Below are 72089 nucleotides of genomic sequence, written 5' to 3'. Positions count from 1 at the left end.
GTAGTAGCCCCTCCCAACTCACAACACTTATGTGTTTGAAGATTCTCTTAAACACTCAACCTATGCCTAGTCGACTCGAAATGCACATATACTCTTTCGTCATTGATAAACGACTATTTTCAACCTATTGTTATACACACATTGCACGATGATAAAAAAAAAGGACTTTTATTCAAGCTTATAATGTTGGATGGATATAAACAAGGGGTAAGGAAAAATTTGGACATGTGAGGTGAAGTTTAACTTGGGAAGCAAAATATTACCAATGAAACCAATGTCAATTATCCCCATAAAACTACGTACTCAACAATTTCCAAATTTCGACCATAAGGGAAGAAGTACCAAAAATATGAAATAATAATCCACTTCTACCCTTTCCTTGGTTTTCTAACTACGGAAATAAATAACATATTTATTTGATTTTTTTTTTCTTTCTTTTTTCTTTTTGTGATTTTTTTTCCCTTTTCTTTTGAACTAAATAATGACGAAAATGAAAAACTAAATATGTACAAGCTAGAATACCCATAACTACAAGTTTTAGGTGCCAACTAGTAATTACATCTCTTCTGAATTCACTTCCCATAAAACACAGGTGCACAACCTTGAGTGACATAGGCCTAGAAGGTCAACCATCCCAACGAAGAGAACCAATACTAACATATGATTTCTCCCCCAAGCTAGACTTAAGACAAGTAACCAACGGGGCTAATAAGGGTTATTTTGTGGAGTCAAAACTAAAGAATGGTCAAGGCTAAGCATGGGAAAGAAAAAGCATGAACAAATATCTTTGATCGTCTGGAGGCTTCCTAAAGAATGGCCTTTCATCATGAGAAAAATACAAGTGTGTTAAGCATACTAACAGTCGAAAATCAAAGACTCAGATCAATGTAACACCATGAATTAAGCACTCAGAAAAATTAAGGCTCAAAACCTCACAGCTAACCACAATCCAGCAATATGCATATGATAAGTTGGACGAAGTTGACCTTCATCAAGGGTCAATGCGACCATAATTCATATAAAAAATAATCAATCCATTATGCTTATCTGTCTTATTACCTTGATTCATCAAAAAATTTGGAACAAGAAGGGCACAGGGAATTAACTGTCTCAATCTCATCAACAAGCACATATTTTTGGATTTTTTGTTTTTGTTTTTGGAAAGTGATAAACTAATCTAGAAAGCAAAAAACACACCAAAAGTTAAGCTAAAAACACACCAAAAATAATAAGAATGAAATCTAAGAGAGGTGAAGATCATACCATATGTACAACGTAAAACATCCCCCCAAGCTAAATCAGACAATGTCCTTATTGGCAAAAGGGGAAAATTAGTAAGGAAACGAGGCGTCAAACCATGTTGAGATGACCGCGAAAGTTTTTTAAAAAATATAAAGAAAAAAAATCTTTTTTTTTCTTCTCATCCGCCCGACGGGCCGCCTGTCGCCGGATCGGGTGAACAGTTCGCAAGCCGCCCGATCGGGCAGCCATCCGAATTAATACATAAATCTCCCTTGTGCACACGATCGATCGGGTGCCCTTCGCCCGATGAATAGAATGGACTCTACCTATAACACATGTTTGGATTGAGTGTAATATTGAAAATTCTTGTTGAGAAAACAAAAGAAAAGTGAGAAATATCCCACATTGATATAATATCAAACAATTGCTTTATTTATATATTGGGGTATGGCTATGCTTCTTGTTTAAGAAAGCAGTAGGGAGGTTTGGTGGACACACACACATGTAGGCTGGACGGGTTGGGCTCGGGCCTTGGGATATGCAGGTAGGTTGGGGGTCTACCTAATGCTTTTGGTACCCAACCGTTTTGGCTAAGTCACTGTTACGGGAATAGTATGTTTGTTACATCATTTATTCCGTAACCGTTAGGAATTGATTAGCCTTAATGATGTGCTTTATCCTGTCATTATATTCTAGCCGTTTTTTTTTACTATTGATATTCCTAACCTTGATTACTTAATCTAGTTTACATACACACAAATATATATACACACACAAGACGTTCATACAAAGTATCTTCTCTGATAAAATATTCTCTTTTGGTTTTTTGGGCAAGAATTTTGACTCCATTTAGGTTTGTGAAGGTGCACACAAATTGGAGCTATGTTAATTAATTCTTGAGGGTAACCACTTTTGTTCTAATACGCCGGGAGATAGTGCAAAATCGTCTTTTAGGACATGCAGTAGTATCCCTCGACGCAACGATTTTCTATTATATGTTCATTCGATTGTTCGCACCATCAAGATAAGGCTATTCTAACTGTATTCTTATAGAAACATTATTATTTTATTGTTTAAATATCCAATAGGTAATGTATTACTCCCTCTGTCCCTTAATACTCGCATTGTTTAAATAATAATTATTTTATTTAAATAAAAATACATTTAAATCATAATTAAATGCAATTTAAAATCTATAATTCCTATAAATATTTTATAAATACAATAAATATATTTATAAATTCTGAAAAAAACAGGGACATAGTGTAATACCCCGTATTTTTCAGAATTTATAAATATAATTATTGTATTTATAAAGTACTTTTAGGAATTTTAGAATTTAAATTGCATTTAATTATGATTTACATGTACTTTTATTTAAATAAAATAATTATTTTTTTAATAAATCCCGAACGAATTTATTATTTGAATCAAGAAATTTATTGGGTCATATTTTTAAACGGTTTGAATTAATTAGCCCAACTTATTCCGCAAGTTGAGCCCAACTGAGTTTATAAGCTCAAATCCCAATTCAAACCCAATTACCTAAATTGCAAAGCCCAGTATTTAATTCCTAAGCCTAGCCCGTTAGGGATTGGGGAAGCCTATAAATATAACCCACTTCATTAATTGATCCCCACTTCTTATCATTATTTTCTCTCTCCTCCTCCCTTGCACCCGGCTCCCTCTCCTCTCTCGTCCCCTATTTGCTCTCCCGTCTCCTTGCCCGCGCACGCACAGCCCCTCGCTGCTCGTGCCTCATGACTTCGTGCAAGCAACCCTCACCCATCTCGTGTGCTCGCTGCTGCTCATGCCTCTCGTATAACACAACCCTCGCCTCTCGCTCTCACTCTCACCTCTTGCTCCCTCTTGTCGCACAACACCGCACTCTTGCGTGCTGTTGTTTTTTGTTGATGTTTTTGCTTGCTTGTTGTTCCCTCGATGAAGCCACACACTCGCACACTCTCCCTCACTCGTGCTTGCTGCTGAGCACCGCTGCTGCCCCTTGCTGCCTTCGCTACCCGCATGCACCACACACACACAAACCGTGTGTTTTTTGTATTATACTCCGTATATTTTTTATCCTTTTGTGCCAAATCAGATTCAAATCGTGATTGTACCGTGCTATAGGCCGGTTTGGTATAATTATCTTCTTCCTTACCTATTCTATTTCAATTCTGTATTTTAATTTATATTATTATTATTTTTGATTTTGATTAATTAAACTGCTGCGAACAAATACGAACACCGAATTTTGATGATTTATGTGTCTAGATCGATGAGGAATATTTTAAATTAAAGTACAATAATTTTCAGATTAGTTTATTTAATAAAGTGTCGATTTTTAATATTTTAAAACGATTTTTATGATTAATTAGGGTTAGGGTTTTAATCCCAATTTAATGATTGATTGATTTACATAATTCAATGTTAATTTCAATTATGGAAATCAAATGTAATTTTCAGATTTATTTCAAAACTTAAAAGTGTCGATTTTGATGATTTTAAAGGCGAAAAATTAATGTTTTCATACTAGGACATTAGTTTTTCAATTGAGACTATTATTTTAATTATGAGCAAATAATTTCTAACTAATTCAAGGGTTTTAGAATTTATAAAAGTTGCTGGAAATTTAGTAATCATGGAAAACAACTAAGTTTTATTATTTTAATTATAGGAGGTGATTTCTAATCTTGAGTTGTGATTTACAAAGTCGCCCCCGTACTTAGATATTCGAGGTACGTACATGTCTAGGGTGATCACCGAGTACATGAGAACTATGTGATACTTTATTATTGTGAATCATGTGACTTGGATTAATATTGGATTCATGTTTGATGTTGTGAACAAGCATGTTATTGATTATTATTGAATTTATGAATCCTATGTGAACAAGCATGTTGTGATTATCTATAATCGTTGAATTTAATGTCAAGCATGTTGTTCAAGTTTTATTATATGCATGTATGGGTGTTTCACATGCAAGGATTTATGTTAATGCTATTGTACGTAATGTCTAGCATACTTTAAGCCAAGTATTCGTGCCTTGTTGCACTATTTATTCTACCCTGCTGTAGACACCTACTTTTGTCCCATTCCCGAAAGGGAAGGTTCGATGATGAAAACGTAAATCTCCACTTGACAACGCATCTCCTATAAAATAACGAATCTCATTACCCCTTTTCATTTCACCCGAAACCTGCTATTTATAGAAACCTGCTATTTATGGAAACCTGCTAAAAATAGTAACTGCCGTAATAGGTAGTTGTTGAAAGTGGCAAGTCATAAAAGATAGAAACCTGTCAGAATTAGGTGTTGCACTCCAACATAAATCCTAAATGAGATAGAAATTGCGAGAGAATCCTGTTCCTAGTATGATTCGAAAGTAAGAGTCACGTATTAATTAAAATCCTAACGAGCCTAGAGTTTGTAACGGGCCCAGACGCATCCCGTCACAAGGTTAATACGCACTAAAGGACTCAATTAAATCTCAAATACTCCGGATTCTAGGAATCCGAATCTGACTAAGAAAAACAGCCCAGACCCTATTTTCAACGCCTGGCTCTGGGCGCTGAAAATACCTGGTACGTGTTTTTTCCTAATTCCTCGTGGATTAGAGTTCTGCAATTCTATCTTTCCACGAACTCTTTCCTATAAATAGACCATTAAGTTCGACGAGAAAAGAACAAAAACACACAATTATTATTTCTGAGTATTGACTCTAAACCCCTAAGCCTAAGCCTTGAAGGAAATAATGCCCTTGGTCCAAGTATGCATTCAATGTTAAGTCTAATAAATGCGGTTCAGTATTAATTAACAAGTTAATAATTCAGTGAGATCAAGTGAGCTGAATGCCTAGCTAGAGGCCGTTTCAGTTCAAGTGGAAGTAATGATATTAATCCACAGCTTACTCTTGACTGAACCCGTAGGGTCACACAAATAGTACGTAAACGGATCAAGTATTTAATGGCATTAAATGCTCTATCTATGGATATTCGGAATCGACGGATCTTGGTTTCAGTGGGAGCTGGATACTCCGGAAACGATGATATTGCCGGAAACGGAAATATGGATCGTATCGGAAATATAAATATTATCCAAGCCGTAGATGTTGCCGGAAACGGAAACATGGTACGTATCGGAAAATATTATCGGAAATGGAAATATTGCCGGAATCGGAAATATTGCCGGAAACGGAAATATTGTCAGAATCGGAAATATTATCGGAAACGGAAATATTGTCAGAATCGGAAATATTATCGGAATCGGAAAATAATTCCGGAAACGGAAATATTAAATATTTGTTCGAAACGGAAATTAATTCCGGAATCGGAAATATTAAATATTGTTCGTATCGGAAATGAATTCCGAAACCGGGAATTTTATTGGAAGCGTATCATACGAATAAGCATCGGACGAGGCCTGCCGGACGAAGGCCCAGCACGAAGCAAGGCCATCGCCCAGCAAGCAATGGCGCGCCACAACACAGCCCAAGGCTGCGGCAGGCCTACCAAGGCAGGCCCAGCGCGCAGCTAAGGCCATGGCAGCCTCGTGGGCTGCGGTAGCTCGCATGGGCTTCGTGGGCGTGTGGGCTGTGCGCGGGCATGGCCTGCATGCTTGCGGGTCATACTCGTGTGTGTGTTTGTGTCCATGCATAATTCGTAAAACTATTAGGATTTGATGTATGATTAAATTCCTATTCCTATTAGGATTATTTAATTATTTAGAGTCCTTGTAGGATTCTAAGTTTAATTAAATCGTATCCTACTAGGATTCCAATACCCTTTCCAAACCTCTATAAATAAGGGCCTAGGGTCATAATTTATACGCACGATTGAAGTATTCAAAGGGTAAGTTTTTGAAAGAAAATTCAGCCACTCTCTTGCACTAATAGCCGAAAATTCCTAAGCACCTTAAGGGCGATTCTAGTTGGTCAATCTTGAGGCGGATCCGGACGTACTGTGGACTATCTACGGAGGGACGACACTTGGAGTCCTAAAGACTTGTTCTTGTTCGGTTCGGGCGCAGCTAGGGAAGGCACGCTACAAAGTGTATGCATCTATACTATGCTAAATGATTATGTGTAAATAATATGCTTTCCTAGCTTTATGGTTTTTCCGCATGATTTATGTATTGTCATATGTATCATAACCTAACAGTGGTATCACGAGCCTCTTATTATTTTCATAATCTAAATTGCATAAACATGGTTAAATATTACAAATTTGCAAGAATTAAAAGGGGTGATTAATTTTCGTAATTGTTAATTAATTGCAAATTGCGTTTATTTAATTATACGTACGCAGTTTTTCGGCAGTTTCTTCGTTACTCATCCAAATTGAGTGATTTTTGTGTCAATTCCTCATGTAAAAGGCATTCTAAAATTTTGACAAAATCATTATTTTTCGGCCGAACCCAGAATTCTCAAATTCGAAGCCTAACTATGACTTTTCGGAGGTTTTAGTTTTTCGAACGCAAAATTTCGTAAATTTAAGATGTTAAATTAAATATTTGCGATTCTTGTTGATAAATCTTGAATTTTTGATTGACCTACTGTATATGTTTAACAAGTTTGAATGCCTAGCCTTGTTAATTATGCAATCTAATTTGTAATTATGATTAATTTGTTGAAAATTGGAATAATTTAGAATTAATTTGATTTCATAATTAGTTAATAATTTAATTAGATACCTATGATTAAAAACCACCATAAAAATTGTAAATTTGTGTTAAAATTTAAATTTTTATGACCTAGAATTGAATCCATGTTAATCGGAAATCAATTAATTAATAAATTTTCGATTTTTCGCCCTAAAATTATGAAATTAATATGATTTATTAATTTGTCATTAATTTTGAAAATAAAATTTTTTAATTTTTATTCAATCGCTCATAAAACTTGCACGCACAAAGCAATGGGCGCTACGTGTTACCCTTAAGGGGTGTTGTATAGTGCGGGCGTGCGACGACGAGCAAGGGAGCTCGTCGCCCACGCGGTACGAATGCAGCGAGCAAGGCGATGGCGCGCGAGCACAAGGCAGCAGCCCTGCCTTGTGTCGAACGCTGTGCGCGATGGGCGATGGGGCGAAGCCATGGCACGCTGTGGGCGCGCGAGCGAGCGAGAGCTGGTCGCCCAGCGATTGCTGCTCTGCGCACCACAGCGCGTGGCCTCGAGCGAACGATCGAGCGAGCGATCGAGCGAGCGAGCGAGCGATGCGAGGAGCATCGTAGCTGCTGCGATGCCAGGGCAGGCAGGCTGCGCGTAAGCGTGGCTTGCCTTGCTGCCTTGCGCGTGGATGCTGCGACGTTGTGCCATGGACCTCGATGGGTCGTGCACTCGACGGGGCTTGGGCGCAAGCCCAAGTGCTCGTCATGTCACGATTGTCGAGTTTTAAAATTTTAATTTGAAATTTTCAGTTTACGTAATTTTAATTAATTTTAAAATTAATAATTTAAATTGTTTTCTTGGATTTTAATTTTGAATATTATAATTATAATAAATTTCATTTATTCTAATTATTTTACTAACATTAAAATCATGAATTAATTTAAATACGACTGAAAAATAAATTAAATAAGCGGATTCAATTATAAATTTATATGAGCTTTAAATTTTAATTAAATTTGTATGTTTCCGGTTAGACTAGAAATACATTTTTATGTTTAAAATTAGTAAAGCATATGAATTTATTGGTTTAAGTGGGAGCCCTTTTAGTCATAAACTCTTGATTAGGTCTACAAATCCTTAAGGTTAAAACAACTTGATTAGAATTAATAAGGACTGAATAATTTGTAGATTATTGGTGCCCTTGATTAATTGCTGCAAATGTTTATGTGATGTATAATGTGTTTTACTAACCAGCTTTGTGGGTCATTCATGATAATGAATGGGTGAATGGTATATATTGTATATGTACCGTTTTGCAGGTTATGAAGTGACTAGTATGGCCCAAATAGGAAAATATGGTCTGCGTACCATTAATTTGAATGTAATTGGTCTAAAGTACCAAAATTGTTTTTCAATTCAAATATGGTCTGCGTACCATCAAATAGTTGTAATTAGTTTAATTATAGCTTATCCTATTTGATGAAAATGGTGCCTCCCACGGAGATTTTCAAGACGGACTTTGAAGTTGAAGCTTCAAGATGAAGTCGGGCCATACTAGATCACATTTATCTTATGCATGCTTTAAGTTATTTATTGCTTTAAATATGTCTTAATTATGCATGAGATTGCGGCTTGATAATGTTGCATGATTAAGGATTTTAGTTCACTTAAAATCTAACCAACATAGTAAGAGCCTTAAGTTCCAAACTTAAAAATTGAGTTAAAAGGTGCCATGCCAAAATATACACTTGCTTGGATATCCTTTACATCAATCTAGTAATAGTTTTCGCTCAGCGAGGTGTTACTTATTTGTCCTAAGGGGGCAAGGTACACAAATAATTGTGAGTACATGTTAGTTTTGGTGAAACTCAACGATATAAGTAAGGAGTCCTTTTATGTCGTGGCAAAATCGATAGGTTTACCTAATAAGTTCTTAGACGTGCCTATCAACCAAGAATAGTTTCTAGACTATTAACAAAAGGTTTTTGCTTACCTAAGATGTTTTAGGATTAAGTCGACAAACTGTGCTTAATTCTTCAATGATTTTAGGATCTTGGAATCATTTTATTCACACCTGCCGGAACACATAACTTGAATAAAATGCTTAATGAACATTGAATTATGCATGTATGCTAGAATTTAAGTTTATTAAGAGAAACTGTGAATGGTTATTTATTTGTTTATTCTTATCAATTGTAGTTTTAATTATGGCAAACAACGATCAAAACGTCATCATGGGTTCTGAGCTTATGGTCAAGCTGAACCTATCAAATTTTCTTGAATGGGAAGCTAAGCTAGTTGAAATAGTCAGACTCAATGGACTTGAGTATGTACTGTTACATCCCATGCCAAGCTACTATGCCAGAGACATGACCCCTGAAAGATTTTTCGCCTGGGATGCGGATCTCAAAAAGGTTATGAGTCTCATGCTGAACAATATCCCTGATGAATGGGCTAGAAGGTTTGTAGCTTATGAACCTTTTACGCTCATCAAAAATCTGAGGGATATCTGTCGTGGAAGCACGGAGGACAGGGACCTGAACGTCCATGAGTTGATTGAATCAATGTCTGGTCTAAAGTTTAGTTCTCCCAACAGGTGTTATAGGATGGAAGTCCAAGAAACACATGTTCAGGTCCTTCGCACTAAATAGAGGGTAGGTGTCCCACTGAGGTTCCAAGTGGATCTTATGCGTTCATACTTTGATCGCCTAAGTCTACTAGGAACACCAATAAGCGAAAGGATGGCAGTCTCTATCTTGCTCAATTCACTACACAGTGGGTTTGGTCGCTTCAAGCAACTATACCTAAGTGAACCAAGAGAAGAAACAGTTGCAGAATTTGTTCACCTTGTCAGAAAGGCTGAGATAATACTGGACTGTGAAGCCAAAGATTTACTCAAGGCTAGAAGGAGACCGTTCAAGAAAAGTGGAAAGTCCAAGGGCAATGCTAAATCAAAGCAGGACAAGTCCACATCAATTTGTCTTTATTGTGATGGAATATGCCATTACAAAAGAGAATGTCCAAAGCTAAAGGAAGATCAGAAGAACGGAACAGTCGTTCCATCTTCAGGTATTTTCGTTATAGACTGTATACTTGCTAATTCAACTTCTTGGGTATTAGATACAGGTTGTGGCTTACACTTATGTTCCAATCCACAGGGACTAAGAAGAAGTAGAAAGTTAAGCAAGGGTGAAGTCGACCTACGAGTGGGAAATGGAGCACGGATTGCTGCATTAGCTGTAGGAACTTATTATTTGTTGTTGCCCTCCGGGCTAGTTTTGGAACTGGAAGAATGTTTCCATGTTCCAAGTCTTACTAAAAACATCATTTCAGTTTCTTGCTTAGATGCTAAGGTATTTTCCTTTTTAATAAAAGACAATAGTTGTTCGTTTTATTTTAAAGAGATGTTTTATGGATCTGCTAGATTAGTCAATGGACTTTATTTATTAGATCACGACAAACAAGTTTATAACATAAATAACAAAAAGGCCAAAAAGGATGATTCAGCTCTCACCTATCTGTGGCATTGTCGATTAGGCCATATAAACTTGAAACGCCTAGAAAGACTTCAAAAGGAAGAAATTCTAGAACCATTTGACTTAGAGTATTATGGTAAATGAGAATCATGTTTACTTGGCAAAATGACAAAGCAACCTTTCTCTAAAGTTGGAGAAAGAGCAACTGAACTATTGGGTTTAATCCATACAGATGCAAGTGGACCAATGAGTACAAATGCTAGAGGTGGTTTCAGCTACTTTATCACTTTCACTGATGACTTCAGTAGATATGGTTATGTCTACCTAATGAAGCATAAGTCTGAATCCTTTGACAAATTCAAGGAATTTCAGAGTGAAGTAGAGAATCAATTAGGCAAGAAGATTAAGGCACTGCGGTCTGATAGAGGCGGTGAATATCTGAGCTATGAATTTGATGACCACCTGAAAGAATGTGGAATTCTGTCAGAATTGACTCCTCCTGGAACACCACAATTGAATGGTGTGTCGGAACGGAGGAACAGAACCTTCCTAGACATGGTCAGGTCAATGATGGGTCAGGTCGAACTTCCAATAGAGTTTTGGGTACATGCACTAAATACAGCTGCACTCACTATAAATAGAGCTCCGTCTAAAGCTGTCGAAAAGACTCCATATGAGTTATAGTTTGGAAAGCCTCCAAATGTGTCTTTTCTTAAGATTTGGGGATGTGAAGTATACGTCAAACGATTAATTTCAGACAAACTTCATCCAAAATCTGACAAATGTATCCTTGTGGGCTATCCAAAGGAAACAAAGGGGTATTACTTCTACAATACATCTGAGAACAAGGTGTTTGTTGCTCGAGATGGTGTCTTTTTGGAGAAGAATCACATTTCCAAAATGACAAGTGGGAGAAAAATAGACCTCGAAGAAATTCGAGTCGAACAACAAACTCTAGAGGATGCTCAAGATGACATTCAGGATGAAACTCAGAGATCTTTAGAAGAATCTGGTGAGAATCATGGTCAATCTAGAAATGTTACCCCGCGTAGATCGCAAAGATATAGATCTCAACCGGAAAGGTACTTTGGTATTTTGACGAACGAGAGTTATGACGTTCTATTACTTGAAAGTGATGAACCTGCGACTTACAAACAAGCTATGACGAGCCCTAGCTCCAAGCAATGGCAAGAAGCCATGCAATCTGAATTAGACTCCATGTCAGAAAACCAAGTATGGGATTTGGTCGATTTGCCAGATGGCTATCAAGCCATTAGAAGCAAATGGGTTTTCAAACTGAAAAAGGACAAGGATGGGAAACTTGAAGTTTTCAAAGCTTGATTGGTTGCAAAAGGTTACAGGCAAGTCCACGGTGTGGATTACGATGAAACCTTTTCACCAGTTGCAATGCTAAATTCTATTCGGATAATGTTAGCAATTGCTGCATATTACGATTACGAAATATGGCAGATGGATGTCAAAACCGCTTTCTTAAACGGCGTTTTAACAGAAACTGTGTTCATGACACAGCCTGAAGGTTTTGAGGATCCAAAGAATGCTAAAAAGGTATGCAAGCTAAAGAAATCAATCTACGGATTGAAGCAGGCATCCAGGAGCTGGAATATACGTTTTGATGAAGCAGTCAGTGACTTTGGTTTCATCAAGAACGCAGACGAATCTTGTGTATACAAGAAGGTCAGTGGGAGCAAAATTGCTTTCCTAGTATTATATGTCGAAGATATATTACTTATCGGAAATGACATTCCTATGTTGAACTCTGTCAAGATTTGGCTTGGGAAATGTTTTTCGATGAAGGATCTAGGAGAAGCACAGTACATATTGGGCATCAAGATTTACAGAGATTGATCTAAAAAGATGATTGGACTTAGTCAAAGCACTTATATCAATAAGGTGCTTGATAGGTTCAAGATGGCAGACTCCAAGCGAGGCTACCTACCCATGTCTCATGGAATGACTCTAAGCAAGACTCAGTGCCCAAAAACACTTGATGAGCGTAGACGAATGAATGGGATTCCATATGCATCATTGATTGGTTCAATAATGTATGCTATGATATGTACACGCCCGGATCACTAGTGGAAAACTCTTCATTTGCATCGCCGTATTTGCGTCACACTTTTAAACACGCGACGCAATAGTTGAATTTTAGTCTGAAATTTGATCATTTGCGTCGCAGTTTAATTTTGAGCGACGCAAATTACTGATTATCTTTAAAGTAAATCAATTGCGTCGTTGATTTATTAAACTGCGACGCAATATTAATTAATTTTGTGTCGCAGATTAATCAACCAGCGACGCAGTTGACAGATAGAAATATATTCAGTCAATTGCGTCGCTGATTTATTATTCTGCGACGCACTGAGTTAGTCGTTGAAATTCTTTTTTCGATTTACCTTTTTTTTCCATTCACACATGTTCCGCCTACCTTCCTCCATACCTCTCTTTCTCTCTCATCCCCTTCATTCCAAAGCTTGAAACCTCAACAGTCAAAACCTCTCTTTCTCCGCCACCCTCCTCGTCCAGTTGAAGGCTCCTACAACATTCTCTCTCCTCAAAAATTCCAATCACTATAATTAAGACCGAAAATTCCAAAATCCTTGAAAAGAGCTCTGCGAAAATAACAAGAGGACAAACGCTAGGTTCCGGCGCGACGATGAAGGCGAAATATCGAAGCAGTATGAATGGTTTGCCGTTCCGGTACTTTCTCTCTCTCATACCCTAGTTCCGAAGTTTATCATGTTTTGCCCCTTTCTTATGTTGATTTTGGTGAACCTAGGGTTTTAGTTTTTTGTTATCTATTGATTTAAGATTGTTTTCCGGTGAGTCGTCAAATCTGCATCTTATTTCTTTGGCATCAAATTGTATGGTTTTATATAGCAACAGGTACAATACAGATTCGTTCAATATTAGGGTTTTGGATGAAAGTTCTGGTTTAAATTGTCTTTTTTAGAAGCTGGTAGCGTAATTGAGGAAATTTATATCCACTTTACTTGGTGATTCGTATACATTTAGGGTTCATGGTTGGGAATTTTAGGTTTAATTTGTTGTTTGATTGAATTTTGGGAAATTTGGAACTAGTAAATTTCACTTCAACATTCGTTAATAATGTAGAACTCTATGTAGATTATGTATTAAGATGCTTAATTTGAGTTTAATTTCCAGTTAGTACGAGAATCTGATTATTAGCTATAGTTTGTCAGTATTTGAAGTGTTATGCGATTGATTTCGAGTGTTTAGAAACTTAATATTTGGTTGTTATCTAATTGTGGAATTATTGACACTTGTTTTTTTAGGGTAATTGAAATTATTGCTTAATTTTATGGTAATGAAATGGTTATGCAATTATATGGCTGTGAATATAGGAAATTACATGAGAAGTTTGATGCAGAAGCTTTAAATTCTACTCATATTGGTGGATTCTGTAAAACCCATATTTCAGGGTTGTTTTTATTTTTGTGGATGGGATATTTGACAGATTCTAGTATCTCAATATCGAACCCTAATTAGAAATTTGACATGCTTTTAATTCAATTATGTTATGTGGAGATTCTAGACAACCGTCATTTGCGTTCCAGAGATGTTCTTATGGTTAACAAACTTATGTAAGTATTTGCATTTTGCAGATGTCTAAGATGTGCAACGAAGCAGCATACGGGGGTAAGTGCAAGCTTTCCGGCTTTGTACAGTTTATTATTACACTAGCTGTTGGTGCCTTCTGTAAACTTGGCTACTTTGTTAATTAAGTTTGTACTCGACACATGACAGCTGCTGTAGCTGGTTATTTATTCTGTTATTGAGTATGGAGCAAATAGAGTTCGTGGAACCAATGATTGGTTAATTTCTGAGCTGATAATATAATTTACCTATTTTATGAAGACAATGCTATATAATGTAAGCTATGTGGCATTATATTCTTCCTATAATAACTTGTATTACCTAGTGCCATAAGGCCCATAATATGAATCTAAGGTAGATCTCAACTGATTGTGTACAAAAATTTGCAGGAAAGGAGCCGATCGTTCGTAACTTTAGTGAATGTTCCCCAGAGGCAGATGATTCTCATAAGTCTATAAGAGAGGTAGAGCTGGTACACCAAAGAAGCTAGCAGTTCCTAACTCTTCAATGAAACAGGCATCCAGAAGTGGTAATCCTCTTATTTAATGAACTTCTGCCTTGATGTTGCTCAAGAATTCTTTCTGTTTAAACTTTCAATTATTGGTATAATTTTTCATGGATGAATGTTTAATATGGTATCTGGTAGAACTATCACTATCAACCTTGATTATGTTATTAGTGAAAAAATAGTTCTCCTGATCAAGAAAAAGAAGAAATGGTAACGAACAAGAGTCCTAACCGTTTAGCAAGCTGGTATGCTTTGAAATTTCGCATCAAAGGATCTTGGTAATATCTTCAAACCAATGCACCTTGCTTTATTTGAATGTAATAAACAAGACAAAGTGGACCATGTTACTAGAAAACGGACATTGAATCACAGAAATCATGTAACAACTCAACTTTGTTAATTACTACTTCCAAGTTTTAATAATTCGGGAACAAGACCATACCAAAATTATTCTTTTATAATCTGCTTCTCACCTTTTAAAATCTTTTAGTTAGTGGGTTTGTAAATGAATTACATACAGTGTAGACGTATAGTAGTGTATTTTTATGGAGATACAATGATAGACTACTCATCCTCTGTTTCCTTTGCTTGTTGGGTGCGGGTCAACGAAAACCTGGGAATACCGTTGATCATATACAACTGAATTCTTTCTAAAGTGACTGCTAATGTTAATGGAGAGAGTCATATTACAATATATGAGGTCCTTGGGAAAACCACCACCATTTTTAATAAATATTTTTCATCAATTAATAAGTCCACTTTAGTATACAATGCATCTTTATATGTATTTTATTTATAGTTAATAACTGTTGTTATCTGTATTATGTTCGCCTTGTTCGGACTGCCAACTATTTAAGCCAACCATATGTATTCCTCTTGGGTTTGAAAACTTCATTTTTGCCTAAAAATGACCTAGAACGACCCAATTAGCCTTAAATGTGAAATAATAGATTGTAAAGAGCCTTAGAAAGTTGTAAATATGCATGGATTCGAGCACATGTATAATTAGTTTATTATTTACCTAAGAAGCAAGTTTTTCAAAATTATAACATACAATGTGATAGAAATTTTACTTGTGTTATTTATTTTAATGCATTTAGTGTGCTCAACAACCGGGATCACTAGATTGTGGCTACTACGTCATGCGTTTTATGTACGACATAATAATGAATCATGGTAATAGTCAAGATCTTACTAAGGTATGTTCTCATAAACTACGTACTTTATATAATAAATTGAAGTACACAAAACTATTATATTGATCGAACGTTGATAAATTGAATTATTTACACTTTTTTAGGATTTTTCAAGAACATTGCCTTATTCACCGGAGGAGATTAATGAGGTGAAAGATTTTTGGGCAGATTACTTCATGAACAATGTCGAATTTTTAGCTTAATTTGTAATATGAACTCGATCTCTAGCTAGCTACGTACCTTTTGTAATAATTTTATGTTTGTTGTAACATGTTGGTTGATCTATGACGAATTTAATTGCCTTTTATTGGGAACGTTAATTACGTTGTAAACTTTTGTGACAGGTATTATTTATAAATGTATTCCCGGTATTGGGAATGAAGCGTCTGATTTCAAAGACGATCATGTCGGAATTTCCAACTAAAATATTAGAAAACAAATTTTTTTTTTAAAAAAAATAAGTCATTTGCCACGCACGTTAGCTTAATGTGCGAGGCAAATGACTTAATTTTTTGGCGCTAAAATTGTCATTTGCGTCGCACATTAAACTATTGTGCGTGGCAAAAGACTTTTTTTTTTTGGCGCCTGAAAGTCATTTGCGTCGCACATTAAGCTAATGTGTGTGGCAAATGACTTTTTTTTGGCGCCCGAAAGTCATTTGCGTCGCACATTTAGCTAATGTGCGTGGCAAATGACTTTTCAACATGGTGCCTGAAAAGTCATTTGCCACGCACATTTGCTTAATGTGCGACGCAAATAAGGGTCATTTGCGGCAAATGTGCTTAAAAGTGCGATGCAAATGACCCTTTTTCCACTAGTGGATGTTGCGTACGCACTTAGTGCTACGAGCAGATACCAGTCAGACCCAGGAGAGGCACATTGGACTGCTGCCAAGAATATTCTGAAGTACCTGAAAAGGCACAAAGATGACTTCCTGGTCTATGGTGGAGATGATGAATTAATTGTTAAAGGCTATACGGACGCAAGTTTCCAAACCGACAAAGATGATTTCAGATCACAGTCTGGGTTTGTCTTCTGCCTCAACGGAGGTACAGTAAGCTGGAAAAGTGCTAAGCAAAGCACCATTGCGGATTCTACAACTGAAGCGGAGTACATTGCAGCACATGAAGCAGCAAAGGAAGCTATATGGCTAAGGAAGTTCATAGGTGAACTAGGTGTAGTCTCCTCCATTAAAGGACCAATAGCCCTGTATTGTGATAACAACGGAGCTATTGCACAGGCAAAGGAGCCTAGACACCACCAAAGAGTCAAGCATGTACTTCGTAGATTTCACCTTCTACGAGAGTTCGTTGAAAGAAAAGAAGTCGAGATAAGCAAGATTGGAACTAATGACAACATATCAGATCCATTGACTAAACCTTTGCCGCAGGCGAAGCACAACTCGCACACTGCAGCTATGGGAATCAAGCATATTGGAGAATGGCTTTGATGTCCTTATTTAATGTTTTAAAGTTTTAGAGTTTAAATCTTTGTAAAACATTATTGGTTAATCATTCACAATAAATGAATAGAATTCATTTTTCCATTTAATTTGTGGTTTATTAAATGATGAGTCCCTTCAATTTGACGATATATTCAAGATAGACTGTCAGGACCAGTCCTGTGACTAATAAATGTCTATCAAGTGAACTTGAATGTCAAAAGTTGAAAATGGTCCCTGGTCGGAGTTTTCTATAAAATTGGACGCATAGAAAACGTTAGACGACTAGAATGCAAGATGACTAGTAGTTCTGTTTCTTGAACTATGTGGACATGGCAATGTCATAATCATTTGCATAGATACTTACTTTGGGAAGACTAGTATCGGACAGACCTATGAAACTTTCCTGTAAGAGATGAAAATCTGTCATAAGTAAATTTCATTAAAATTATTAGACACTAAATCCTCAATACCTGAGTGATTTGAGATTACTTGTTTGAGAACTGGTTGCTTTGACGTTGACCAACCGTCGCACCGTAAAAGGAGGCTATAAAGGCAACGCTCAGGTAATCACCTATCAAACGAAGTCTAATCTCAAGATCGCAAGATTGGGATTGTCCTCCCATAAATCGGGATGAGATGCTTAAAAGTTGTATAAGGCCACTCGGAGAGCTAGAAACTGTGAAATGCATGGTCGTGCTCGGATGAATCATAGGCTATGATTATCTGTTTATTTAATCAGTTGAACTCTGAAACCGAGAAACACCTCTGGACATAATAAGGATGACAACTCTTACCTTATGTTCAAGAGCAAGCATCGAGCGACAAAGGAATTAGGAAATGCACACTTGTCCCTAAAGACAAGTGGGAGACTGAAGGAAATAATTCCCTTGGTCCAAGTATGCATTCAATGTTAAGTCTAATAAAAACAAGGGGGTTTTCTCGTTTAACTAGCCCCTTTTTCCAAAAATTAAACGATTGGTTTTCCGTTTTTCCAAAAAAGAACGATGTGCTGGATTTTTCTTTGTTTTACGTCCCATAAAAACAAGGGGGTTTTCTCGTTTAACTAGCCTTGAAAATGAGAATTTTTAAAAACATTTTTACCTCGTGGTTGGGCTTGGCCAGGCCCAATTACACTTTATAGCTTTGATTTCGAAAACATCTGTAGCTACTCCCAATGACAAATTGAGGGAGTTTCAACACTTCTTTAGATCCTTCCAATGACAAAGTGAGGAAGTTTCTATAGTATCCGTTGACAAAATCCCAATGACACGTCAGGGATATGTCAACACTCCAAGTGATGACCCTTAAGTCAATTGTTATCACTCGGGGGCTCGTGAGACCCTCGCAAAAACAGGTCACCATGGCTTGTGTGGCGCACTCCGTCTAGTACTTTGACCATCGTCTTATTCCAAGACTCAGTCAAAGTGGGGGCTAACTGTAGACACCTACTTTTGTCCCCATTCCCGAAAGGGAAGGTTCGATGATGAAAACGTAAATCTCCACTTGACAACGCATCTCCTATAAAATAACGAATCTCATTACCCTTTTTCATTTCACCCGAAACCTGCTATTTATAGAAACCTGCTATTTATGGAAACCTGCTAAAAATAGTAACTGCCGTAATAGGTAGTTGTTAAAAGTGGCAAGTCATAAAAGATAGAAACCTGTCAGAATTAGGTGTTGCACTCCAACATAAATCATAAATGAGATAGAAATTGCGAGAGAATCCTGTTCCTAGTATGATTCGAAAGTAAGAGTCACGTATTAATTAAAATCCTAACGAGCCTAGAGTTCGTAACGGGCCCAGACGCATCCCGTCACAAGTTAATACGCACTAAATGACTCAATTAAATCTCAAATACTCCGGATTCTAGGAATCCGAATCTGACTAAGAAAAACAGCCCATACCCTATTTTCAACGCCTGGCTCTGGCCGCCGAAATCTTCGGCGCCCAGGCCTGGGCGCTGAAAATACCTGGTACGTGTTTTTTCCTAATTCCTCGTGGATTAGAGTTCTGCAATTCTATCTTTCCACAAACTCTTTCCTATAAATAGACCCTTAAGTTCGACGTGAAAAGAACAACAACACACAATTATTATTTCTGAGTATTGACTCTAAACCCCTAAGCCTAAGCCTCACGCTGCAAAACCGATCACGCGTTCTGTCGCAATCGATCCATAAATCGAACAGAACGTATCCTGTCCCATAATTTGAGATTCGTTAAATAAAAGGAGAAATAGCAAAGTCAAAGTGGTTAGTTTTCTGAGAACCGTGACGCACCTCTCAAGGGTGCGTCGTAATGTGTCCCTTTTCCATGGTTTAATTGCTTTCCTCGCCCTTTTATGAACTGTTAAACTAACTAAAATCTGATTGTTCTATCATGCTTAATAAATATAATATTTTTGGGAAATTGGATTATCATGCTAGTTCCCTTAATGCAATCTAAATCAGATAATCGCGATTGATCTAGTATTATATGTTGCATATTGCTAAAATCAACTCAGATTAGTTTAATAGTTAACGCATGTCCCTTCAATTATTTATGCTGAGCTAGTAAGGATATCCTGCCTCTGGAGTTATCGACGAGCGAGTACTCCTCTCGGTAGTTACAGTCCCCCGAACCCTCAATCTCTACCTTGCGGGTGTATGTTGAGAGATCCCCACACCAGGGATCACAAGGGAACCTACCACCGTCCTGGTCAAACATAATTGCACTCCCTTTATGTCACGATAACCGGGTTTTGTCAGTTTTTCTCATTGTCGTTAAAAACTGAATGGCGACTCCTATATTACTAGTCAATTGGGTGTAAACTCGCAGGAAATCCAATTACACTTGATTGAATAAAAAGAATCGTCACACCCACGAGGGACGAGGTCACGCATTAGCCTCGTGCTTTCTAGACCCCCTCACACCTGCCTGTAGGGTATGTTTGGGAAGTCTATGGGAAATGAATTAAGGATTTTTTCGTGCCTTGTGCACACCCCGCTTGTTAACTGGCAATGTCGGATTATACCAATAGTATATTGAGAAGGAACAATAGAAGTAATATCACTTGAGTCCTGTGTATTGATCACCATTCCTAAAGGATTAAAATGAAGTGTCATGGCTTGGTTGCTTGTATTTTATGTCTTGTTTTGGTGTCTTGAGTTCACCTTGTACATAAAATATTAATTAATGTAAAGTGCAACAAGAACAAGCTTCAAAACTCTTGAAACATATACAGGGGCGGATTTAATGTACTGGGTATGGGGTCAATTGACCCTACTTGGGCTTTGCAAAAGTTTGTTAAAGTCAGGCCCTTTTAGGATAGGAAAAACATTCCCTTATAAATGAACCAACTAAAATATCTGATGAAGACTATAACCAAAATAGATTTAAAAAAATCAGAAAAAATCAATTCCCAATGAAAATTAATACCTACCCCACTAACATTCTCCCCTCCCCAAGCATTGCACGCAAGTTTTTTCTTTCTCGTTGCTTCTATTCTTCTACAGTACTTCGTCTTTTAATATTCTGAATCTTCTCTATACTATACCATAAATTCAGAAAATAAAAAACAAATTTACTCATATCCTTCCATTGATTGTACGAGCAAAGGGGATGAAGGGATTATTGGTATAATCAAGATTTCAGACGAGTAGACGCTAATAGGAAAATTACCAATCACTTAATCAGGTATGTATTATGTATTTCAATTGGGTAAAATCATAATTCAGTAAAATCAAGTAGTAATAAAGATTAAAGATTTATTTTCTTGGTTGATTAGAGTATCCCTTGATGTTGTTTCCAACTCGTTTAACAAATTAACATAATAATCAATTGTGCAAAACAATAGAGTAAATTAATAAAGTTAATTATTTAATAGATTTAACAAGTGGTAAACGACCTTCTTTGTTTCTCACAAATCACAGCTAGTTTAATATATTTTTTGTTTAGTTGTACAATTTTAAAATTGATTATTGGGATATGAGATAGTTTAATTGGATAATTGTAGAATCGATTGTTTTGTTGTTGGGGTCTTGTGGACCTGTTGGATTGTGATATCATAGCCTAGGTAAATTCTTAGCTACACAACTAATTGTATGTTGCTGCGTGATTGTTAATTCCCGTTTTCTTTTCAAAAGTCTCAAAAGAGACATGTTGTATTGATGTAATACTCGGTCTTTATGAATAAATAAAAGCAGCTCAAATTATCAAAAAAGAAATAGTGTTGTTGTCTTGTGGATATGTGGACTTTGGTTTTACTAGTTTCTAATTATTTACTTATAGGATGTTACTTCAATTGTTTTATATAGATGTCAAAACATTCTCGAAATACCTTATTTAAGTATTTTACATCAAACCACCCATCTCAAGAAGAAACAAATCAAGACGTAGAAGTTGAAAGTGAAGATGTGAATGTCCAGAGTAGAGCACTACCGATATCTAAACAACCCTCCAAGTACAAACGTATTGATTTGAGCTCTTTGCCGTCTGATCCTGGCTTAAGGAGAAAAATTACTGATTATCATCCAGATGATCAAATAGAAATTCGAAAACATTATGTTCTAGAGGAACCTTTTCAACCTCGTCAACATAATTTTCGTCAAACATTAATTGGAGGATTGAAACGTCGTTTCAATCCAGATTGGTATGATACTTATGGCGATTGGTTGAAATATAGTATTTTGAAAGATGATGTATTTTGTCGATATTGTTATTTGTTCAAATCTGATATATCCCAAAAGGGGGGAGGTGATGCTTTTGTTACTATTGGATGGTCATCTTGGAACAAAAGTGACAGATTAGGTATACATGTTGGTGAGACAGGAAGCTATCATAATCAAGCTTACATTATGTTTGAGGCTCTAAAAATCAAAGAGACATCTATTAAAGATGTTCTCCATGAATATACTGAGCAGGAAAAAGAGGATTATCGAGGTCTCTTAGAAGCTACAGTTGAATGTATAAGATGGCTTTTGCAAATGGGCTTAGCCTTTAGAGGGCATAATGAGTCAAAAGATTCGAAAAGTCGGGGTAATTTTATTGAACTTTTGATGTTTCTAGCAAACAACAATGAAGACAATGATAAAGTTGTTCTTGATAATGCTCCGAAAAATTTACAATTGACATGTCCTGGTATACAAAAAAGATATTGTGCATGCTTGTTCCAAACTAACACTAAGGTCCATAATGGATGATGTTGAATATGGACTTTTTGGAATCCTAGTAGATGAATCACGTGATATATCGATTAAGGAGAAGATGACTATTGTTTTGAGATATGTAGATAAAAGAGGTATTGTGATAGAGTGGTTTCTAGGGATTACACACGTCCCAGACACCACTGCTTTGACGTTGAAGGCGGCTATTGATTTTCTATTATCACAAAATGGCTTAAGTGTATCAAGAATTCGTGAGCAAGGTTATGAAGTAGCTAGTAATAAGTAAGGTGAATTTAATGGGCTCAAAGCTTTGATTATGAATGAAAATCCATCTTCATTTTCTATACATTGCTTTGCACACCAACTTCAATTAACACTTGTAGCAGTCGCATCAAAACAAGGTGATATTGCTTCATTTTTTTAGTTTGGTTTTACGTTTGTTGAACATTATTGGAGCTTCTTGTAAGCGTCGTGATATTCTTCGTGCCAAAAGAGCAGATGAAGTAAAAGATGGCATTTGTATTGGTGCTTTTCAAAGTGGTAGGGGTTTGCATCAAGAAACAAGCCTCCAAAGGCCCGCTGACACACGGTGGAGTTCTCAATATAGAACTCTTTTAAATTTGCTAGTGATGTTGAATTTATTAGTAGATACCCTTGAGTATATTGATGAGGAAGGCATAGAAGTAGACCACAGAGGTGAAGCACGTATTATGAAGAAATTGGTTGAAACATTTGACTTTGTTTTTCCTTTGCATTTGATGCTCTCATTATTAGGAATCACAAATGATTTGTCATTGGCATTACAACGGAAGGATGAAGATATTGTCAATGCTATGGATCTAGTTCACACAACTAGACAACGACTACAAGTAATAAGAGATGAAGGTTGGGAATCTATGATAAATGGTGTTTCTTCATTTTGTGAAGCACGTGATATTTCTGTTCTCAATATGGATGATTTGTTTGTTTTGGAAGGCAGGTCAAAGCGTAAGGCACCAAAGATCACATTTTTCCATCGTTACCGTGCCGAAATATTTTTTGCAACCATTGATTTCCTTCTCCAAGAAATAAACAGTAGGTTCAATGAAGGGACTACATAAGTTCTTTTGTGTGTGGATTCTTTGAGTCCTGTTAACTCATTTCGGGATTTTGATAAGCAACGGTTTCTTAAGCTAGCTCAATTTTATCCACGTGACTTTTCTAAAGTGGGTCTTGTGACACTTGATCATCAACTTGGGAAATACATTGTTGATGTGCGTTCTAAGAAAGAATTTTGTGAGTTAAAGGGGATAAGTTATCTTTCTTCTAAGTTACTGGAGAAGGAAAGAATGTTATATATCCATTGGTGTTTTTGCTATTAAAGTTAGCATTGATCCTGCCAGTTGCAACGACCAGTGTTGAAAGTGCTTTTTCTTCTATGAATTATGTCAAGAACAAGCTTCGAAATCGTATGGGTGATTAATGGTTGAATGGTTGTTTGGTGACATTCATAGAAGATGAAATGTTTGAAAGTGTCGACAGTGAAGATATTACACAATATTTTCAAAAAATGAAACCTCGTAGAGGACAATTGTCGAAAAAGAAACAAGATTAGTTACTAATTTTGTTAGGTTCGTTAACAACTTTTTGTATCAATAAATTACATTTTTAAATATATGTACTTTGAATTTTTCTTTGACTTTGACTTTGACTTTTGCACCCACTTAATTCTAAGTCTGGATCCGCCACTGAACGTATATACCTTGAGTATAGACAATGGGGGGAGTCTTGCCGGAAAACCTGTACTCCTACAAATGATACAAGACCTTTTTTCATTCTTTGTATGCGCTGGAATTCCGTCGGTATGGTCCGACATGTTACTTTATTATTTATTTTGGTGTTTGGTGGGCTCCCAACACCCTTCCTTTTATGGATATTTCTTTTGGGCCCGTTCGAAGCTCATTCGTAAATTTGTGAGTCAAGAGTCGTGTCAAGTGTCGAGTCTTGTCTCCATGACTATTTGTTTATTAAATGGCTTTTGCATGTGGATTATTTATGTTGTTGAGTGAAGCATGTTAGACTAGGATTTCATTCTAGCTTATTCGTACTCAACTTTCGCTGACTTCGTGCTTCATGTTTCTTTTGGTCATGGCCTTTGCCTTAATAGCCTATGATGATCCACCATTGCATTTGCATTGTTGGGGAGTAGATTTTCAATAACAGGTTTGTAGAGATAACTTGCGGGAGAAGTTATCGAACATGGGATTGAATTTGAGAGATTTTTTCTTCCGCATTTATAAACACTATTATTTTACTAGTCATGACTACTTAAACTATTTAATTTACTAGTTAATGGATTTTAAATGTTTTGGTTTGGGCCGTAATGGTTCTGATTTGTATGGAGACCATTAACTATTATTATGTTTTGAAAGTTAGCTAAATTCCGCTGCGTAATTCTGGTAATAGCATTAACCGTTATCACGGTGGCGGTAATATCTTAGTAATTCCTTTATTTTAAGTTGGAAAATTGTTTTATAAAAGTAAGGAAATATTAGGGTGTTACACGGAGGGAGTTAGAAGGTAATAAAAGTCAAACTAAAAAAATAAGGTAATTGAAGGTGATGACGAGGAGATGAAGTGATGGAAAAAAGAATACGACAGTATTGGTAAGAAGAAAAGAAAATGAAAGGGGAATGATGACCGTCATTATGGGGGTAATAACGTAATAGTCACCCACATCCCACTAGGGTGACTATTACCCTCATTGGGGGTAATAGCTTCCCCCTTCCTCCCTTCTCCTCGTAACACCACCGCTTCTTATCATAATACTACCACACCAGCCTCCTTGCAAGTAGGGGTGGAAATCAGGTCGGGTTCGTGTTCGGGTCAGACTTAAACAGGTTGAAAACCTCCAACCTGAACCTGATCTGTTTAAGTAATCAGGTTGAAAATCTCAACCCTAACCTGATCTGTTTTTAATCGGGTCAACCCAACCTGATCTGTTCAACCTGATTTCTTTTTTACCTAACTATTTCGGGTCAACCCGAACCCATTCAACCTGCCTGTTTCTGATCAACCCGAAACCATTTTTTATTTAGATCTGGGGAAGGCTGAAATGTTTAAATGAATTATACACAAAATTGAGTAATTTTTCAAACTGATAATCACCAGCACAATAAAATCAACTTAAGAGTGAAGAGGATAGATATCAACGTTGTATATTATATCAAATGAACAAAATAACATTTACGCTACATAAATTACATCAATCGACATCTGAAAATCTAAAATATATGTTGAAGTTCTACGCTTGTTGACAATTGTAATGAGCAGATGCAAATTTCCTCAAATTGACAACCCCCTTCTGCAGTTCTGCTACAATGAACAAACAATCATATTATTATCAGATTTGGAAAATAAAGTTATAAAGGGAAAACAAAAAATCAGCCATTCAAATAGAAAAAATTAGCCACAATTAAAAGTCCAAACAATAAGCACTAAAATCAAAAAAATACCACATTAAAATTGAAAAAATCAACCACGAATTAAAAGTCCAAACAATAGCATTAAAATCGAAAATTCTGCCATCAGAATCGGAAAAAAAAATCGAAAAATTAAAAAGCATTAGCATAAATAAAATTGAAAAATACAAATCGAAAAATCCTAAACAAAATCGGAAAAATCCTAAACAAAACGAAAAAACTCTAAACCCTAAGCAAAATCGAAAAAATCGAAAAGAAAATCGAAAAAATAAAAATCAGTAGAATTAATAAAATCGGAAAAAAAAACCCGATAAAATCGAATAAAACAACGAAAAAATACCATAAATTAGCAGATAAAACAATTACAAAAACGAAAAAATCAAAAAAATTAGCATAAATTAGAGAAAGAACAAAAAAAAGTGAATGAAGAACGTTACCAGACTGAATGAAGAGGAACCGAAGTGAACGAAGAATGTTGAGCAGATCAGCAGAGGATGAGAGGATTAGAGGAAGAACGAGAAGCGGCGCAGTTAGAGAGAGAGAGAGTTTGAGAGTGAAACTGTAAAAGGGTAGAAATTAGGGTTATAGTTTTGTATTTTATCCTCACATTTAGGGTAAAACAATAGAAATTTGGGTTTGGCCCATTATTACTATAATAGTATACCCCCCCGTATTCCCCTTTTTTTTCAAAATTTTTCGTTCTTTCTAAATAAAATTACTGCTGTTTTAAAATTCTATTTTTTAAAATACTGTTTTGAGGTTATCAAGTCGGGTTGACCCGACCTGATTTTGACCCATATAAATAATCGGGTTACACGGGTTGCTTTCGGGTTGAGATTTTCAACCCGAACCTAACCCATTTAACTTCAGGTCGGGTTCGTGTCGACCCATTTAATTAATCGGGTTGAAAATCTCAACCTAAACCCGCTATTTTCGGGTTGGGTTCGGTCGGATTATCAGGTCGGGTCAGCTTTTGCCAGCCCTACTTGCAAGTTGCAACCAACTCAATTCACATTCATTTTCCTTTTATTAAATTCACATTCATTTTCATTTTATTAAAGTGGTTTGACTTCTATTACCTCTAATCCATTACACCCAATCATGTCGTTAAGAGTGGTGGCTGGGGAATTTTCATTTGGGGCAAGGTTTTCTTGAGAAAAGAGAGAACCCTCCCTCTAGAAAGTTGTATGTTATGTTTTGATACACCGTTGTGAGAATACAATTTTCTATGCTCTATTAAGAAATTGGTGTATTAAAATCAACATAAAATGTGCGGAATTAGTTTTTAGTTTACCTTTTCCCTTTCAATTTTGATGATGGAATTAGTTTTTGAAAACATTTCTGACACCTTCACGTCTGATTATCGTTACACTACCTATAAAAAGCCACATCATCCAAAACTGCTAAATTATTGACTATGATCTGACACCTAAAAGTAAACACCAGGGTTTCGACCTCATATCTAATACAAGTACTGTTAGGTTATGATACATATGAACAACATAAATCATGCGGAAAAACTTTAATGCCAGGATACATATTAATTGCACATAATCATATAATTAGTCTAGGCCGGATGCATACACTTTGTAGCGTGCCCTCCTTAGTTGCGCCCGAACCGAACAAGAACAAGTCTTTAGGACTCCAAGTGTCGTCCCTCCGTAGAAAGTCCACAGCACGTCCGGATCCGACTTAAGATTGACCAACTAGAATCACCCTTAAGGTACTATTATTTTCGGCTAAATGGGCAAGTAATGTGACTGATTTTTCTGCTCAAAAATCACAGCTTTTATTGTATGAATACTTGTTAAAAAACTCGTGTTTAAATTTATGACCCTAGGCATATATTTATAGAACCATAGAAAAGGATTTCGAATCCTGTTAGAATACTAATTAATTAATTAGAATCCTTTTAGAACTCTAAATAATTAATTTTATCTTTTAGGATTAGGATTTAATCATAGCACGAATTCCGATAGCTTTAGGATTCGTATAGCACGCACACGAGCACGAGCACGAGCACCGCACAGCCCGCGCGCATGCCTCGCGGCCCACGCTAGCTGCACGGCGCCTTGGCCCAATGCTCGCAGCCCATTTGCTGAGCGCGCGCGCCATGCCTTGCTGGGCCTGGCCTTGCGTTGGGCCTGGTGAGGCTTTGGCGTGTGTTGATGCGTGTGGCTTGCTGGGCGACGGCCTGGCTTCGTGTTGGGCCTTCGTCTAGCAAGTCTCGTCCGATGCTAATTCGTACGATACGCTTCCGATTAAATTCCCGATTCCGGAATTCATTTCCGATACGAACAATATTTAACATTTCCGGTTCCGGAATTAATTTCCGTTTCGAACAAATATTTAATATTTCCGTTTCCGGAATTATTTTCCGATTCCGATAATATTTCCGATTCTGACAATATTTCCGTTTCCGGCAATATTTCCTATTCCGGCAATATTTCCATTTCCGATAATATTTTCCGATACGTGCCATGTTTCCGTTTCCGGCAACATCTATGACTTGGATAATATTTATATTTCCGATACGATCCATATTTCCGTTTCCGGCAATATCATCGTTTCCGGAGTATTCATTTACTTGCCTTTGACGATCTTAGCTCCCACTGAAACCAAGATCCGTCGATTCCGAATAACCATAGATGGAGTATTTAATGCCATTAAATACTTGATCCGTTTACGTACTATTTGTGTGACCCTACGGGTTCAGTCAAGAGTAAGTTGTGGATTAATATCATTAATTCCACTTGAACTGAAGCGGCCTCTAGCTAGGCATTCAACTCACTTGATCTCACTGAATTTATTAACTCGTTAATTAATACTGAACCGCATTTATTAGACTTAACATTAAATGCATACTTGGACCAAGGGCATTATTTCCTTCAGTCTCCCACTTGTCCTTAGGGACAAGTGTGCATTTCCTAATTCCTTTGTCGCTCGATGCTTTCTCTTGAACATAAGGTAAGAGTTGTCATCCTTATTATGTCCAGAGGTGTTTCTCGGTTTCAGAGTTCAACTTATCAAATAAACAGATAATCATAGCCTATGATTCATCTGAGCACGGCCATGCATTTTACAGTTTCTAGCTCTCCGAGTGGCCTTGTACAACTTTCAGCATCTCATCCCGATTTGTGGGAGGACAATCCCAATCTTGCGATCTTGATATTAGACTTCGTTTGATAGGTGATTACCTGAGCGTTGCCTTTATAGCCTCCTTTTACGGTGCGACGGTTGACAACGTCAAAGTAAGCAGTTTTCAAACAAGTAATCTCAAATCACTCAGGTATTGAGGATTAGTGTCTAATAATTTTAATGAAATTTATTTATGACATATTTTCATCTCTTACAGTAAAGTTTCATAGGTCTATCTGATACTAGTCTTCCCAAAGTAAGTATCTATGAAAATGATTACGACATTGCCATGTCCACATAGTTCAAGAAACAGAACTACTAGTCATCTTGCATTCTAGTCGTCTAACGTTTTCTATGCGTCCATCTTTATAGAAAACTCCGACCCGGGACCATTTTCAACTTTTGACATTCAAGTTCACTTGATAGACATTTCTTAGTCACAGGACTGGTCCTGACAGTCTATCTTGAATATATTGTCAAATTGAACGGACTCATCATTTAATAAACCACAAATTAAATGGAAAAATGAATTCTATTCATTTATTGTGAATGATTAACCAATAATGTTTTACAAAGTATTTAACTCTAAAACTTTAAAACATTAAACAAGGACATCAAAGCCATTCTCAAATATGCTTGATTCCCATAGCTGCAGTGTGCGAGTTGTGCTTCGCCTGCGGCAGAGGTTTAGTCAATGGATCTGAGATGTTATCATCAGTTCCAATCTTGCTTATCTCTACTTCTTTTCTTTCAACGAACTCTCGTAGAAGGTGAAATCTACGAATTATATGCTTGACTCTTTGGTGGTGTCTAGGCTCCTTTGCCTGTGCAATAGCTCCGTTACTATCACAATATAGGGCTATTGGTCCTTTAATGGAGGGGACTACACCAAGTTCACCTATGAACTTCCTTAGCCATATAGCTTCCTTTGCAGCTTCATGTGCAGCAATGTACTCCGCTTCAGTTGTAGAATCCGCAATGGTGCTTTGCTTAGCACTTTTCCATCTTACTGCACCTCCGTTGAGGCAGAAGACAAACCAAGACTGTGATCTGAAATCATCTTTTTTCGGTTTGGAAACTTGCGTCCGTATAGCCTTTAACAATTAATTCATCATCTCCACCATAGACCAGGAAGTCATCTTTGTGCCTTTTCAGGTACTTCAGAATATTCTTAGCAGCAGTCCAATGTGCCTCTCCTGGGTCTGACTGGTATCTGCTCGTAGCACTGAGTGCGTACGCAACATCCGGGCGTGTACATATCATAGCATACATTATTGAACCAATCAATGATGCATATGGAATCCCATTCATTCGTCTACGCTCATCAATTGTTTTTGGGCACCGAGTCTTACTTAGAGTCATTCCATGAGACATGGGTAGGTAGCCTCGCTTGGAGTCTTCCATCTTGAACCTATCAAGCACGTTATTGATATAAGTGCTCTAACTAAGTCCAATCATCTTTTTAGATCTATCTCTGTAGGTCTTAATGCCCAGGATGTACTGTGCTTCTCCTAGATCCTTCATCGAAAAACATTTCCCAAGCCAAATCTTGACAGAGTTCAACATAGGTATGTCATTTCCGATAAGTAATATGTCGTCGACATATAATACTAGAAAAGCAATTTTGCTCCCACTGACCTTCTTGTATACACAAGATTATTCTCCGTTCTTGATGAAACCAAAGTCATTGACTGCTTCATCAAAACGTATATTCTAGCTCCTTGATGCCTGCTTTAATCCGTAGATTGATTTCTTAAGCTTGCATACCTTTTTAGCATTCTTTGGATCCTCAAAACCCTCAGGCTGTGTCATAAACACAGTTTCTGTTAAAACGCCGTTTAAGAAAGCGGTTTTGACATCCATCTGCCATATTTCGTAATCGTAATATGCAGCGATTGCTAACATTATCCGAATAGACTTTAGCATTGCAACTGGTGAAAAAGTTTCATCGTAATCCACACCGTGGACTTGCCTGTAACCTTTTGCAACCAATCTAGCATTGAAAACTTCTAGTTTCCCATCCTTGTCATTTTTCAGTTTGAAAACCCATTTGCTTCCAATGGCTTGGTAGCCATCTGGAAAATCGACCAAATCCCAAACTTGGTTTTCAGACATTAAGTCTAATTCAGATTGCATGGCTTCTTGCCATTGCTTGGAGCTAGGGCTCATCATAGCTTGTTTGTAAGTCGCAGGTTCATCACTTTCAAGTAATAGAACGTCATAGCTCTCGTTCGTCATAATACCTAAGTACCTTTCTGGTTGAGATCTATATCTTTGCAATCTACGCGGGGTTACATCTCTAGATAGTCCTTGATTCTCACCAGATTCTTCAAAAGATCTCTGAGTTTCATCCTGAATGTTATCTTGAGCATTCTCTAGAGTTTGTTGTTCGACTCGAATTTCTTCGAGGTCTACTTTTCTCCCACTTGTCATTTTGGAAATGTGATCCTTTTCCAAAAAGATACCATCTCGAGCAACAAACACCTTGTTCTCAGATGTATTGTAGAAGTAATACCCCTTTGTTTCCTTTGGGTAGCCCACAAGGACACATTTGTCCGATTTTGGATGAAGTTTGTCTGAAATTAATCGCTTGACGTATACTTCACATCCCCAACTCTTAAGAACAGACACTTTTGGAGGCTTTCCAAACCATAACTCATATGGAGTCTTTTCAACAGCTTTAGACGGAGCTCCATTTATAGTAAGTGCAGCTGTATTTAGTGCATGTCCCCAAAATTCTATTGGAAGTTCGGCCTGACCCATCATTGATCTAACCATGTCTAGCAAGGTTCTGTTCCTCCATTCCGACACACCGTTCCATTGTGGTGTTCCAGGAAGAGTCAATTCTGATAGAATTCCACATTCTTTCGGATGGTCATCAAATTCATAGCTCAGAAATTCACCGCCTCTATCAGAACGCAGTGCCTTGATCTTCTTGCCTAATTGATTCTCTACTTCACTCTGAAATTCCTTGAATTTGTCAAAGGATTCAGACTTATGCTTCATTAGGTAGACATAACCATATCTACTGAAGTCATCAGTGAAAGTGATAAAGTAGCTTAAACCACCTCTAGCATTTATACTCATTGGTCCACATACATCTGTATGGATTAAACCCAATAGTTCAGTTGCTCTTTCTCCAACTTTAGAGAAAGGTTGCTTTGTCATTTTGCCAAGTAAACATGATTCTCACTTACCATAATCCTCTAAGTCAAATGGTTCTAGAATTCCTTCCTTTTGAAGTCTTTCCATGCGTTTCAAGTTAATATGGCCTAATCGACAATGCCACAGACAGGTGAGATCTGAATCATCCTTTTTGGCCTTTTTGGTATTTATGTTATAAACTTGTTTGTCATGATCTAATAAATAAAGTCCATTGACTAATCTAGATGATCCATAAAACATCTCTTTAAAATAAAACGAACAACTATTGTCTTTTATTAAAAAGGAAAATCCCTTAGCATCTAAGCAAGAAACAGAAATGATGTTTTTAGTAAGACTTGGAACATGGAAACAGTCTTCCAGTTCCAAAACTAGCCCAGAGGGTAACGACAAATAATAAGTTCCTACAGCTAATGCAGCAATCCTTGCTCCATTTCCCACTCGTAGGTCGACTTCACCCTTGCCTAACCTTCTACTTCTTCTTAGTCCCTGTGAATTGGAACATAAGTGTGAGCCACAACCTGTATCTAATACCCAAGAAGTTGAATTAGCAAGTAAACAGTCTATAACGAAAATACCTGAAGATGGAACGACTGTTCCGTTCTTCTGATCTCCCTTTAGCTTCAAGCAATCTCTCTTCTAATGCCCCTTCTTCTTGCAATAGAAGCATTCAGATTCAGAAGTGGGTTGGCTCACCTTCTTCTTTTCAGATTTGGTGTCGCCTGGCTGCTTAGTCTGGCTGGCCTTGTTGCCACCTTTCTTAGCATTCCTCTTCTTTCCAGATTTCTTGAACTTACTGTAGACACCTACTTTTGTCCACATTCCCGAAAGGGAAGGTTCGATGATGAGAACGTAAATATCCGCTTGGAAACGCATCTCCTATAAAATAACGAATCTCAAATCACCCTTTTCATTTCAGCCAAACCTGCTAAAAATGGTAAATGCCGTAAGAAGTAGTTGTTAAAAGTGGCAAGACATAAAAGATAGAAATTTGTCAGAATTAGGTGTTGTACTCCAACATAAAGTCCTAAAAGAGATAGAATTGGCAAAGGAATTCTATTCCTGTTATAATTCGAAAATAAGAGTTACGTATTAATTAAATTCCTAACGAACCCAGAGTTCGTAACGGGCCCAGACGCATTCCGTCATAAGTTGATACGCACTAAGAAACTCGGATAAGTCTCAAAAGCTCCGTGATTAAGAGTCCAAATCTGACAAAAGGCTCGGCTCAGACCCTATTTTCAACGCATGGGTCTGGGCGCCGAAATCTTCGACGCCCTACCCTGGGCGCTGAAAATACCTGGGACGTGTTGTCTCCGAATTCTATTTGGGTTCGGATTATAAAGTTCTATCTTTCCACCAACTCTATCCCTATAAATACAGCCTCATAATCGACCAAAAAAGGGACACACAATTCATAATCTAAGTATTGACTCCAACCCTAAGCCTAAGCCTCACGCTGCGAAATTGATCCCGCGTTCTGTCGCAATCGACCCAAAAGTCGAACAGAACGTATCCTGTCCCTTGTAGCTGATGAATTAAGCCTAAATACTGGAACACTGCTCAGAAACCCGAGATTCGTTAGATAAAAGGAGAAATAGCAAAGCCAAGTAGTTAGTTTTCTGAGAACCGTGACGTACCTCTCAAGGGTGCGTCGTAATGTGTCCCTTCGCATGATTTAATCGCTTTCATCACCCTTTATAAAATTGTTAAACTATTAATCTGATTGATCTATCACGCCTAATAAAGATAATATCTTGGACAAACGAACCATCATGCTAGGTACCTTAAATCAAGCTAAACAAGATAATCACGATCGATTTAGTATTATGTGTTGCATATTGCTAAAATCAATTCAGAATAGTTTAATAGTTAACGCATGTCCCTTCAATTATTTATGCTGAGCTAGTAAGGATAACCTGCCTCTGGAGTTATCGATGAGCACTCCTCTCGGTAGTTACAGTCCCCCCGAACTCTCAATCTCTGCCCTGCGGCTGTACGTTGAGCGACCCCCACACCAGGGATCACAAGGGAACCTATGGCCGTCGTGGCCGAACATAATTGCACTCCCTTTATGTCACCATAACCGGGTTTTGTCAGTTTTTCTCATTGTCGTTAAAAACTGAATGGCGACTCCTATATTACTAGTCAATTGGGTGTAAACTCACAGGAAATCTAACTACACTTGATCTGACGACGTCACGCCCACGAGGGACTAGGTCAAGCATTAGCCTCGTGATTTTTCGACCCCCTCACAGTGGCGACTCCACTGGGGACGTTAATGAAATACTCGTGCTCGTAGGTAATCAAAATAGCCGAAGGGTGAAACGATCCTACTCCGCGTTTATTTCCTTATCAAGTTGGGACGACCTGAAAATCAGCATATTAATGTGAACAGACAGAACCGCATAACGAATCTCGGCTCCCTTGGCATGTTTCATCTCGGGAGTTGGGACTAAGGATACCCATCGCCTACCGCGGGGTGCATACGCTTCGAATGTTGTCCACTCGGCACTTGTCGCTAGTAGTACACCTGTCCCAAACCCAATCGCTCGCCCACTAAGGTCCCTCTCATTGGTGCATGCTCCCTTGGCTTACATCGTGATTGGCCTCTTGGGACGAAATTCGTCTGTTGAATGCACTACCTCGACCGGGGCATGTGTTGGATCTACGATAGAAGCGGTACCAAGCCAGGCGCAAATATTACCCATAGGAAGCCTATCATAAACTACGTGACATATTATTTCTGCTTCATGTTGTAATGTTAGTTATGTGTAGCGAATTACATGATTATATTGTGATTGTGTGTGACAAATAACGCTAGAAAACCAATGACCCTAAAAATTGCCCAAACATTCATAAAACACCGATTGGCCAAAGAGTCATACCAAGATACGTGTTCCGCAACCCCGGGCTATCGCCACAAAAATAAGCGAAGCCTAGGATGGCCTGTGACGGATCCCACAACGCTGCATGACGCGTAAAGGACGTTATTAGGAAAGCACGCAAAATCAAGTCGCATGTACAAAAAATAATACGCGAATAGAATACGAGTACCAGTCAGGGACACATTTTCAGCGCCCCTGGCTGGGCGCCAAATATTTTCACGCCCTGCGCTGGCCCCGCTGAAGTTGCTGCTTGGCCTTTTGGCCAGGCACCGCAGCCTCGGTGCCAGCGCACAAAATATACGTAGCAATAAAAAATTCGTAACAAATTTGCTACAAGGACGTTGAAAAAGCACTCAATTCTAAGAACGACTTATAAAATAAACGACTCTTTGTGTCGTCATTAGGCCTCCTATGACGGCGATGTTCGGCACCAAAACCGAGCAAGCTAATTAAAATAACTTTGAATGTCACACGGGCAAGTGTTCCAAAAATCTAAAGAATGACCAAAAGAAAAGCCAAAATATACCAACAAGAGTAGAATAGAAAACCGATAGGAAGAGTCAAAAGTCTAGACTAAGTAATGCTTAACTTTGGGCCTAAACTTTAGCTTGTCTTATGCATAGGGCTGGTTCTGCCACTTGGCGTCGATCTGAAAATCAAAGGTTAGTACATCTCGAAGATACATCACCAACACAAAGTTTAGCAACTCCAAGCTCCATCCGTCACTCCCCCTTTCAAGGATCTCCGATGTCCATGGAAGAGCTGCGGGACCAAATGGCCCAAATGACCCTACTTATGAATCAACTGAAAATGGAAAACGAATCCTTAGCGGCTGCGCAAGCCAAACATGACCTCGATAACGAGAAGAAGATCGAAAAAATGGTTCTGCAGCAAACTATGGGGAGCAAGTATTTCTCCCTCGATCCTGAACCTTTTCCCGGCAAACTACCGGAAAAGGTTAGTTCATCCGACCTACCGAAGTTCAAAGCCACGGACAATCCCCGTGATCATCTCTTGAGCTTTGTAAATGCCATGAACTTGAAAGAAGTGGACAAGTCCATGTATCTGCCTGCCTTTCCTTTGTCCTTGGAACCTGTGCCACTCAAATGGTACTACCACCAGGACCCTAAGCTCTTCCCCACTTGGGAGGACTTTGTCAATGTCTTCATCAAGAAATACTCGTCAAACATGGATTTTCAAGTCACCATGCGCGAGCTGGAAGTCCTCTTCCAAAAGAAAAATGAAGGTTTCACGACCTACTTTGCTAGATGGAGGGACCAAGCGGCCCAATTAATCAATAGGCCTCCTGAAACTGAATTGGTCCAAAAATTCATTGACAACCTAGACCCAGCTTATAAACAACATCTTAGATACTTGGGCCTTGACACTTTCAAAAGGGTTTACGATGTAGGAATAAAGATCGAGGATGACCTCGCAAAAACAGTACAAAGCAAGCCTGCATACAAAAGTAATACCTACAACAGGGGCCACACACCTCAAGCCCAAGAGGTCCACGCCGTAGAAGAAACCCCAACCCGAAGGAGCCCCGGGAGATGGACCCGAGACCGAAAGTTTGCCCCACTCGAGTCAACTCTAGTACAAGCCTTCCAAAGACTAACCAAACAAGGAAAACTAAGGCCCATAGGCCCCACACCCGACCCTCCATTCAAAAATAAATACTGGGTCGAGGGCGCCCGCTGCGAGTTCCATCAAGGAAATGGGCATGATACTGAAAACTGCTGGAATCTAAAAAACACGATCCAGGATATGATAGAAGATAAAATAATACCCCTCCTAACGTTGGCAAACCCAACAACAACAAGAGCCCACTCGGCTCTTGTCACATCTCTCTCGATCAACCAGAAAATATGAGCTTTGACCCTACGGTGTATATTACGCCCCAAGGTGCACCACTCGCCATGGTCCCCATGGATCAAATCGAGAGAGAAGTGTGCGGTGTGTGGGATAATGATGCTGAAGATATCTACCTGTCCCAAGTATGGGCCAGGACCTCTTTACTGAAACTTGGCCCGGACACTTTCCCATTGACACCACCCCTCAAGAGACCAAAGTTGACAATCTCACTCGGTCCGGAAGGGTATACCAGCAGGATATTCGCCCACCTCCCGTGGACTACATCCCAGTCAGACAGAATCCTGAAAACGTGCGGCACACCACCGTCGCAGAAGTCATCGAAAATCCTCTCTTGAAGCAACTAAAAAGAACCAAAGCCGCGATTACCATCTGGGATCTCATGTGCACTTCAAAGGAACATCGTGAAAAAATTATTCGCTCACTTGGCCTCATCTCAGTCCCTACGGACATCACACCTGACTCGTTGGTTAGCCACGTTACGAGAGATGTTGAGGAAAAAGCAATAGTTTTTACTGACAAAGATTTACCTAAAGAAGGAGGCTCCCACAATAAGGCTCTCTATCTAGTGGTTGGATGCAAAGGACAAAACATCCCCCTAGCACTCGTAGATAATAGTTCGGCGGTAAATGTTTTCCCATTGCGAACCGCCCATTGCTTGGGGCTAGGAAATGATGACCTCCAAACCTCCACGCAAGGGGTGCGAGCCTATGATAACTCTCGAAGGCCTGTGTTGGGAAAAATCAACCTCACAATACAAACCGGGCCTGTGGTACGCACCACGGAGTTTCAGATAATTGACATCAAGCCCACTTTCAACCTCCTCTTAGGGCGCCCTTGGCTCCATGACTTAGGAGGTGTGGCTTCTACCTTGCACCAGATGGTTAAACTTAACCATAACATGGTAATTCTGGAAATACGCGCCCCTCCTCTTGACGTCAGTTGTACTATGGTCGGAACGACCGATGCTGCAGAAGACCTTTACGGTTTTCAAGTGGATGAAGTCATCCAGGTCATTGAGGACTACAACTTAGAATTTCTAGATCCGCGAGCGTCCCGGGTGATCCCTAAAATGTTGCTAGCTCAAGGCTATTTCCCGGGAACTCCATTGGGCATAAGGAAGAAGAACAACATGTTCCATCCCCCACCCAACAAAACTACTCCCTTTGGTCTAGGCTACACACCAACAGAGGAAGATATTGCTAACCACTTGTCTAGGCTACGCCTTAAGCCAGCCAAGACAAAACAAACCACCCTTCTTCCCCCATACCAAAGAACCCTTAACGGTTTGTTTGTCCGAGAAGGAGAAGAACACCCATCCTGCGACTTTCCTGAGCCCTTTGTTCAGAATGGCCTGCTAAAACCCGGATTTGAGATTTTCCATGACTGTCATACTATGGATGAGGCACCCCACCTCACCAAGACCGAAGCAGCTGAAATATTAGACAACCAAGCCCTATGGACATTGTTTAACGAATCGAGGCCTATGGAGGACGAGACTGTAATAACCACCCTAGCCCTGCAAGATGAAGGTTTCAATCCAACCCGGTTAATCACCCCCATATCAACACCAGAAGAGACCGAGAACGGATGGGTGAAGACATATCAGTGGGTCAATGCAAAGGGAATAGAGTTCAAGAGGAGTACAGGCGAAGGACCAAAGTTCTACGAGACTAAACCCAAGGCTTGAGCCATAGAGAGCACTTTAGCAAAAAGCCTAGTAGTTCTTTAGATGATAGAAACAATAAAACTCTAGTGATGGTCCTAGGACCCCTTAGAATATAGGTTAATTTATTTTCAGTGTGTTTTCCTTATTTTCCAAATTAATAAAAGCGTACGATTTCTCCTAAAAATTGCTCTAACACTAAATAAGCACTAATCATATTCGCAAAAACAAATTAGAAAAATAATAAGGAAGCGGCCCACTTTAGGCCCAATAGCAAGGCCCACTCGGTCTTGAATCGTGACATCAAAACCGATTCTCAAAATCCACAAAATAAATCGTACCTCCAAAACATAAAAGTCAATCCGTGCAATCATAAAAGTCAACCCATGAAACCCAAAAAAAAATCATCAAAAAAGAAAAAAATCAAACAATGCAAAATGTTGCTCAAAAAAAATATATATATATATAATTTTATAATACATGAACCCATCATTCCCACCATTAACAACACGCACCTCAACCCACCCAAAAAGCCTACACAAAGATCTTCACATCTTTCACACCCTAACTCCGTTTTCAAAACCGTTTTGAGTCACGAATAGATAAAATTAATCCGGACGAAAATGCATCTCACGCTAACAGTCCAAAAAGCTTCCAAAATAGTGTTAAAATTGATTTCTGACGAATGAAAAAGTAAGAACAAAAAAAGAAATAAAAGCAAGACACATGCGAAACAAAAGAAGCAACGCGCCCAAAAACCACCCCAGAAATCATTTCCAGCGCCCAGGGTTGGGCGCCGAAATCATTAACGCCCCAGTCTGGGCGTTGAAACTCTCTGCTTGCCAAAGTTTACCCAGAAGTGCTCGTCATTTTATCCGCACATACACGGAAAAATAACAAACACTTGGGGGGTACAGCACGTGTTCACGTATTCAGATATACATGCCAAAAAAAAACGATGCACAAAATACATAACTCAAAAATATAGCCTATTTATGGGTGTACACAAATAATGCATAAAACACATGTACTCAAAGAAAAAAAAAAGAGAGAGAGAGAAATTTTTTGAGTAAAGAAGCAGATCAAAGTAAACATCGCCTATTCTACCGTTTCAAATAATATGTTTCCATCCCAGAACATACTTATCGAATCCGGCATCTTGAAATTCATTCTAGCTAGAACTACGCGCGACCTGATTCTAAGTTAAAGTTATTTAACAAGGATACGTAGGCAATCCCATTTATGGATTCGGTCCAATCAAAAAATATATAATGTGCATAAGTGTTGGAAATGAGCGAATAAAAAGCAGAAGCAAAGCGAGAACAAGAAAGCAAAGAAACCAGAAAAATAAAATCACGCCTTTATTAATATTTAAAAATACGGTTTTTTCATGAAATGCCCTCGAGGTTTGCAAAAATGCACCAAATACCCTCGCGTCTTTTGAATCACATAATATACCCCTATTTTTCCGTACTGTTCATGAAATGCACTTGGAGTTAACGGACGTTAGTCCTCCGTTAGCTGCAGTTTACCATTTTACCCTTAATACATGTTATTCGAGATAAATTAAAAAAAAAATCTTAACTTATTCTCTTTCTCTCTCCTCTCCCCTGTTCTACCTCCTGCTCTCTAGTCGCTGGCTGCGGTCGATCTCCACTCTATCTCCACTCTCTGGTCGTCGACGGAGGTCGATCTTCGATCTCTGGTCTCCGGCAAGCCTAACTCACGATTTTGAAGTATTACGGTTCGATGGCCATCAAATTGCAAAAGGTCGCCGGATTTTTTTGGGCGTTCTTCGGCGTTTTGATCGAAGGATTGACCGGATTTTGATCGGAGGGTAGTCGGTGGTTTGGTTGCGATTCTTTGGTTCGTTGTTTGGAGCAAGACATCCCATTCCTCAGTCGGCAATTCACCTCGGAACTGTTTGAGGCAGAGGACGTTATCTTCAATCCCAGGTATAATTTCATGTTTTTTTGGGCTGAAAATCAAACTAATTTGTTTTTGATAGCATGAATTAGCAAAACTGTATAGAGAGTTGTAGTTTCAAATAAATTCGTTTTATTTATTTATTGAATTGTAAAGACAGAAAAACCCGGATCGCACCGGAATTGAATAGTTTATGAATCACGAGAAATTGAACTGTAAATAATGAAAACAAATAAAATCGTAATTGAATTTTGAAAAAATATAATTGTTTGTTTGAATTTGGTTAAATTCACCATCTAATCCCTTGAATCAGCCATATGACCATATCCATGACAGTATAAGGTTTACATATTTTAGGTGGGATTGGAAGGCAGAGGGAGAAGAAGACTAAAATAAAAGATTTTGAGGTGAAGAAATCGCCTTATGAGATTTTTAGCGCATGGAGGAACAATGAGCTCGTCGGGAAATTCAAGTCTAGCTTGGTAATATCTCTTGTCTATCTATGTATAGTTTTTCTTAATTTCATAGATTTTGTGGTGGTGTTCTCTGGTAGAGTGTTATTGTATATGTGTATGTATGCTGCTGCAACACTTTGGACTTGTTTTTGGTATTGTTTGAGACTCCAATTTGTGCAATTTTATAGCTGAATGTGGACGGATGGAACTTGTACCTGTATGATTGTCTTCACAACAGCAAGATAAAAACCGCCCTTCCAAAAAAAGAAAAAGAAAAGTCCAGTCATATACAGTTGTCTTATTATAGATTTATAGGCATTTGATACGTAGGTTCATGACATGGCTTTGGCTTTGGCTTTGGCTGATTACATTGGAGTGATGCTGTTAAGCACGCCACATATGTGCCTCACAATGCTGGAAGTTATCTAATGAAGCGTTTCAGGAAGGTTCAGTGCCCTATTGTTGAGAGGTTGACCAACTCTCTTATGATGCACGGACGCAACAATGGAAAGAAGCTTATGGCTGTTCGCATTGTGAAGCATGTCATGGAAATTATCCACCTTTTGACTGACTTGAACCCCATCCAAGTTGTTGTTGATGCCATCATCAACAGGTACCCAAAACCCTTCCCCTTTGGTGTCTTCTTTATGTTCTTTCTGTTGAGGCTTTGCACCCAATTATCATGTATAGAACGAGGAAAGAAATGATAGGTATTGGTTCACAAGTTCGCAATACAAATGCATTTTTGCAACACTAATGTTTTCTTGAACCATATTGTGTTATGCAGTGGACCAAAAGAAGATGCTACCAGAATTGGTTCTGTTGGTTCTGTGAGGCGTCAAGCTGTTGATATCTCACCACTTAGGCGTGTTAATCAGGCAATCTATCTTCTGACAACTGGAGCTCGTGAGAGTGCTTTCAGGAACATTAAGACCATTGCCGAGTGCCTAGCTTGCTGATGAACTTGCCTAGCTTGCTGATGAACTCATTAATGCTGCCAAGGGTTCATCCAACAATTCACTCTTCTTGTAACCACCATTTATGAGTTGTTACTTGATTTCATGTGTAGCTTATCTGCTTGATTTAATAATACTTTTAAGAACCAACAATATACATTTGATGATGTGTAGGTTGGCTATTTAATTTTTGATATGCTCATGATTTGATTGTTAAAAACTTAAAATGTACACGGGTGGTACATATTTTGGTCATGGTTTGAAGAACTTTAATTGTCACAGAGATAACTACGGAGTATGATTCGTAAAACGTACATATTGCCTTCATTGTTTGAAAGATGTCCAAAGTCACTTGTTTCTTGAATTTTGGATTATATGGATTTCCTATAAGAATCAAAGTTGTTCTAGATTTTCTATAAGCAGCAAGAACATATCGGCTATATTTTGATCCCTAGGTTTAATAAAAGTAGCCGTTAGATTCAAATTCTGCAATTTAAAAGCAATTTGGGTATTTGGTACAACTTTGTTTACAAATAGGTGTATGTTGTGCAATAAGTTTAAAAATAGGGGCATTTTGTGAATTATAAACATGACTTAACGGAGGACTAACGGAAGGTCGGTTTAGGGGCATTTGGTGCAAACTTAGGCAAAAATAGGGGTATATTATGTGATTCGAAAGACGCGAGGGTATTTGATGCATTATTGCAAACCTCAGGGGCATTTAATGAAAAAACCGTTAAAAATAATAAGAAGGAAAACAAAAGTGCTAAGAAATGAAAAACAAACACAACTGAAATAAATAAAGGGCATCTACACCCTAGCAAGAACTACACTACTCGAGTTCTTCCGGATCATCAAATAGAGTGTTGTAGAGGGCAATGTTCGCAGGGTCCACCCCCACAGGCTTCTGCGCTACCCCTATGTCGATCTCCATAAGAACGGGCTCCTTGACACTAACTTCCAAGGACGCCAAGGCCTCAAAAACATTTTCAGTTTGGACAGCTATAGCCCGCTCAGCCTCAAGGGCACAAATAATGGGAGGGGAAGAATTATCAACATCAGTTGGATTAGCCACTGCTTCTACTGGGGGCTGAACTTTCCTAACCCATACATTATTCCGGCGACGATCTCCGCGAGAGCTTCCATTTCTTTTGGGAACAGCAGACGTCTTCATGTTAGGTACCTTTTTAGGCCTAGAACTGGAACGAGGAGGAATTTCCTTTTGCTTTCGATCAGGACGAGCTTTCACAGTCTTAATGCCATTTTCACGAGAGCCATCAGGGTTACGATTTTCATACTTAGCCCTACCTCGAGGTATCAAAAGTTCAGCCGGCTCTTCATTTCGAGCCTTAGTTCTCACAGCCTTATCATCGGAACTCATCCACAGCTTATAATTCTCGGAAAGACCCACAAAACCATCTGTAGTCACGGTCCAACGCGGGAGGCCAATACTTAGCCCACGCTTGAACCCGTGCTCGTGAAAAAACCGCTACTTTAGGTGGTACCGTATCAGCAAATGGGATAGTCTGCCTTAAGTCGTATTGTCGCATGACTCGGTAAGAAATACCGACGCCCATCCCTGGGCGCTGAAAATCAGCTCCAGGCAGAGGCAAACAAAAAAAAAAAAAAAATAATAACAATCATATGCGCGCAAATAAACAATCGATTACCTGCAGCAATAGGGGGCTCCCCTTAAAATTTTCGGACTTGGCATCCTTCTTTAACTCATCCGCACCCAACAAGGTCTCACCAACAATCAACGGCATAATAGAATAGCAACCCTCCATCTGACTGATCAGGGGAATCAACCTTATGTCGCCAAACTCACCATTGTTATTCGACAGTAAATAGTGGTTCAACAAGCAGAATACAAGTGCCCGGATATTCAATTTCTGTTCAGTCATATTCTTACTAGGCCTAAAGTGATGTTTTGCAAGTTTCGCCAAATTAACCTTATCACCCACAATGATCTCAGCAAGCATTTCATCATCTAGTCCTAGGAAAGCCCCTATAGTTGTTTTACCCTCTTCAACAGTGCCAGGGGTAGCAGGAGTAGCATTGGTAGGATAACCCAGGATTGCGGCAAATTCATCTGGCAAAGGGCATACCTCATTGCCCCGAAAAACAAAAACATGGTGATGAGAATCCCAAAAGGTTAGGGCGGCATACAGAAACTTATAATCAATGTTAATTTGTTGTAAGCCTAAAAGTGCCTCTAAGTGGTATCCTTTCAACAAAACCTTTTCTGTGGGATTAAGGGCTCTAAGCCAGCGCCTAAGAACTCGTTGGAGGGAGAAAGGAGGAATCGACATGGCAAGAGTAAAAAATAAAGCTAGATAATTGAGAGAAGAAGTTGGCAGTGGTGGAAAAGAAAAACGTACTTAACCCCCTATATATACACGAAATCATCCTGATCCCATTCGGAAACGCGCTGAGAAATCTCGAAAAATAAAAAAGGGCTGCTAAGGCAGCATTTTCAGCGCCCGAAGCTGGGCGTCGGAATATCTAACGCCTGGCGCGGGGCGTTGAAAATGCAGCCCAAGGCCCGACTCTTCCAAAGCGCGAACCGGGAAAACGCCCAAAACCGTGTTGGTAGACACGGGGCCCTGTTGTAATCAAGATCAAGCCCAAAGCACTTTTAGAGCCCAAATAGTGAAAGCAAGTGTCGAAACTTAGACTCGCCTCCAAAAATATGTGTACATTTTTCAAAACAATAAAAAAAAACATATAATAATCAAGGTCATTCTTCGGAACAAAAAAAATCATTATGTCGTTGGTTTCTCAAATTAAGAGCATTTATTTGTCAGAAAGATCAAACCAGGCCGAAGTAAGCTTGATGTACTAATCATTGAAAAATGAAGCAAACTTTGTCGCCCGGAAAATGAAGTCGCACTCCACGATTTCATCAAAGTAGCATACCACTACCAAGGTCGCTCGCACTTACGAGCATGATCCCAAACACGATCAAGGGCGTTAAAATACGCACTCTTCTTGGCAAAAAGCAACCATCAAGTACGAATGCTTGGGGGCTCGAAAGAAAGAAAATACACGATACAAGTTTGAAACGACGCTTCCAGGCTGCGTCCCGTGCTTGGACAAATTCAAAAACGAACTCGACCTCAAAGCAAAGGTCTCCGTTAACATTCGCATATGGTCCCACCAGTCATTTCGCAAGGACCTAAGTAGTGGCATAACTAGGACAGTACTCAACGGTGACATACATCCTATGGGCCGTAAAGACTTGTTCAAAACCATGAAAGGCAGACGGCCGCGAAGCGATGGTCCGTTTAGACACGTTGCCAACCCACATTCAGGTTACAACTAAACCGTAGCATTTCTCGAGAGAACTCGCTCTTACAAGAATGAATGAAAAACTTCTCAAAAGAAATTCCAAGGATAAATGAAATAGATTCTGGCTCGCCTCGATCAGGCAGGATCGCGTCAGAACCATGCGAGTCCCCAATTTAAAAATATCAGGTTCGCTCACCTTCAGCAGGCGGGGTCTGTGTCATTAAAACGCGCAGGTCCTCAGTTTTCGAAAACAAAAATAATAACAAAATGAAATCTTCAAAAAACAGGCTCGCCATCTTCAGTCGGCGGGGTCTGCGTCACTAACCACGCAGGTCCTCAGTTTTCAAAAAATATATTCAAAAAAAAGAACAACAAAAACAGGCTCGCCCACCTTCAGCGGGCGGGGTCTGCGCCACTAACCGCGCAGGTCCTTACTTGTCGCAGCAATAACTTTTCTCGGTTTATCCTTTTCCAAAAATCAAAGGATGGTTTATCTTTTTCCAAAAATCAAAAGATGGTTTATCTTTTTCCAAAAATCAAAAGATGGTTTATCTTTTTCCAAAAATCAAAAGATGGTTTCCCTTTTCCAAAAATCAAAGGATTGGTTTTCCGCTTTTCCAAAAAAGAGCGATGTGCTGGATTTTCCTTCGTTTTACGTCCCATAAAAACAAAGGGGGTTTTCTCGTTTAGCTAACCCTGAAAAGGAGAATCTTTAAAAACATTTTTACCTCGTGATCAGGCTTGGCCAGGCCTGGTTACACTTTATAGCTTTGATTTCGAAAACATCTGTAGATACTTCCAATGACAAATTGAGGGAGTTTCTATACATCTGTAGGTACTTCCGATGACAATGTGAGGGAGTTCCTATACTTAACAAATTCCAATGACACGTGAGGAATATGTTAACACTTCAAGTGATGACCCTTAAGTCAAACGTTATCACTCGGGGGCTCGTGAGACCCTCGCAAAACAGGTCACATACACCATGGCTTGTATGACGCACTCCGTCTGATACTTTGACCATCGTCTTACTCCAAGACTCAGTCAAAGTGGGGGCTAAATGTAGACACCTACTTTTGTCCCCATTCCCGAAAGGGAAGGTTCGATGATGAGAACGTAAATCTCCGCTTGGCAACGCATCTCCTATAAAATAACGAATCTCAAATCACCCTTTTCATTTCAGCCAAACCTGCTATTTATAGAAACCTGCTAAAAATGGTAACTGCCGTAAGATGTAGTTGTTAAAAGTGGCAAGACATAAAAGATAGAAATTTGTCAGAATTAGGTGTTGCACTCCAACATAAAGTCCTAAAAGAGATAGAATTGGCAAAGGAATTCTATTCCTGTTATAATTCGAAAATAAGAGTTACGTATTAATTAAATTCCTAACGAACCCAGAGTTCGTAACGGGCCCAGACGCATTCCGTCATAAGTTGATACGCACTAAGAAACTCGGATAAGTCTCAAAAGCTCCGTGATTTAGAGTCCAAATCTTACAAAAGGCTCGGCTCAGACCCTATTTTCAACGCCTGGGTATGGGCGCCGAAATCTTCGACGCCCTGACCTGGGAGCTGAAAATACCTGGGACGTGTTGTCTCCAAATTCTCTTTGGGTTCGGATTCTAAAGTTCTATCTTTCCACCAACTCTTTCCCTATAAATACAGCCTCATAATCGACGAAAAAAGGGACACACAATTCATTATCTGAGTATTGACTCCAACCCTAAGCCTAAGCCTCATGCTGCAAAATTGATCCCGCGTTCTGTCGCAATCGACCCAAAAGTCGAATAGAACGTATCCTGTCCCTTGTAGCTGATGAATTAAGCCTAAATACTGGAACACTGCTCAGAAACCCGAGATTTGTTAGATAAAAGGAGAAATAGCAAAGCCAAGTGGTTAGTTTTCTGGAACCGTGACGTACCTCTCAAGGGTGCGTCGTAATGTGTCCCTTCGCATGATTTAATCGCTTTCATCACCCTTTATAAAATTGTTAAACTATTAATCTGATTGATCTATCACGCCTAATAAAGATAATATCTTGGACAAACGAACCATCATGCTAGGTACCTTAAATCAATCTAAACAAGATAATCACGATCGATTTAGTATTATGTGTTGCATATTGCTAAAATCAATTCAGAATAGTTTAATAGTTAACGCATGTCCCTTCAATTATTTATGCTGAGCTAGTAAGGATAACCTGCCTCTGGAGTTATCGATAAGCACTCCTCTCGGTAGTTACAGTCCCCCGAACTCTCAATCTCTGCCCTGCGGGTGTACGTTGAGCGATCCCCACACCAGGGATCACAAGGGAACCTATGGCCGTCGTGGTCGAACATAATTGCACTCCCTTTATGTCACGATAACCGGGTTTTGTCAGTTTTTCTCATTGTCGTTAAAAACTGAATGGCGACTCCTATATTACTAGTCGATTGGGTGTAAACTCACAGGAAATCTAACTTCACTTGATCTGACGACGTCACGCCCACGAGGGACGAGGTCATGCATTAGCCTCGTGCTTTTTCGACCCCCTCACACTTACCCCCACGCACCATAAGCACATCTTGCTTATCACTTTTGAGCGTCTTTTCAACGGTTTTCAGCATGCCGTGAAGCTCAGTGAGCGTTTTGTCTAGACTATTCATACTGTAGTTCAGCTTGAACTGATCATACCCGCTATGAAGAGAATGGAGGATGGTGTCTACAACCATTTCCTGAGAGAATTGCTGATCCAGCCGACTCATATTCTCAATGAGTCCCATCATTTTGAGAACAGGTGGACTTACGGGCTCGCCTTTCTTAAGCTTGGTCTCAAGAATTTGCCTATGGGTCTCGAACCTTTCGACTCGGGCCAGATCTTGGAACATGTTCTTTAACTCACTGATGATCGTGAAAGCATCTGAGTTGATGAACGTTTTCTGCAGATCTGCACCCATGGTTGTTATTAGACATTTCACATCCTTGTTGGCATCAATCCAACGATTGAGGGCTGCCTGAGTGACCCCGTCGCCCGCGGCTTCGGGCATCGCCTCTTCCAGGACATACTCCTTTTCTTCCTGCATAAGAACTATTTGCAAGTTCCTTTGCCAGTCAAGGAAGTTTTTCCCGTTCAACTTCTCCTTTTCGAGAATTGATCGAATGTTGAATGAATTGTTGTTTGCCATAGTTAAAACTACAATTGAAAAAGAATAAACAAATAAATAATCATTCATAGTTTCTCTTAATAAACTTAAATTCTAGCATACATGCATAATTTAATGTTCATTAAGCATTTTATTCAAGTTATGTGTCCCGGCAGGTGTGAATAAAATGATTCCAAGACCCTAAAAACCATTGAAGAATTAAGCACATTATGTATTTTGACTCAATTCTAAAATCTTTTAGGTAAGCAAAAGCCTTTTGCTAATAGTCTAGAAACTACTCTTGGTTGATAGGTACGTCTAAGAACTTATTAGGTAAACCTATCGAATTTCTCACGACATAAAAGGACTCCTTACTTATATCGTTGAGTTTCACCAAAACTAACATGTACTCACAATTGTTTGTGTACCTTACCCCTTTAGAATCAATAAGTAACACCTCGCTATGGCGGAAAACTATTACTAAGATTGATGTAAAGGTTACCCAAGTAAGTGTTATTTTGGCATGACACCTTTTAACTCAATTTTTAAGTTTGGAACTTAAGGCTCTTACTATGTTGGTTAGATTTTAAGTGAACTAAAGTCATTAATCATGCAACATAATCAAGCCACAATCTCATGCATATTTAGACATATTTAAAAGCAATAAATAACTTAAAGCATGCATAAGATAAATGTGATCTAGTATGGGCCGACTTCATCTTGAAGCTTCAACTTCAAAGTCCGTCTTGAAAATGGATTGGAAACTCCTTCTTGAATTTCACCGTGGGAGGCGCCATTTTCTTCAAATAGGACCAGCTATAATTAAACTAATTACAACTATTTGATGGTACGCAGACCATATTTGAATTGAAAAAACAAACTTTGGTGCATTAGACCAATTACATTCAAATTAATGGTACGCAGACCATATTTTAATTTCTATCCTATTTGGGCCATACTAGTCACTTCATAACCTGTAAAACAGTACATATACAATATATACCATTCACCCATTCATTATCATGAATGGCCCACATAGCTGGTTAGTAAAACACATTGTTATGCATCACATAAATATTTGCACCAATTAATCAAGGGCACCAATAATCTACCAATTATTCAGTCCTTATTAATTCTAATCAAGTTGTTTTAACCTTAAAGGATTTGTAGACCTAATCAAGAGTTTATGACTAAAAATGCTCCCACTCAAACCAATAACTTTATATGCTTTACTAATTTTAAATATAAAAATGTATTTCTAGTCTAACCGGAAACATACAAGTTTAATTTAAATTTAAAGCTCATATAAAATTATAATCGAATCCATTTATTTAATTTATTTTCAGTTGAATTAAACGAATTTAAATTAATTCAAGGTTTAATTTTAATAAAATAATTAGTATAAATTAAAATTTATAATAATTATAATATTCAAAATTAAAATCCGAGAAAATAATTTAAATTATTAATTTTAAAATTAATTAAAATTATTTCGGAAATGAAAATCTAAAATTAAAACGAAACGCATCAATTGTCGCAAGACGAGGCACTTGGGGTTGCGCCCAAGCCCCATCGAGCTACGAGGCCCCATGCCCCGTGCCATTGATCGTTGCACACGGCTTGCACAGCCACATGCACACTGCCCCTCTGCCACGCACACACGCAGCCTTGCTAGCTACGCTGCGCGCAGCTTCATGCTGTGTCGTGGCTGCCTATCTCTCGGCGGGCCTGGTGCGTCGTGGCGCAGCACATCGCTGCCCACATGCATCTTGCTCGTCGCATGTGTTGCCCATTGCCCTCGCCCATCGCCCAGCATGCACGCCTAGGCTTCGAGCCTTGTGTGTCGCCTAGCTTGTTGCTCGCTGCATTCGTACAGCACGGGCGACGAGCTCCCTTGCTCGTCGTCGCGTGCCCGCACAATACAACACCCCTTAAGGGTAACACGTAGCTTCCTTTGCTTTGTGCGTGCAACGTTTATGAGCGTTTTTCATAAAAATTTAAAATTTTTTAATTTAAAATTATCGACAAATTAATAAATCATATTAATTTCATAATTTTAGGGCAAAAAATCAAAAATTTATTAATCAATCAATTTCCGATTAACATGGATTCAAATCTAGGTCATAAAATTTAAAATTTATCATAAATTAACAATTTTTATGGTGGTTATTAATCATGGATACCTAATTAAATCATTAATTAATTATGAAAATCAAATCAATTCTAAATTATTCGAATTTCAACAAATTAATCATAATTACAAATTAGGTTGTATATTTAACAAGTCTAGGCATTCAAAATTGTTAAACATATACAGTAGGTCAATCAAAATTCAAGATTTATCAACAAGAATCACAAATATTCAATTTAACATCTTAAATTTACAAACTTTTGCGTTCGAAAAACTAAAACCTCCGAAAAGTCATAGTTAGGCTTCGAATTTGTGAATTCTGGGTTCGGCAGAAAATTTGTATTTTTGTCAAAATTTTAGAATTCCTTTTACATGCGGAATTGACACAAAAATCACTCGATTTGGATGAGTAACGAATAAACTGCCGAAAAACTGCGTACATATAATTAAATAAACGCAATTTGCAATTAACTAACAATTACAAAAATTAATCACCCCTTTTAATTCTTTGCAAAATTGTAAAATTTATACATGTTATGAAATTTAGATTATGCAAATAATAAGAGGCTCGTGATACCACTGTTAGGTTATGATACATATGAACAACATAAATCATGCGGAAAAACCTTAATGCCAGGATACATATTAATTGCACATAATCATATAATTAGTCTAGGCCGGATGCATACACTTTGTAGCGTGCCCTCCTTAGTTGCGCCCGAACCGAAAAAGAACAAGTCTTTAGGACTCCAAGTGTCGTCCCTCCGTAGAAAGTCCACAGCACGTCCGGATCCGCCTTAAGATTGACCAACTAGAATCGCCCTTAAGGTACTATTATTTTCGGCTAAATGGGCAAGTAATGTGACTGATTTTTCTGCTCAAAAATCACAGCTTTTATTGCATGAATACTTGTTAAAAAACTCGTGTTTAAATTTATGACCCTAGCTAGGCATATATTTATAGAACCATGGAAAAGGATTTCGAATCCTGTTAGAATACTAATTAATTAATTAGAATCCTTTTAGAACTCTAAATAATTAATTTTATCTTTTAGGATTAGGATTTAATCATAGCACGAATTCCGATAGCTTTAGGATTCGTATAGCACACACGCGAGCACGAGCACGAGCACCGCACAGCCCGCGCGCATGCCTCGCGGCCCACGCTAGCTGCACGACGCCTTGGCCCAATGCTCGCAGCCCATTTGCTGAGCGCGCGCGCCATGCCTTGCTGGGCCTGGTCTTGCGCTGGGCATGGCGAGGCTTTGGCGTGTGTTGATGCGTGTGGCTTGCTGGGCGACGGCCTGGCTTCGTCCTGGGCCTTCGTCTAGCAAGTCTCGTCCGATGCTAATTCGTACGATACGCTTCCGATTAAATTCCCGATTCCGGAATTCATTTCCAATACGAACAATATTTAACATTTCCGATTCCGGAATTAATTTCCGTTTCGAACAAATATTTAATATTTCCGTTTCCGGAATTATTTTCCGATTCCGATAATATTTCCGATTCTGACAATATTTCCGTTTCCGGCAATATTTCCGATTCCGGCAATATTTCCACTTCCGATAATATTTTCCGATACGTACCATGTTTCCGTTTCCGGCAACATCTACGACTTGAATAATATTTATATTTCCGATACGATCCATATTACCGTTTCCGGCAATATCATCGTTTCTGGAGTATTCATTTCTTGCTTGTGACGATCTCGGCTCCCACTGAAACCAAGATCCGTCGATTTCGAATATCCATAGATAGAGCATTTAATGCCATTAAATACTTGATCCGTTTACGTACTATTTGTGTGACCCTACGGGTTCAGTCAAGAGTAAGCTGTGGATTAATATCATTAATTCCACTTGAACTGAAGCGGCCTCTAGCTAGGCATTCAGCTCACTTGATCTCACTGAATTATTAACTTGTTAATTAATATTGAACCGCATTTATTAGACTTAACATTGAATGCATACTTGGACCAAGTGCATTATTTCCTTCAGTCTCCCACTTGCCCTTAGGGACAAGTGTGCATTTCCTAATTCCTTTGTCGCTCGATGCTTGCTCTTGAACATAAGGTAAGAGTCGTCATCCTTATTATGTCCAGAGGTGTTTCTCGGTTTCAGAGTTCAACTGATCAAATAAACAGATAATCATAGCCTATGATTCATCCGAGCACGGCCATGCATTTCACAGTTTCTAGCTCTCCGAGTGGCCTTGTACAACTTTTAAGCATCTCATCCCGATTTATGGGAGGACAATCCCAATCTTGCGATCTTTAGATTAGACTTTGTTTGATAGGTGATTACCTGAGCGTTGCCTTTATAGCCTCCTTTTACGGTGCGACGGTTGGTCAACGTCAAAGCAACCAGTTCTCAAACAAGTAATCTCAAATCACTCAGGTATTGAGGATTTAGTGTCTAATAATTTTAATGAAATTTACTTATGACAGATTTTCATCTCTTACAGTAGAGTTTCATAGGTCTGTCCGATACTAGTCTTCCCAAAGTAAGTATCTATGCAAATGATTATGACATTGCCATGTCCACATAGTTCAAGAAACAGAACTACTAGTCATCTTGCATTCTAGTCGTCTAATGTTTTCTATGCGTCCAATTTTATAGAAAACTCCGACCAGGGACCATTCTCAACCTTTGACATTCAAGTTCACTTGATAGACATTTCTTAGTCACAGGACTGGTCCTGACAGTCTATCTTGAATATTTCGTCAAATTAAAGGGACTCATCATTTAATACTAAACCAAGATTAAATGGAATATGAAAATACATTTCATATATGATAAATGTTTAACCCTTATGTTTTACAACTATGGGCCTCAAAACCCATCTTTAAAACAGTTTATGGAATTCAAAGCTATGCTTGATTTCCAGTGCTACAATGTGAGTGTTGCTTCTCACTTGTTGCATAGGTTTAGTTATCATGCTTTGCCAATCTTAATATCCTTTTCATCGAATGTTCTTCGAGATATGATGATAAGATCTTTTGAGTTTGTTTATTATGTGATCTAGTCTCTCTCACTTCAATATTGGTTCTACGCATTTTGCAATGAAGAACCATCAAGTTAGCAGACATGTGATCCACCCAAGTTCAGTGAAGAACCTTTTAATGTAAACAACTCAGTTTTATTGCTTCTTAGGCAATAAGTACTTCTACGTCAACTGTATAGGTTGCTAATGATGCTTTGGTTTGGATTTACTTATCCAAGCAGTTCACGGATATGTGGAAGACTTTCCAGCTGTATCTTAGAACATAGAAATTATTATTTTAATTTCCCACGCAACAACTCATGGTCTCCAATCCATGTTGCCATTTCGAAACACGATGCTCTTTAGCTCGTCCTTGTCAATGGTTAACTCCAAATGGTCTTGCTTGATCCTTTGCCAGTGTTTATGCGTGTAGCATCAATATTTAGCATATCTTTATTTCCTTGAATCAAGAACTATTCCTATGTACCTTTTCAAGTACCATAAGTATTCTTGATCTCAATCTAGTTGATCTTCACTTAGATCAATAGCGACTGGTATATGTTCGTCATGCCTAAAGCCATACGATACGTTTTTGGCGATCCTCATATTATATCATACATGATAAATTCTTTTGCAGAATAATTCCCAATTGAATTCTATTCATGTAATTTTTAGCTTATCTAGTTTTAGTAGATACTAATTCCAGCTAAATTCTTTGACATATAATATAGGATAAGAATCTCATTTGGACTCTTTCATGTTTAACTTAGTAAATGCTTATACATAGTTCAAACATTCTTTACTTAGATTTATTCATATGGGTCGAATATCTCCAATGGAGTCTTTTGTGTTTGATTTAGTAAATGCCATTACTTAATCCAAAACAATATTATAAGATCTTTGTAAATATATCTTAATACCCAGTATGTACTAAGTTTCGCCTTGGTCCATCATTGATGAATAATTTCAAACCTAACTTATTAGCATTTGAATGTTATTTCACAATAGAGAGATATGTGTGTGATACACATAGGACCAATTAAGTTTTATGTACTCCCACTAAACTTCTTATATATCTATAAGAATCATGTATATTTTATGAAACTAAAATATTTATTAGCTTCACTAAAATACAATTCCAATTCCCAATTGCTTGCTTAAATCTGTACTTAGATTTTATATTCTAGCTTCCTTTTCAAGCATTACTTGGATCCACAAATCCTATGACATATCATGTGCATAGTTTCTTCCAACATTTGATTGAGGAATACGTTTTGTCATCCAATTGCCATATGTACCAATATGCAATTATCGCTTGAATTATAGACTTGAGCATTACGATTATGCATGAGGTTTCAACACAATCCATGCCATGAATTTGCTTGTAACCTTTAGCAACTGATCTAGCTTTGTGTGTGAACACAATTCCATGTTTGATGGTTTATATCCTTAAAACCAATTTTCAACCAACAGGTGTTAACCTGTTCTTGCAAATCAACAAAATTTCAATTTTGTCATCAAAACATTGGTTATGTTTTATGGCCTCTAACCATTTAAAACATTGAGTCTATTATGGCCTCTAACCATTTTAGGGAATCTGGGTTTCGTCATAGCTTTCTTACAAGTCACAAACTCATTAATCTACATGATAATAGTTTGACTGCAAGTTGTAGGTTTCTTCACTATCTAATAGAAGAATCGCATAGCTTCAGTGACCTGATCTCCATGATTATTTACTATCTAATAGAAGAATCTCATAGTTTCAGTGACTTGAACTCTATGCCTACTTGGGTATAGAACATCAAACAATAGAATATCAATAGCCACTTGAAAGTCCTTTGAATATTATGTTCTCCTTGAAGCACTTATAAAGTCTTCTAAGAGATGTCTATTCTTTAAAGCTACTACTAAAGTCTTTAAAGAATAAGTTCGGATTTTCTGAAGCACTTCGAAAAGCCTCCGGAATGTCCGTTTATGTTTGTTGTTCGCCTCGAAAACTTTCGAGGTCTATTTTCTCCCACTTGTCATTTTGGAAACGAATCTCCAAAAGGACATTATTTCGAGCAAACAAACATTATGTTCTCAAAAATTCGTGGTAGAAACAATACCCTTGTGTCTCATTTGAATAAATCACAATGAAACATATATCTATACTTGGGCCTTAGTTTGTCGAATGACAAACACTAAGCTCCCACTGAGTTTTGCAACTCTCTAGATATATTTTATGAAAAGTTATTCTAAAATTACTTTTCAATAGCTTTGCAACTCTCCACCATTGATCGAATCAAGTACTAATCGACTTCGATCATTCCAACTTAGATATACCATATCTTATGGAGCTAGATTGTGAAATTACAACACACAATCATTGATGATCATTCTTGGTATAAGTAATCAACAACATGATCTAACCTAGATCTTTATGATTTCTTGCCATGTGAATTTTACACTTTTGAATCTTTGAACTAGCCAAACAGATTCAACTTATATCACATTTTAGTAAATAAACCTATATTCACTCAAATCCATGTGAAATAATAAAGTCATAAAATCTTTCTTTAGCTTTGAACTCTATTGTCTAGGAGTTCTAACAATAGTTCATATCTTTTGTTACTTTCAACAAGACTAGTTGTCTTAAATTGATCTAGAAATCAATCAACTTTCAAAAGTCCATCAAAATAAAGCTTTTGAATGTTAACTTGTTGATATGGTCTAAGCAACAATGCTAAAGGTTAGTGGAACTCAAATCAAGAGATTAATTTGAACCTAGTAAAGTTTTATTGTTAAAGAGTTGTTTGTTTTTAATCAAGCATATTGACTCAACCCGTAAATGACCATTTCATTCAAATAAACAAACAAACAAGCATTGTTTTCGTTCTTCTGAATGTGAGTCTTTCTGTGTTTGAAGCAAAAATTTAGGTATGTTGATTATGGAACAAAATAGCTATTAAGTTCCAGCCTTTGAAAGGACTTCAAAAAAAACTAGATGACCCTACAACTAATGTAGCATTGCCATGCTTCATTTCCCACTTGTAGGCCATTAGTGTAGCCTAGCTTCCATTGTTTGAGTTATTACCGAAGTAAGAACCTCAAGCGGTATATGATACCAAGGAAGTTTGATTGCTAGGTCACTTCTCTTTAAACATAAACTTATAGGTAGAAACGGAATCGTAAATTCCTTTCATTTGTTCCTTGTTTTCCTATTTCTTGTACCCTTTCTTATAGTCTTAAGAATTGAATTCTTTAGTGTTGACTTTTATACTTTGTTAGACATGTCCAATGTCACTCCAACAAGGTTCTTATAATTTAATTTATGTTGAATATTTTGTTTCAACTAGATGATCTTACCAGAAGCTTCTAAAGTTCTCTAAGCATCGATCTATTCGAATGTCTAGGGACTAGACTCATTCGAGAATTAAATGGACAAAGATTTTAGGTTGTTAACCATTGGTAAAGCTGAGCGTTTAAACTCAATGCTTTATGATCTCAAAACTACATTGTATTTTGAATCCACAAGCACCAATCGGTTCGCCATTCGATTTTGATACTCGAAAACAACCATAAAAGTCACTAAAAGAAACGTACATTTAAATTGCTCATTTTCTCTCATTTCCGTGAATAGTTCTTGGATTCATTACCAATCGAGGAAATTTACTGTTACCTTTCTAAAAGGATTTACCGCAGTGCAAGATTTTTAATTATAAACAATAATTAAAACATACATTGAAGCATGCAAAGTCTAAACATTTATCATGAATAATAACTTGAAAATTAAAGCAATCATGCAATTCAAACAAGTTATTACATTTTATTCGAATTTATTGTTCCGGCAGGTGTGAATAAAATGATTCCAAGATCCTAAAATCATTGAAGAATTAAGCACAGTTTGTCGACTTAATCCTAAAACATCTTAGGTAAGCAAAAACCTTTTGCTAATAGTCTAGAAACTATTCTTGGTTGATAGGCACGTCTAAGAACTTATTAGGTAAACCTATCGATTTTGCCACGACATAAAAGGACTCCTTACTTATATCGTTGAGTTTCACCAAAACTAACATGTACTCACAATTATTTGTGTACCTTGCCCCTTTAGGACCAATAAGTAACACCTCGCCGAGCGAAAACTATTACTAGATTGATGTAAAGGATATCCAAGCAAGTGTATATTTTGGCATGGCACCTTTTAACTCAATTTTTAAGTTTGGAACTTAAGGCTCTTACTATGTTGGTTAGATTTTAAGTGAACTAAAATCCTTAATCATGCAACATAATCAAGCCACAATCTCATGCATATTTAAGACATATTTAAAGCAATAAATAACTTAAAGCATGCATAAGATAAATGTGATCTAGTATGGCCCGACTTCATCTTGAAGCTTCAACTTCAAAGTCCGTCTCGAAAATCTCCGTGGGAGGCACCATTTTCTTCAAATAGGATAAGCTATAATTAAACTAATTACAACTATTTGATGGTACGCAGACCATATTTGAATTGAAAAACAATTTTGGTACTTTAGACCAATTACATTCAAATTAATGGTACGCAGACCATATTTTCTATCCTATTTGGGCCATACTAGTCACTTCATAACCTGCAAAACAGTACATATACAATATATACTATTCACCCATTCATTATCATGAATGGCCCACATAGCTGGTTAGTAAAACACGTTATGCATCACATAAACATTTGCAGCAATTAATCAAGGGCGCCAATAATCTACAAATTATTCAGTCCTTATTAATTCTAATCAAGTTGTTTTAACCTTCAGGATTTGTAGACCTAATCAAGAGTTTATGATTAAAAGGGCTCCCACTTAAACCAATAAATTCATATGCTTTACTAATTTTAAACATAAAAATGTATTTCTAGTCTAACCGGAAACATACAAATTTAATTAAAATTTAAAGCTCATATAAATTTATAATTGAATCCACATATTTAATTTATTTTTCAGTCGTATTTAAATTAATTCATGATTTTAATTTTAGTAAAATAATTAAAAAAAATGAAATTTATTATAATTATAATATTCAAAATTAAAATCCAAGAAAACAATTTAAATTATTAATTTTAAAATTAATTAAAATTACGTAAACTGAAAATTTCAAATTAAAATTTTAAAACTCGACAATCGTGACATGACGAGCACTTGGACTTGCGCCCAAGCCCCGTCGAGTGCACGACCCATCGATGTCCATGGCACAACGTCGCAGCAGCCACGTGCAAGGCAGCAAGGCAAGCCACGCTTGCGCGCAGCCTGCCTGCCCATAGCATCGCAACAGCTACGATGCTCCTCGCTCGCTCGCTCGCTCGAGGCCACGCGTTGTGGTGCGCAGAGAAGCGATCGCTGGACGACCAGCTCTCGCTCGCTCGCGCGCCCACAGCGTGCCATGGCTTCGCCCATCGCCCATCCGCTCGTCGCACACAGCACACGACACAAGGCAGGGCTGCTGCCTTGTGCTCGTGCACCATGGCCTTGCTCATTGCATTCGTATCGCATGGGCGACGAGCTCCCTTGCTCGTCGTCGCATGCTCGCACTATACAACACCCCTTAAGGGTTACACGTAGCGTCCATTGCTTTGTGCGTGCAAGTTATATGAGCGAATCGCATAAAAATTAAAAATTTTATTTTCAAAATTAATGACAAATTAATAAAACATATTAATTTCATAATTTTAGGGCGAAAAATCGAAAATTTATTAATTAATTGATTTCCGATTATCATGGATTCAAGTCTAGGTCATAAAAATTTAAAATTTAACACAAATTTACAATTTTTATGGTGGTTTTTAATCATAGGTATCTAATTAAATTATTAACTAATTATGAAAATCAAATTAATTCTAAATTATTCCAATTTTCAACAAATTAATCATAATTACAAATTAGATTGCATAATTAACAAGGCTAGGCATTCAAACTTGTTAAACATATACAGTAGGTCAATCAAAAATTCAAGATTTAACAACAAGAATCGCAAATATTTAATTTAACATCTTAAATTTACGAAATTTTGCGTTCGAAAAACTAAAACCTCCGAAAAGTCATAGTTAGGCTTCGAATTTGAGAATTCTGGGTTCGGCCGAAAAAAACTCTTTTTGTCAAAATTTTAGAATGCCTTTTACATGCGGAATTGACACAAAAATCACTCGATTTGGATGAGTAACGAAGAAACTGCCGAAAAACTCCGTACGTATAATTAAATAAACGCAATTTGCAATTAATTAACAATTACGAAAATTAATCACCCCTTTTAATTCTTGCAAATTTGTAATATTTAACCATGTTTATGCAATTTAGATTATGAAAATAGTAAGAAGCTCGTGATACCACTGTTAGGTTATGATACATATGACAATACATAAATCATGCGGAAAAACCATAAAGCCAGGAAAGCATATTATTTACACATAATCATTTAGCATAGTATAGATGCATACACTTTGTAGCGTGCCCTCCCTAGCTGCGCCCGAACCGAACAAGAACAAGTCTTTAGGACTCCAAGTGTCGTCCCTCCGTAGATAGTCCACAGTACGTCCGGATCCGCCTCAAGATTGACCAACTAGAATCGCCCTTAAGGTGCTTAGGAATTTTCGGCTATTAGTGCAAGAGAGTGGCTGAATTTTCTTTCAAAAATACCCTTTGAATACTTCAATCGTCCGCATAAATTATGACCCTAGGCCCTTATTTATAGAGGTTTGGAAAGGGAATTGGAATCCTAGTAGGATACGATTTAATTAAACTTAGAATCCTACAAGGACTCTAATTAATTAAAAAATCCTAATAGGAATAGGAATTTAATCATACATTAATTCCTAATAGTTTTAGGAATTATGCATGGACACAAACACACACACGAGCATGACCTGCAAGCATGCAGGCCATGCCCGCGCACAGCCCACACGCCTACGAAGCCCATGCGAGCTACCGCAGCCCACGAGGCTGCCATGGCCTTAGCTGCGCGCTGGGCCTGCCTTGCGGTAGGCCTGCCGCAGCCTTGGGCTGTGTTGTGGCGCGCCATTGCTTGCTGGGCGATGGCCTGGCTTCGTGCTGGGCCTTCGTCCGGCAGGCCTCGTCCGATGCTTATTCGTACGATACGCTTCCGATAAAATTCCCGATTTCGGAATTCATTTCCGATACGAATAATATTTAATATTTCCGATTCCGGAATTAATTTCCGTTTCGAACAAATATTTAATATTTCCGTTTCCGGAATTATTTTCCGATTCCGATAATATTTCCGATTCTGACAATATTTCCGTTTCCGGCAATATTTCCGATTCCGGCAATATTTCCATTTCCGATAATATTTTCCGATACGTACCATGTTTCCGTTTCCGGCAACATCTACGACTTGGATAATATTTATATTTCCGATACGATCCATACTTCCGTTTCCGTCAATATCATCGTTTTCGGAGTATTCATTTCTTGCTTGTGACGATCTCAGCTCCCACTGAAACCAAGATCCGTCGATTCTGAATATCCATAGATAGAGCATTTAATGTCATTAAATACTTGATCCGTTTACGTACTATTTGTGTGACCCTACGGGTTCAGTCAAGAGTAAGCTGTGGATTAATATCATTAATTCCACTTGAACTGAAGCGACCTCTAGCTAGGCATTCAGCTCACTTGATCTCACTGAATTATTAACTTGTTAATTAATACTGAACCGCATTTATTAGACTTAACATTGAATGCATATTTGGACCAAGGGCATTATTTCCTTCAGGGCATTATTTCCTTCAAGTACGACTACCCATTGAAGTATTCATGCTCCTACCTCAAATAGCCCCGATGAAAATGTGGGCCGGGTAGGTTTCGCGCCGGGCTACGCCTTGAAATTTTGGGCAATAGATTAGGTTGGGCCTGGCCAAACTTGGACCAATTTTTCTGCCAAAAACCCGCTATTTAGGGGCCATTTCCGGGTCGGGCCAAATTTATACTTCCCCTGTTCTTTTTTAAATGACACAATTATTTAGACACGTTTGCCAGTGCACGATTTTAAACATTAATATATTCCATTATGGATAAGAAAAATCATAAAATGTTGATACTTAAAAAATATTTATTGAGACGAATCTAATAAAACCCATACGACTATGTTTTTTTTCTTATGTACTCTGTATAAATCACATAGGGAAGTCAAAGAAGCTTGTGTGAATAGTGTCAAAAACTCAATTGTGTCATTTAAATAAGAACGGAGGAAGTAACTAAGATGTCTTTTTTGAGTTGGCCTAAACCACCCAAAAAATTAAAATTCCAGCCGGGACCCAAAACGGGCATAAAATAATGTCCAAAACTCGCTATTTTTCTGCCGGGTTGGGTCGTGCCAGTGGGCTGAGTTTATGATGATCAAGTCTACTCTCTCGTTAACTCAAACAGTATTCCAGCCTGATGGACACCTCATTTTACTTTTCTAAAAAAATGAAATTAGAAATACAGATAAGATTACCTAGAGCTTATTACATGCACCCGAGTACACAGTGTACCTTCTCACATTTTCTCCTTATATATAAGGAGAAAATATAATAGGGACCACCAATGAACACACAAATACCATTGGTGTACGATACACCCCGAGTGCACCTAATAATTTCCCAAGACTACCGGGTTAAAAAAAATAAAAAAATAAAAAAATAAAAGGTTTGGGATTTTGCGAACATCAATCAAACGGATAAGGCCATAAGGGTAATGGTAAATTATAGCAACCCAACTGATACGGGCAAAAGAAAATGGCGGCAAATCCTCAACCTCTGCCATTGAGCTCCAAATGGGAATCCTCACTGAAGACGAAGAAGAAGCTGACAGCAACCCATGTTCTCTGTTACCCATTTCGAGCTTCTCATTCCATTCATGATAAAGATAGGGTTTTTAAACAACTGGGTATCTTCCCTTTTATCTCTTTCTTTAAACTTTAAACTGGGTCTGTTCTAACAATGAAATTTATCAAGATTTATCTCTGAATTTATTGTCCCCAGTTTACATATTGTAATTTCAGAGCAATTTGTTAATTTTGATGCTTAATTTTCTTGTTTTAATTTAATTCAATTTTTAGTGTAGGGGGCAGGTCATTGTTAATTTATTTAATGGTTTACGGCTTTTTTTTTTTAATTTGTTTTAATGTTGATTTGATTGTTTTCAGTTACTAATACCGATATTATGATGGTTCAATTGTTGAAGGAAATGAGTGTAGTGAAAATGCGGAATGAATTATGTTTCTGGTGCAAACAATTCCGAAGGAGGTATTATGTGTGAGTGGAGCAAGTTTACTAGTATTGAGCTTGGCTTATTAAGACGAATAGATAATGTGATAAATATGTGTAATCAATCTCCAATCCTTTTACAAGTGGTAGACAATTGGTATTTATAGGAGCAATAAATACAACATAATTGATGTTCCTGTGTGTTTAGTGATATTGCTGGCTTTGTAAAGTTAATCATTAGCAATTGGGTTTCATGTAGGTACGTTTGCTTTACGGAAGAAAATTGAAGATGCTGTTCTTCGTGGTGAGATGTTGGCACCAATAGTGCTTCAACTTGAAGAAGAGATGCATGTCTGGAGAGAAGAGAAAATGCGTGATTACAACTTTTGGGATGATCCTGTTAAATCAAATGAAATGCTTGCCAATTTAGCTGATCGTGCCAAAGTTATTGATACTCTCAAAGACCTTGTATATAAGGTTATGCTCAAATTGCTCTTTCTCCACCTGTATATGACATATCTGATAAAAAAAGGATCTGCATTCTGTTTTCTATATCAGGAACTTGTCCTTCTCTTCTGCAACTACTTGTGAGTGTTCAACTGTTGTCTCCAATTTTCATGCCCGAGTTGTTAATCAATAGTGGTCTTCATAATGTGTTGTGATTTGTGAACTTGAATTGCTTTACAACTGTCTTACTGGGTTTATTAATGGTAGACGGCATAACGGTGTTCTGGCGCTTCTTGTTGGCTTTTTTGCAATTTTGTAATCAACAGAATTTAGAGTTGCTTAAAAGGGAACCCCCATTCAGGATTAGTGTGAAATCAGTCATAATGACTTTACTGTTCTCCCTGTATTTTGAATTGAACCAATTGGTGAAACATTTAGTAATGACAAATGACTGCAGATTTACTTGTTAAAAATGTTGACTGATTGATATATGTTGGGCAGTAGATATACTGATATCTAGTGGAAATAAATCTAAGAAAGTTCTTCGCATATTCCCATTAATTTCTGTCTCATCTAAACCCGGGATATGATCTCATCTTTTCTTAAGTACTCATGTTTGTTTGTGGAATGGCTTGGACCATATGCTCTCTGTAGGATATTCAATTACTTATTTTGTCTTACTGATTCAGATTGAAGAAGCAAAGCTCATTAAGGAGCTGGCGGAAACTGATGCCGTAAATTATGGACTCATTAAGCAAGCATATAATGCATCAGTTGACGTTAGCAAGTTCTTAGATCAGTATGAGATGTCCAAAATTTTGAAAGGGCGTTATGACATTCATGGAGCATCACTTGTTATTCAAGCTGGAGGCAAAGGCATCTACTCAGAGGTTTATACTGTATTCTATTAGTTGAAGCTTCCTTCATTGAAGTACTGAATCAAGAGAATTGAAACATAGAGAGACTTTACTGATTTATATCTACATCCTTTCTGAAGTTCAGCACAGTAGTGATTGAACTGCGTAACCTATAAATAAGTATTTAGGCCTGCTTATTGTGTATAATGAAGTGTGAAAAGGAAGGCTTGATCCAGGTGTCTGGTAAAAGTTTTTGGTGGCTGTCGTCATGACAGAGAGTTTGTATCTCATCTGCTTCTTTTCGTTCTGATTTCAATAGTCTATGATCAGCCCCTAGCTTGATTTAGTTTTCCTTATGTTTCCTTGTTGCATCTTTTTAGTATGCTCACTCAAGTTTCCAAATACAGATATGGGCAGAACGACTTCTAAGCATGTATGTCAAATGGGCTGAAAAGCAAGGTCACAAAACAAGAGTATTGGAGAAGTGCTCCTCGAACAGTGGAGGCATCAAGTCTGTCACCATTGAGTTTGAGTTTAAGTATGCTTATGGTTTTTTAATTGGAGAAAGAGGTGTTCACCGCATGATGAGTTCACTTGAAAAAACAAGTAACCATGAGGTACAATTTGCAGTTACCTTCAAACTCTTTAGTGTCTATCTCTTAAAGCGCATTTATCATAATCAGAGGATCCAATTTCTACGAAAAAGTTGAAATACTACTTCCATTTGGATTTTGTTTTCACAAAGCAAATTCCTTATTCAGCAGTGACAATCATTTCTGGACAGGAAAAGTACTTGAGAAGCCTAGTATTTAACTAATTATTATAGGATTAAAGCATAAGTTCTTTCACATGATATCACTATCGGCCATTGATGGTCAAAAGTTTTAAGCTTGAATCTTTGGGGTCTTCATTCTTACAGTTAAACATGTCAGCATAAGATAGAGGAGGGCGGGTGCATCATCCGCACTTCAAGTCAGGTTGAAAAGCACACAACTGATGATAATATCTGTAAGTATTGCTACAAAAACAATATGATAAGAATAATTATACAGTTGTACATCTTCCAAGTGGGTAGAGACCTTATTGCTTACTAGTAAAAAATCTACTGTTCTTTAAACTAAACATTTTTCACTTTGTGCAGTGTATAAACCGATTGAACTTTCTGTGAGATTGTGTTACATGTTTCCTGATCTCCATGTGCAGGCCAGCTTAGCAGCTGTTGATGTTATTCCTCTGTTTCTTGAGACGGTGTATGACTTTCCGTTGGATGATAAAGATCTAATTATATCCTTTTTATTGAGTGAAAATGAGATAGGGCCAGTTGTACCTGTTGTTCACATTCAGCATGCTCTTACAGGCATATGCGTGCAATCCTCAGGTATCACGAGCCCAAGCTTTCTGTATTGGATCAAGGAAAACATACATTCTTTTTATGAACCGAGTCTCTATTGCAGGTGAGAGGAATAAGTTTGCGAACAAGATGAAAGCACTTAACCGGTTGAAGGCAAAGCTTCTTGTGGTGATGTCAGAGCAAGGAATTTCTGACATGAGCAGCATTGAGACGGATGCAATTGTAGATGTATGGAGTCAAGATACACGAAGGTACATATTGCAGCCATACAAACTAGTCGAAGATTTAAAAACTGGTGTTCAACTACCTGACTTAAACTCTGTATTAGAAGGAAATATTAACCTGCTTATTTCTGCCCATTCAAGTCTAAGACATGCTAGTGAAAAATTCTAAAGAATGTGCCTCCTTTATTTTAAGTTTTGAATATAATTTACGGTTTACCCCTCGTGTTTTCCAACGTTTCTCGTGTGGATATTCTTTTTTGAAAGTGGTAAAGATACAACAACATTCAACATATCTTTACAATGTAGGGCTGTGTAACACTAGCAGCGATAGGTGATAAATAATTCTCTAAACTGAATTTGTCAATAGACATGTCAATCTCACAAGGATCCTCCTCGCCGGAAGGCTTTTTTGAAGTCAAATTTAGGGAAAAGGCTACACATAAACTTCGTTAATGTGTAGTCCCACATAAACTTCGACGTGGCAAACAAAGATTGGAGTAAGTAAAATGTGGACCCTCCCCAAATTTTCGAAATTGGATTTGAATTTTTGAACCAGATTTCAATTCGAATTTCAAAAATTAATTCTTTTATTTTCCTTTTTATTTAAGTATATATTTTTTTAGGAGAGAGAATTTGTACCGGAAATTTTTTGCCGGCCAGTCACTTTTCCGGGTACTCAATGATGTTATTAGAGAGGATCAGATCATCCCTATATTTCCGATTGCTTCCCGTCAGTCGGTTTTCCGGGTACCTGGTTTTCCATGTTCATGGAAATGCCGTGGTTTTCTAGATCTAGAATTGATTTTATTCGGAATATGGTACTATATGTAATTATTTAAGGCAGTATGAAACATTTTTCGACAATTATTTCCAGAAAATTGTAGTCGATCGGTCGTTTTTCCTAGTACCCATTGACAGAAGGAGAGACGATCCGGTCTTCACGTTCTATCCGATTGCTTATCGACTGTCGATTTTCCGGGTACTGTTACGGTTTTCCATCCGTCTTTACCACCGATAGACCGTGGGTTTCCATATCTAAAATTGTTTAATTCGAATTTTTGTACAGTATGTAATTGTGTAATGAAGTATGTAATGTATTCATTTTTGAGGTAGTAATTGCCTTGTAAGATCTTAAATATTTGATTTTACAAATCATATATGTGCTGATTGAAGGAAATAATGCCTTGGTCCAAGTATGCATATAATATTAAGTCTAATAAATGCGGTTCAGTATTAATTGACAAGTTAATAATTCAGTGAGATCAAGTGAGCTGAATGCCTAGCTAGAGGCCGCTTCAGTTCAAGTGGAATTAATTATATTAATCCACAGCTTACTCTTGACTGAACCCGTAGGGTCACACAAATAGTACGTAAACGGATCAAGTATTTAATGGCATTAAATACTCTATCTATGGATATTCGGAATCGACGGATCTTGGTTTCAGTGGGAGCTAAGATCGTCATAAGCAAGAAATGAATACTCCGGAAACGATGATATTGCCGGAAACGGAAATATGGATCGTATCGGAAATATGAATATTATCCAAGTCGTAGATTTTGCCGGAAATGGAAACATGGTACGTATCGGAAAATATTATTGGAAATGGAAATATTGCCGGAATCGGAAATATTGCCGGAAACGGAAATATTGTCAAAATCGGAAATATTATCGGAATCGGAAAATAATTCCGGAAACGGAAATATTAAATATTTGTTCGAAACGGAAATTAATTCCGGAATCGGAAATATTAAATATTGGTCGTATCAGAAATGAATTCCGGAACCGGGAATTTAATCGGAAGCGCATCGTACGAATTAGCATCGGACGAGGCTTGCCAGACGAAGGCCCAGCACGAAGCCAGGCCCGCGCCCAGCAAGCCAAGCGCCCAACACGAAGGCCACAACCTCGCCAGGCTCAGCGCAACGCCAGGCCCAGCAAGGCCGTAGGCGCGCGCGCTGGAGCGTGTGCTCGTGGGCTGCGAGGTAGCGCCTACTCTTGTGGGCCGCAAGGCCTGCGCGGGTGCGTGCGTCCCTCGTGGTCGTGCGACACTCGTGTTCGTAACGAATCCTAATCCTATCGGAATTCGTGCAATGATTAAATCCTAATCCTAATAGATTAAATTTATTATTTAGCGTTCAAATAGGATTCTAATTAATAAATCCATATCCTAGTAGGATTATAATTCCTTTCCATAAACTCTATAAATATAGGCCTGGGGTCACATATTTAACAGACGATTATTGAAGTATTCAACGTAAGATTTTTAAGCAAAAATCAGCCAAACACTTGCACCCAAAATAGCCGAAAATCTAAGGAACCTTAAGGGCGATTCTAGTTCGTCAAGCTTAAGGCGGATCCGGACGTGCTGTGGACTATCTACGGAGGGACGACACTTGGAGTCCTAAAGACTTGTTCTTGTTCGGTTCGGGCGCAGCTAGGGAGGGCACGCTACAAAGTGTATGCATTTGAATTATGCTAAATGATTATGTGTTAATAATATGTTTCCTGACTTTATAGTTTTTCCGCATGATTTATGTTTATTCATATGTATCATAACCTAACAGTGTATCACGAGCCTCTTATTATTTTCATTATCTAAATTGCATGAACATGGTTAAGTTTTACAAATTTTCAAAGAATTAAAAGGGGTGATTAATTTTCGTAATTAATTGCAAATTGCGTTTATTTATTTATATGTACGCAGTTTTTCGGCAGTTTCTTCGTTACTCATCCAAATCGAGTGATTTTTGTGTCAATTCCGCATGTAAAAGGCATTCTAAAATTTTGACAAAAATAGGTTTTTTCGGCCGAACCCAGAATTCCCAAATTCGAAGCCTAACTATGACTTTTCGGAGGTTTTAGTTTTTCGAACGCAAAAGTTTGTAAATTTAAGATGTTAAATTGAATATTTGCGATTCTTGTTGATAAATCTTGAGTTTTTGATTGACCTACAGTATATGTTTAACAATTATGAATGCCTAGACTTGTTAATTATACAACCTAATTTGTAATTATGATTAATTTGTTGAAATTCGAATAATTTAGAATTGATTTGATTTTCATGATTAATTAATAATTTAATTAGGTACGAATGATTAAAATCCACCATAAAAATTGTTAATTTATGTTAAATTTTAAATTTTTATGACCTAGATTTAAATCCATGTTAATCGGAAATTAATTGATTAATAAATTTTCGATTTTTCGCCCTAAAATTATGAAATTAATATGATTTATTAATTTGTCATTAATTTTAAATTAGAAATTTTTAATTTTTATGCAATTCGCTCATAAAACTTGCACGCACAAAGCAATGGACGCTACGTGTTACCCTTAAGGGGTGTTGTATAGTGCGGGCATGCGACGACGAGCAAGGGAGCTCGTCGCCCATGCAGTACGATTCAACGAGCAAGAGCCATGGCACACGAGCACAAGGCAGCACGCTGCCCTGTGTCGAGTGTTGTGCGCATATGGGCGAGTGGGCAAGGGCGAAGGGCCAAGGCGCAAGCCTTCGGGCAGACGCGTGTGGGCAGTAAGCGTGCTGCGCCACAGCGCGCGCTGCCACGCCCAGCAAGCAAGCAGACGCGAGGCAAGCAGGCGCGACGAGCGAGCGGGCGCGCGCAGCGTGGCCTGCACTGCTGCGTTGCGCGTGGCCTGCTTGCGTATTGCTATACGAACAGTCGAGGGGCGCTAAGCCTTGTGCACTCGATGGGGCTTGGGCGCAAGCCCAAGTGCCTCGTCGTGTGACGATTGAGTCGTTCTTAAATTTAATATTGAATTTTCAGTTCGGAAACATTTTAATTAATTTTAAAATTAATAATTTAAATTGTTTTCTCGGGTTTTAATTTTGAATATTATAATTATTATAAATTCTATTTATACTAATTATTTTACTAAAATTAAACCTTGAATTAATTTAAATTCATTTAATTCAACTGAAAATAAATTAAATAAAATGGATTCAATTATAAATTTATATGAGCTTTAAATTTTAATTAAATTTGTATGTTTCCAGTTAGACTAGAAATACATTTTTATGTTTAAAATTAGTAAAGCATATGAATTTATTGTTTTAAGTGGGAGCAATTTTAGTCATAAACTCTTGATTAGGTCTACAAATCCTTTAAGGTTAAACAACTTGATTAGAATTAATAAGGACTGAATAATTGGTAGATTATTGGTGCCCTTGATTAATTGCTGCAAATATTTATGTGATGCATAACGTGTTTTACTAACCAGCTATGTGGGCCATTCATAATAATGAATGGGTGAATGATATATATTGTATATGTACTGTTTTGCAGGTTATGAAGTGACTAGTATGGCCCAAATAGGATAGAAAATATGGTCTGCGTACCATTAATTTTAATGTAATTGGTCTAAAGCACCAAATTTGTTTTTCAATTCAAATATGGTATGCGTACCATCAAATAGTTGTAATTAGTTTAATTATAGCTTATCCTATTTGAAGAAAATGGCGTCTCCCACGGAGATTTTCAAGACGGACTTTGAAGTTGAAGCTTCAAGATGAAGTCGGGCCATACTAGATCACATTTATCTTATGCATGTTTTAAGTTATTTATTGCTTTTAAATATGTCTTAAATATGCATGAGATCGAAGCTTGATTATGTTGCATGATTAATGATTTTAGTTCACTTAAAATCTAACCAACATAGTAAGCGCCCTAAAGTTCCAAACTTAAAAATTGATATCCTTTTTTCATCGATCTTAGTAATAGTTTTCCGCCATAGCGAGGTGTTACTTATCGATACTAAAGGGGTAAGGTACACAAATAATTGTGAGTACATGTTAGTTTTGGTGAAACTCAACGATATAAGTAAGGAGTCCTTTTATGTCGTGGCAAAATCGATAGGTTTACCTAATAAGTTCTTAGACGTATCTATCAACCAAGAGTAGTTTTTAGACTATTAGCAAAAGGCTTTTGCTTACCTAAAAGATTTTAGAATTGAGTCTAAATACATTATGTGCTTAATTCTTCAATGGTTTTTAGGATCTTGGAATCATTTTATTCACATCTGCCGGAACACATAACTTGAATAAAATGCTTAATGAACATTAAATTATGCATGTATGCTAGAATTTAAGTTTATTAAGAGAAACTGTGAATGATTATTTATTTGTTTATTCTTTTTCAATTGTAGTTTTTAATTATGGAAAACAACAATTCATTCAACATTCGATCAATTCTCGATAAGGAGAAGTTGAGCGGGAAAAACTTCCTTGACTGGCAAAGGAACTTGCAAATAGTTCTTATCCAGGAAGAAAAGGAGTATGTCCTGGAAGAGGCGATGCCCGAAGCCGCAGGCGAAGGGGTCACTCAGGCAGCTCTCAATCGTTGGATTGATGCCAATAAGGATGTGAAATGTCTAATGCTTACAACCATGAGTGCAGATCTACAGAAAACGTTCATCAACTCAGATGCTTTCACGATCATCAGTGAGTTAAAGAACATGTTCCAAGATCTGGCACGAGTCGAAAGATTCGAGACTCATAGGCAAATTCTTGAGACCAAGCTTAAGAAAGGCGAGCCCGTAAGTCCACATGTTCTCAAAATGATTGGACTCATTGAGAATATGAGTCGGCTGGATCAACAATTCTCTCAGGAAATGGCTGTAGACACCATCCTCCATTCTCTTCATAACGGGTATGATCAGTTCAAACTGAACTACAGTATGAATAGTCTGGACAAAACGCTCACTGAGCTTCACGGTATGCTGAAGACCGCTGAAAAGACGCTCAAAAGTGATAAGCAAGATGTGCTTATGGTGCGTGGGGGCAAGTTCAAGAAATCTAGAAAGAAGAGGAATGCTAAGAAAGGTGGCAATAAGGTCAGCCCAACTAAGAAAACTGGCGCCAAGTCTGAAAAGAGGAAGGTCAGTCAACCCACTTCTGAATCCGAATGCTTCTACTGCAAGAAGAAGGGGCATTGGAAGAGAGATTGCTTGAAGCTAAAGGAAGATCAGAAGAACGGAATAGTCGTTCCATCTTCAGGTATTTTCGTTATAGACTGTACACTTGTTAATTCAACTTCTTGGGTATTAGATACAGGTTGTGGCTCACACTTATGTTCCAATTCACAGGGACTAAGAAGAAGTAGAAAGTTAAGCAAGGGTGAAATCGACCTACGAGTGGAAATGGAGCACGGATTGTTGCATTAGCAGTAGGAACTTATTATTTGTCGTTGCCCTCTGGGCTAGTTTTGGAACTGGAAGAATGTTTCCATGTTCCAAGTCTTACTAAAAACATCATTTCTGTTTCTTGCTTAGATGTTAAGGGATTTTCCTTTTTAATAAAAGACAATAGTTGTTCGTTTTATTTTAAAGTGATGTTTTATGGATCTGCTAGATTAGTCAATGGACTTTATTTATTAGATCACGACAAACAAGTTTATAACGTAAATACCAAAAAGGCCAAAAAGGATGATTCAGATCTCACCTATCTGTGGCATTGTCGATTAGGCCATATTAACTTGAAACGCATGGAAAGACTTCAAAAGGAAGGAATTCTAGAACCATTTGACTTAGAGGATTATGGTAAGTGCGAATCATGTTTACTTGGCAAAATGACAAAGCCACCTCTCTCTAATGTTGGAGAAAGAGCAACTGAACTATTGGGTTTAATCCATACAGATGTATGTGGACCAATGAGTTCAAATGCTAGGGGT

At 37.9% G+C, this 72089-nt stretch overlaps 3 protein-coding genes and 2 long non-coding RNA genes across 5 annotated transcripts; 4 read left to right on the top strand and 1 right to left on the bottom strand.

Annotated features, from left to right (window-relative positions):
- Nucleotides 1-14322: 14322 nt before the first annotated feature.
- LOC130465833 (uncharacterized) lies at nucleotides 14323-15986 on the top strand. Its single transcript, XR_008925850.1, has 3 exons — nucleotides 14323-14491; nucleotides 15571-15669; nucleotides 15771-15986. It is a non-coding gene; the product is annotated as an uncharacterized lncRNA (long non-coding RNA).
- A 5420-nt stretch (nucleotides 15987-21406) lies between these two features.
- On the top strand, nucleotides 21407-23355 carry LOC110791549 (uncharacterized). The gene is made up of 3 exons (XM_056833245.1): nucleotides 21407-22229; nucleotides 22321-22515; nucleotides 22712-23355. Exons 1-3 carry the CDS (start codon nucleotides 21407-21409, stop codon nucleotides 23353-23355), a joined length of 1662 nt encoding a protein of 553 aa, XP_056689223.1.
- Nucleotides 23356-25436: 2081 nt separating this feature from the next.
- Nucleotides 25437-26377, bottom strand: LOC130465832 (uncharacterized). The gene is made up of 2 exons (XR_008925849.1): nucleotides 26154-26377; nucleotides 25437-25606 (listed from the first exon to the last, which is right to left on the bottom strand). It is a non-coding gene; the product is annotated as an uncharacterized lncRNA (long non-coding RNA).
- A 14874-nt stretch (nucleotides 26378-41251) lies between these two features.
- LOC110791550 (40S ribosomal protein S5-like) lies at nucleotides 41252-41782 on the top strand. The gene is made up of 2 exons (XM_056833244.1): nucleotides 41252-41436; nucleotides 41611-41782. The coding sequence occupies exons 1-2, from the start codon at nucleotides 41252-41254 to the stop codon at nucleotides 41780-41782; spliced, it is 357 nt and encodes a 118-aa protein (XP_056689222.1).
- A 20203-nt stretch (nucleotides 41783-61985) lies between these two features.
- Nucleotides 61986-65635, top strand: LOC110791547 (peptide chain release factor PrfB3, chloroplastic). Its single transcript, XM_021996299.2, has 6 exons — nucleotides 61986-62203; nucleotides 62783-63000; nucleotides 63660-63860; nucleotides 64235-64444; nucleotides 65031-65205; nucleotides 65282-65635. Exons 1-6 carry the CDS (start codon nucleotides 62053-62055, stop codon nucleotides 65569-65571), a joined length of 1245 nt encoding a protein of 414 aa, XP_021851991.1. The 5' UTR covers nucleotides 61986-62052; the 3' UTR covers nucleotides 65572-65635.
- Nucleotides 65636-72089: the final 6454 nt, after the last annotated feature.

The sequence above is a fragment of the Spinacia oleracea genome, chromosome 1 (assembly GCF_020520425.1).
Source record: "Spinacia oleracea cultivar Varoflay chromosome 1, BTI_SOV_V1, whole genome shotgun sequence".
NCBI lineage: Eukaryota > Viridiplantae > Streptophyta > Magnoliopsida > Caryophyllales > Amaranthaceae > Spinacia > Spinacia oleracea.
This window is presented reverse-complemented; position numbering and strand designations above follow the sequence as displayed.

Coding starts and splice junctions, on each gene's coding strand:
- LOC110791550 (XM_056833244.1), top strand. CDS start 41,252: ATGAAGCGTTTCAGGAAGGTTCAGTGCCCTATTGTTGAGAGGTTGACC. Junction 41,437..41,610: donor GTTGATGCCATCATCAACAG/GTACCCAAAACC, acceptor TGTGTTATGCAG/TGGACCAAAAGAAGATGCTA.
- LOC110791547 (XM_021996299.2), top strand. CDS start 62,053: ATGGCGGCAAATCCTCAACCTCTGCCATTGAGCTCCAAATGGGAATCC. Junction 63,001..63,659: donor TCAAAGACCTTGTATATAAG/GTTATGCTCAAA, acceptor TTACTGATTCAG/ATTGAAGAAGCAAAGCTCAT. Junction 64,445..65,030: donor AAAAAACAAGTAACCATGAG/GTACAATTTGCA, acceptor CTCCATGTGCAG/GCCAGCTTAGCAGCTGTTGA.
- LOC110791549 (XM_056833245.1), top strand. CDS start 21,407: ATGTCAAAACATTCTCGAAATACCTTATTTAAGTATTTTACATCAAAC. Junction 22,230..22,320: donor TTTACAATTGACATGTCCTG/GTATACAAAAAA, acceptor TTGGAATCCTAG/TAGATGAATCACGTGATATA. Junction 22,516..22,711: donor ATCAAGAATTCGTGAGCAAG/GTTATGAAGTAG, acceptor ACATTATTGGAG/CTTCTTGTAAGCGTCGTGAT.